This window comes from Camellia sinensis, chromosome 7 (assembly GCF_055761805.1).
Source record: "Camellia sinensis isolate YWXY chromosome 7, ASM5576180v1, whole genome shotgun sequence".
In the NCBI taxonomy this organism is placed as follows: Eukaryota; Viridiplantae; Streptophyta; class Magnoliopsida; order Ericales; family Theaceae; genus Camellia; species Camellia sinensis.
The window spans coordinates 47,455,424-47,527,512 of NC_138967.1; the positions used below are offsets into that span (position 1 = coordinate 47,455,424).

Here is a 72,089-nt window from a genome sequence, read left to right on the forward strand (position 1 = left end):
TCTTCTTCCAGATTATTTTCTTTTGTGTGATTAAACATCCTAATGGGAACTTCAATCCATTGCCATTGTTAAGATCTTCTTACAATGGTATACACATTATTGCAGATGTTGAAATATAGTCTGAAAGAACGAAAAGTTTCCGAACTCTTTTTACCAAAAATTTAGAAAATAATTGACCGTCAATCTTCGGCATTGGTGAATTCCGTTTGTTTATTTAATCATCACCAACGTGTTGTATTCCCAAAAAACTATCCAAAGAAAATAACTGTTGGTGGTGCCATTGTTCCGAACCTTGCCGAAAGTGAGGCCGAGTTATACCGTTGGAAGAAATTTTATAAAATATTTTTCGGTTCAATTTGTGTCTCACTACAACAATTTACACATTTGGCGACGTTTTTATTAGTCACCAAAAGTGTATTTTTTGTCGCTGAAAGTATTAGCGACTAAAAAAAAACGATCGCCAAAGCCATGTCACTAAATGATTTGGCGACTAAATAAACTATGGTCGCTATTATAAAAGAATCAGTGACCAAACAGATTAGTCGCCAAACACCAAAAAATCCGTTGCTGTAAATTAACATTTAGTCACTAAAAGTAACCTTAAACAAGATGCCATGTTAGGTTTTAACGACGTATGAATGTGTCGCCAAACATCCTTTAGCAACAAAACAAATTAGTTGCTAAATGCTAAATCTTTTGGCAACCAATCAAGTTTTTAGTTGCTAAAAATTCATATCCTACTTCACATAGATTTTTAGCAACCAAAACAAATTGTCACCAAAAGTAAATTAACAATTAAAAAACCTGCATCAAAAATTCATTATTTATTTATTTTTTTGACAATTTCTCTATTTAGTTCATAAACCTATAAGAAATAATCCAAATCCAAACCCAAACTTACTTTTCTTGTGCATCATTTCTATGCATGCAATCAAAAAAAAAAAAAAAATTTAATACGTTGTTCAAAGCATCCAAACTATAAACTTAATTCAAAAGTAGTAGCATATTAAACATGTTCAAAACATTCAACATAAGTAAATCCCTTACAATCCGAAACTTCAAACATGTACATAATGATTCCAAAAAAACTTCCAAGCTACAAAATCCTATGACAAAATACACGCAAAAATTCAAAATGTAATCCTCTGAAGCTACCCGATTTACGTTCCATCTATTGCCAATCTGCCATACTTATGAAAAAAATTACAATGTTGAAATGTTAGTAATAAAATGCTTGATCTCAAAACTATGATATACCAAACACAAAAGCCACCTCTAATTTTGAAAATTACAATATTCATAATGCCCTAATGTACTAAACAAACTATAATTTGATCCAAAATTGAAGAAAAATGAATGAGTGGTTTGAACAGCTTGAGATGTAATGAATTTGACTACTTTAATATTGAGTGTTGTCATGAAAATTGGGGCAAAATACAAACTCATAGCATTTCTACCTTCTAAGATGTATCTTAAAGGATAACCAATAAGTATATGTGAAAACAGCCCAAAGAAAGGCAAACAAAACAAGAAAACAGAAAACGAAAAACAAAGAGCTAAACTCTACTGTTCAAAATCCTCAATGGAAGGTTCCAAGCTTGACAAACACCCCTATTAAAGGGAGAACTACCTGCCCGAGTCCATGAACAACTTCTATCCCTCACACTTGTAACCACAGAATGAAAAACTACACAAGCATCAAAAGCTTTATTGCTAAAAATCCTAGCATTCCTTTCAAGCCAAATATGATAAATTGCAATAAAAAGGGCAAGCTTAAACACAGTAATCTTGAAGCTCTTTTCTCTCAAATTTAAAGTGTACTATTCCAATTCAGCAGACCAGGTTATAGGCACTCTAGAAACCTGAAATTTCCTCAACACTGGCCTCCAAATCCAACCATAATAAGGGCATTCAAAAAAGAGGTGATCATGAGATTCATGTGATAGATTACAAAGAACAAAACAAAGGAACCTCCATTCCCCATCTTTGAAGTCTATCCTTAGTAGCTAATCTTTTCCAGCAACAAAGCCACAGAATTAAGGCTCGTTTACGCTGTGTTTGGTTGGGGGTTTTGGGAAGGGAAATGGAAAGGGAAATGGAAATGAAAGGAAAAGGAGAAAGAATTAATAGAATTCCAAATCCCAACTATGTTTGGTTGTGTTGGTTATAAAATAGAATTGATGTCCTAAAAGGTATCCTATTTCTTTATTTATTTCTCACCCCCTTTCTTTTCCCATATATTTTTTATTATAACCAAACATAAATAGGATTACATTTCTCATTCCTTTTCCAAATCCCACCTCAAAAACTCCAACCAAACACAGCATTAGGGACATTATAGCTAAACCAAACCCCCTACCACCAAGAAACACAAGCATGAGGCACTCTGATAGCATTCCAAGCAAAGCTAACAGAGAATTCCCCATTAGCAGCATTAGGACTAGGCAAGAAATCAGCATGAGTGTTCTCAATAATATGATGAATAGACCTATTTTTAAGCCTAGGCCATCTCCAATGACCATTCCTGATGATGGAAGAAACCTTAGCAAGAAAGGAACCTCCTAAATCCCTAACCACTCTTTCACCGTAGATTTTATACAGAGGACCAATTGGATGCCAATTATCCAACCATAAAAAGGTCTCACCTCCATCCCTAATCATATATTTGATTAAAGGCTGAGCCAAGACTCTCAATTTGAATAATTTCCTAATTGTCCAAGAAGAATCTTAAGGAAGGGTCATACGTCCAATCATATATTTGATTAAAGGTTTAAGATATTGTTATTTAATGTGCTTCATAATTTTCCACTTTGAACTCCTTGTGGTCCAGGGATAAGCAATGACTACATACTAAATGATTGTTTCATACATACTATGTGATGAAATTGATAAATAAATTACAATTGCTATATAAATTATAGTCTTCAAATTGATATATAAATTAGTTTAGTTATTCTTCTAAAAGCATATTCATCTATTTTAGCAATTTAACTCATTTATTAGTTTAGTTAGACATGAAATTAAAATCTTTGAAGCCAAACACAGCAACAATACTTAATGTCTTGTCTTCATTTCTTTTAAAATTTTATGCCTTATTGTCATACTTGCTCGCCATGGATATGTGAAAAATAAACGATTTGATTATATTATTATATATCAAACCAAAATGTGATCTACACATCTAAATAAATGATTGCATTTCAAATCTAGACAACAATTGAAAAGTGTTCCCAATCTAGACAACATCTAAATAAATGAATGTTTCTTTTCCTTCTAATTTTGTTTTGTTCTCTATAGGACCATCACAACATATGACAATGGAATTGTTGGCATGACAATGGGACAAACAATGGCCCACAACCCCTCAAAAAAAAAAAAAAAAAAGCATCATTCTCATATGACCATTTTCAAACTGTTTACCAATTCCTAGCCTTTTTCCAAACAAGTAATTAAAAACGAGTAATGGTACATTTATTTAAAATCTTACTAACAAGCCTACTAAAAATATCAATGTCCAAATATTATTGGTGGTTTAAATATTATTATTTTTTTGACAGCCAATCACATGTGATCATTTATAATTTTAGTAAGATTGTTAGTATACATAGAATTATTCATTAAAAATCAAGAAGCTAAATTAGAAATCAAAATTAATTAAAACCCATAAATTAAGCTCCTAAACACATAAAACATGGTATGAAATCTATATCACAACTCCATCTTCAATGACCAAATTATATGAACCAACTTTAACTTTTCAAAGAATATTAAATAAATTCAACTTTAGCCTTTAGGTGCACATGTGTAGAGATAGTGCCAAGAAATCATAGTAGGCCACCTTTTACTTATTTCTTATATATATATATATATATATATGACTATGAAAGCACCATCCACTGATATTCACATCAATATACATATCAATCAATAGTGGAAATGAAAGATCTAAGCTTCTAATAACAGAGTAAATTGAAAAAAATTAAAAAAGAATTAAATGAATATTACCTTATGAATGAGACACAGAGGAGGAGGCTTTTAGGTATCTTTCAGTGAGAGAGAAGAGAGAGAAAGATTCAACACAAATTGAAATCTTCAGATTTGCCTGAAATTAGACACATAATTTAGAGAAAATCGAAGACAATGGTGGCTCAAAAACAAGAAGAGGACATATAGTCTACTCCAGATTTTCTATGGCTTACTCATTCTCTTTACTGGTATGTTATCTTGAATACCACCAGATTTTCTATGGTCTACTCCAGATTTTCTATGGTATTCTCCAACAAAATATGAAAAATGACAGAGAGAGGGAAGATGACAGCGACCACAGAGAGGTTCACGATCAATGCTGCTCGTGATCGACTGTGCAAGAGACAAAAAGTCAACGCCATTTCTAAGGAGTGTAGTCAGCGGCACTCTCTCTATAGTCGGCGGCGAAATAGAGCAAGAAGGAGAGAGAGAGAGAGAGAGAGAGAGAGAGAGAGAGAGAGAGAAGAAGAAGAAGAAGAAGAAGAGAAGACATACTGTAGACGCGCCCGCGTGAGGCCTTCGTGCTACAGTTCGGACTCAATTTGTGTCACGGTTCTTAATCTGAACCAAAGAGTCCAAATCCGGCAAATCGTTTTGAGAAAACAAATTTTTAGAAAAGAAGTGCCAAACATGGGCTGCTTTGCCAGATACAGAGTCGGCACCTAAATATTTTTTTAAAGGGGGAATTTAGGAAACCCTGACTCGGTGCCAAAGGCCACATGTCCGTCATCACCAAAGTTGCCTCGGCTCGGGAACTTGGGTACGACCGGGGAAGGTCAGCTATGAGAACCCCCTCTCGCCCGATCCCAAGATCGGCCTCTACTAACCATGATATCCGATTTTGAAAACGTTTATGTGTTCTTATCCCAATTATTAGCCTAGAATTACTATGTTATGCGCACAGCACAAAAGTATAGACTAGATCGCCTAATGTGGAAATAAGCATTGCATATCCGTTTGTTTTGAAAAATATTTTAGAATTTGCTACTCGCAAGTAGGTTAAAACACGGATTTCAATGAGCTATTCCAACTCAGACAATCCAACCTTCACCCATAGGCATTCAGGCAATTATATCACATAAGCATCTAGCCACATAGTAAGCATGCTGTCATGTCAACATCCACACGCATGCGGTATGCTAAAGTATAAATACTTACATAGTAGTCCAAGCCAAAATAGGGAACTCGTTAGCAAATCAATGTATGATCCAAGTCCATGTTAAGTGCCTAATGCAACGCATACAAAATGTCACTAGAATAGGCTCGGCTAATCTAGAAGTGGCATGTGAAATGCACCAGCATCATGTATTCAAGTTAGATTTGAAATACTAATGCAGTTAGCATGATGCGCCGAGCCCGGTGCATAAAATACTGATGAATGATGCACGCATGCATAACATAAGGTATGCTAAATTAAACATGACCTATTACTAACCATCAAAGCAAATAAGTAAAAGGGAGAAAGAAGTGGGGGTTGGAAGACATGCACACACTCACCCACACTTATTACAAATTCGCCCTCGCTCGGAGGGACCGAAAGAATAATACAAATTAACTAACTCGCAAGCTAATTAATTATCACAAATCACCTAATTAATTAACAAATTAACTAAGCTAAGAAAAGTAATAAAAAAGGGGCCTTGGGAAGAGGGTCCAATGCACGCATGCTCGGGTCTTGCTCAGAAGTCTAGTGCCATGCACAAGCCGCCTCTGTTTTCCCTGCTCTGCTTCTCTGAAGACTGCCAAAGTCTCAGGATGTACTCACTGGATGTTGGGGAATGCCACCGGCTGGAGGGAATCATCATCGGCTGTGATTTGGTGTCGATCGGCCAAAAATGAATCCATCGGCCACCGATGGATTGCCGGTCGGCACTCTGTGAAGTCGATCGGCAAAAAGTTCCTGCAGAATCTGTTTGACAGCAACAGAGGACAAAACTTTGCATGGCAATGCAATTCAAGCAATGTATGTACCAACCATATCCCTTATCATGTTTATGACTCAAAGGGACATGATCCTTGATTTTCAGGCCACCAATCACGCATTTCGATGCATGATGGCCCAAAGAATCGAGTGTGCAACCTTAATTTCAAATGTAATGCAATGCAAATAAACAAGCAAAGGGGCTCAACCTCTATCATGCTCAACTCAAGAGGTATAGCATGCATGTTAATGCAATGCAATCCTAAGCATGTGAGCTAGCATGCAACATAGGCAATGCAATGTGTACATGCAAGTATGCAAGCAAACATACAACAGGAGGATGCAAACAAGCAAGGAGACGGACTTAAACTAAATTAGGCCACTCTCAAACAAGCCTAAATCAGCGGCCAAAGTGCTCAAACATGAGGGCCAACACACATACACGCATGCACATGTTAAGACCTAAACACTTAAGCATCAAAGGATATCCTTTAAGCACACTTCAAGGGGAATAATCACGGACATATGGCATGCATTGGAAGCTTTAAAATCATGCTAAATATGATACCAAATCAATTAAACATGACAAGCCAAGGCATGCAACCAAGGTCCCAAAACTCAAAGTAAGCTAAGGGGCATTAAACTACCGTTGACAAAACCAAACATGGAATGCATTAAACAACTAAAATCAAATTTCTAGCATGTTAAAACATAGCCAAAAGACTACTTAGATGATGTCTAAGAGGCCTAAACATGCAAGCGCACCAAAGAGGCTAAACATGAAGCATGGAATGTCGACCTTTGAAAACACTTAAGGGACATCAAATGCAACCACACGAGCATGCTAAGTGGGCTGAAATAACATGGCAAGTGGTTCCAAACCACTGAAATGAGGCAAGGATGCATGCTACACACTCACACCCTTGAAGCCTACAAGTTAAAATGCAAAGAGGCTATGCAATGCATGCTAAAGTCGACCCAAATAAGTAAGGACAGACCTTAAACATGGCAAAATAAACATGAAAGCTTCACAAAGCTAAGCCTAAAGCATGCTAGAACAATGGTTTACAACCTAAGGCATGTTAAGGCAACAAAATGGCATTACAAGGCATGTATGCTAAGCAAGCATGATGTACCAAAACCAACTCAAAACAATGCTATATCATGGAATAATAAGCATAAAAAATAGCCAAGGCATGGTCAACATGAGCCTAAGCTAGGTGCTCCCTCAAGAGCCAAAAAATGATCATTTTCAAGGACAACAAGGAGAGGGGGTGGCCCTCTCCTTCTGGGGACCTCAAAGCACCATCCTCACCTCTGAAATCCCTCAAGATTTCAGTGGTGAGGAGGCCCAAGCACCAAGGTCTCGGAGCTCACCCAAAATGGCACAAAATGGAGCCTTACAGGGCTTAAGAGGGGTCAAACAACCCCAAAGCCTGAAGCAACCTTAAACAACTATTTAGAGGTCCTAAAACCAGAACGTTTTTATGTTATACACTAAGCTCAAAAACAGATGCAAGATAGGCTAAAAAGCTATGCAAAATGGGATAAAAATGGACAAAAGTCTTACCCTTGTAGACCCTCTTCACAAATGGTGGACCAGTAGTCTCCTTAGGTCCAAACCAGCTTCAAAACTCTGAAAACAATCCCTTAGAACCTCAATAGCCAAGGGAAGGTGTAATGGTAGGTGTTTGTGTGTAATACTATGAACAAACACACCTAGAACACTCAAGAGAGAGATATAGAGATGGAATATATATATAAGCCCTAACCTAAAAACCAGAGCTCTCTAACCATGTTTTTTTCTCTCTCTAACCTTAGAAGAGGGAGGAGAGCCCTCCTCTTATAGAAGCTCCCTCTTGCAAAGCTTACAAAACAAGCTTGCTAAGAGGGAAATCCCTCCATACACGTGTATGGAGGGAAGCAAATGTGGGTGCCAGCTATCACAACTGGCACAAAATATCTACTAAAAGTAGATGAACAGTGATCGGCCATCCAAAATTACCATTTTGACAAAATAAATGGCCGATCGGCAACAAAGAATGCCGACCGGCAATATATATTGCCGATGGCATAAAATCACTGGCCGGTGGCCTCGAGCCATGGCCGGTGATGTGTGGGGATGCCTCACAAGGCATTCCCCGCCCCTCCAAGGCAAAACACAAGTGTTTGGTACAAAAACTAGACACAAAACAGTCGAGTCTAGAGATCTTGAGGCAAGGAGCGCAACCAAAACCTCCGGGAACTCAAGGCGAACACAATCATGGATAATCACCGAGTGTTCCAACGGTGACGTCCAAGTTTTGAGACCGGTCAAAAATGGGGTGTCTACAGTTGCTCCTCGTTGACAGAACTCGGAAGTCATAAGAATGACAGGAGTGAATGTCAAAGCCCAGAGACGACCCATTTTTTACAAGGCCGAAGGCTTAGACAAACATACAAGACAAGCAAGATATGCGCCCGAAGGCAGGGATAAAATGCAAGACAATGCACAAAACCGAACATAACTTATGATCATGCAAAGAAAGCTGTAATGTAGCATGACGTGTGACAGTTTTAAGCTAGCATACACCAAACTACACTACTATGCAGAAAGGATGTAAGAGAATTATGTAATTCTCAATACGTCTCACTCGGAGAATACAATACCTGCGCGGTTCGTCTGGTTGCACCAGCCTCAAATGAACCGTACATACAATATCGTGCCTGAAAGAAAGCAAACTTAACAGGTACGGATATCGTTAGCAATATGCAAAATGAATGCAAAATGATATGCGATATACAAAACTATGTATAGTAATGCAGATGAAAATGCAATGCAATTGAATCATAATCACATCATGAGCGGTTCAAAACCACACAAATGTCAAATAGATTGATGGAGGTAACAAGCCCGTCTACCATAGAAAAGGTTCCGCAACCCTCAAACCAACATACCAACGTGGAATAGGCGCGTACACATGCAGAACTATGAGCGATGTAGATGGACACAAGAACAAGTAATTGGGTGGAATGACATAAGTGGGGAAATGACCCACTGAAGAAAGACTAATGATCCTAATGCTGGATGCAAAAATTACACTACAATGTAATATATATAATGGATATGGCAAGCAGCCAAACTAAATCTTGCCGAGGAAAGGTATGGACACACACAAACCACGTCTAACATAGAACGGTCATACAGAACTATGAGTGTATAGACGTAAAAAGTATGGGCACATACCAGACCAAGCTCAACATGGAAAGGCGCAAGCCTTAGATGGAAGTGATGCGGTGAATGCATGCAAACTACAATGCAATATATAAGTATGCAATGGAATGGATATTTACAGTGGAAATGCATGACATATGCACTATTTACAATGAAATGCATGACATATGCATTATATACAATGATGCACGACGTATGCACTATCTACAATGATGCATGATATATGCATTATTTACAATGTAATGCATGACATATGCAGTATTTACAATGATGCATGACATATGCACTATTTTTTGATGAAATGCGAATGATGCATGTTGCTTTTTTGAAATGCGCGACAGCGCGCGGCGTAGGACGCATGATAATACATGAACTTTAAATGCGCGGCAACGCGCGGTTATTGAGATACATGACGATGTAAATGAACTGTGCACATCAATGCACTAAAGGTCTTGTACCTTCCGAGGATTTAAGGTCTCCTAGACCGTCGTATGTACAGGACGGTGTGATGCGCAAAATAGCGCGATTGAATGCATGCAAAATGCAATGAGATACGCAAAACAGCATGATGCGTTTAGACAACGCGAGTGCACAAGACAGTGCGATGCGCAAGATAGCGCGATGAATGCATGCAAAATGCAATAAGATGCGCAAAATAGCGCAATGCGTTAGACAACGCGAGTGCACAAGACAGTGCGATGCGCAAGATAGCGCGATGGAATGCATGCAAAATGCAATGAGATGCGCAAAACAGCGCGATGCGTTAGACAACGCGAGTACACAAGACAGTGCGATGCGCAAGATAGCGCGATGAATGCATGCAAAATGCAATAAGATGCGCAAAATAGCGCGATGCGTTTAGACAACGCGAGTGCACAAGACAGTGCGATGCGTAAGATAGCGCGATGGAATGCATGCAAAATGCAATGAGATGCGCAAAACAGCGCGATGCGTTAGACAATGCGAGTACACAAGACAGTGCAATTGATTTGAAATGCACAAGACAGTGCGATTGATTTGAAATGCACAAGACAGTGCGATTGGCATGTGATGCACATGGGGCAACTTTTGAGTTTTGTAAAAGCCAAAAGGATACGGAAAGGATACACCTTGCACGAATTCGAGTGCCACGCACAGAAGACACGATCTGAGGTCAAAACGGAGGCCGGTTGAGCGTCGGAGATGCATGTTTCTTGCACCGTCTTGAGCAATGAAGGCCCTGAACCACACATATAACCCAAAAAAGGATGTAGGAGGCTCCAAAACCACTGTAAGAGACCACCGGATACCCACCGGCCATCAAAATGCATCACCGGCTGTCCATCGGCCATCACAAAATTCCATCGGCACAATATTTTGCCGACCGGCCAACAGTGTGGCCGACCGGCAAAATGTTCCTGTACCGGGGCTGTTCAGTCATTTGGCCACGGGTCTTTTAAAATAGGGCTTCTAGCCCTATTTTCTTCATTTCCTCTTGCTCGAAATTTCTCCCCCTCTCTCTCTAGATCATTTTCCTCCTTTGATTTCCTCGTTTTCTTGCGTTCTAGCCTCCATTTCGTCGTTCTATTCGCGAATACCTTCGCGTTTCGAACGTTTTGAACCAAACGAAACTTCGTTTCGGTGTCTCATTTTTGATTTCCGCCACTCGGGGCTTGTTTCCCTCAAGTTTTTCTCGATATCTGTGCCTTTTCCGGACTTTGACTTTTCCGGCCTTTTCCAGCCCTCTCGGGGTTGACTTTTTGTTGACTCTTCACATTCTCGCCCGGATTTTCATCTTTCGGCCATTTTCACATTCTCTTCGAGATGGCGGACGATCTTCCACAGGGCGGGACCCCTCCAGAGCACGAGATGGATCCCGAGGCCGAGCCCTTGCCACTTCACATCCGGCCGTTCGATCCGGAGACCTACATGTCAGTGGTTCATGTGATGCTCCCCGATGGACTGCGCCAGTTCAGGGGCTTTGAGAGGGGTGTGGCACCCGAGCTATTACTACGTGAGCCTACCTCTCATCTGTCCTTCGGCACTTCCGAGGTAACATTCTTTCCTCTGCTTTACTTTCCGCAATGTAGAATATAAAACTACCGTAGCTGGTCATATTCTGTAACTGCTTAATTCTGATACACTGATGCACTGTACACTGTAGTTGATCGCAAACAAACTTACAACCGGTATCTGTTTGAAACTTACACGTGCACACACACTGCACTGACCCTGAAGCACCCAAACGCACGGCGCACACTGTATTTCACTGCATACACACTGGTACCCGGTATCTGCTTGAATTTGAAAACATGCACAAATGCTGTATATCTGTATGCTTCTAAAAATTGCATTTTGAATATTGCCTCGCAATTGTTGTTTTTGATTACAGGGGGATTCCCATACCATCCGCGGGTATGGGAACGTCGTTGCTCGGGACTGGTACATAGAGCTGCCAGACGCAGTTCGCCATATCGTCGACGAGGCTGGTTTCGGCATCTTCTGCAGGGGACTCTCCCGGCTTACGACCTGCAGGCCCTGCTTGCTGCTTTAGTGGAGAGGTGGTGGGATACCACCAACTCCTTCCACTTCTCTACTGCGGGGGACATGACGATGACTCCCTACGATTTCTCGATGCTCACCGGCATCGGGGGGTGATCCGATCCCCTTCGATACCGATATGGATGAGTGGGACGCCGCCCAGCTGTACCTGCTCGGCACTCAGCCACCCCTTGCCCGGGCAGGGTTTGTCAGGTACTTGTGGTTCGAGAGCCACTTCCGGATTCAGCCAGCCTTGGCGGAGGAGGCGCAGATGACCCCAGAGGAGGTGGATCAGTACGCACGGGGTTTCATTATGTTTCTGCTCGGGACGACCCTTTTCGCCGACCGGGCGAACACCGTGCCTCTATGTCTGTTGAGCGCACGGGTGGATGTCAAGCGGATCCGCTGTTATGACTGGGGTGGCGCAGGCTTGGCCACATTATATGGTTACATGAGCTCTTCTTCCCGCCTCAGCGGACAGCTTCTTGGCGGCTACTGGCGAGCTTGGGAGGTACATCTTCTTCCCCTTTTACATGTCTGCTTCACGTTTTCTATATTCTGTACACTGCACACACCACGGTCTGCCTCTCACTGACTATATACTGCACACGTGGCACACATATACTCTGCTTTACTTTGACTGTATACTGCACACACTGTATACTCTGTATAATACACTGCACAACACACGGCTCTGCCATTTCTGCTTTATTCTGTATTTTTCTTTATCTGATAGTCATACTTATATCTGTTCTGTAGTTGTGGGTGTATGCCTACTTTCCCAGGCTTGCCCCAGTACCTGATGTGGAGACCCCACTCGGCGTCCCCTTTTCTCATCGCTTTGATGTGCGATGCGTGCGGAGACCACGGGAGTCTTTTATTTTCTTCCGCCGCTACTTCGACACCATCACCGCCGCGGAGGTATGTTCAACTTTAGAATTTGCTTAGGCTTCGCTTAGCACTGTATGTTTTCAATAACAGTAGATAACAAACTGCATTTCATTTTCAGATCACCTGACAGCCTTGGGCTCTGTTGCCAGCCGTGACCCGGGATCGGTTTGCTGGGGTAGAGGAGATTGCACGCTTCCAGATCTTGCTGGAGGGCCCGGTCTGTCGGGCTTGGTACCTGGGCGAGTGTTTCCTACGCCAGACCCTAGGGTTACCAGAGCAGATAGTCCCAGGTCCACCTCCTGCCCATATGAGATATACTGAGAGGTTCACCGCTCAGGAGATGGTCGATTACACGATCGGCTGGGACGCGGAGGACTTTAGGGGCGAGGGCGACTTCAGAGAGTACGTCCAGACCTACATTATGCGGCCTCTGAGCAGTGGCCGTCGAGCTGAGAGAGGGAGACCGGTGGTGCCAGCAGCTGGAGCTGGAGCTGGGGCAGGGACGTCGAGGACAGCTCGTGTCCGTGGCAGGAGCGAAGCTCAGAGGGGTCAGGGGGTTAGCTGGCCAGCACTACCCACGACGATGACATGCCGAGGGCAGGGTGGGGCGACGTACCAGATTCCCTTTGCTCCTCCTCCGGCTGACCATGAGTTGGTCAGGTTCTATGACTTACCTCCGATATGTACTACTTCATCTTGTATCTTGCATTGTCATTTTATTTCAGTTTATTTTGATATTCTGCAGAATACTGATGCCTTTGATACTTTTGCAGGCGTCCTCCGAGTACACCCGACAGTCCCTGGAGTTGAATGCTTCCATGATGGGGATGCTACAGCGGACTTTCGACCTCCTGGCCCTCTATAGTATTCCGGTATGTTTTTCTGATCACGGCCTCAAACCATACTCATAAGATGCTTCACATAATCTGGTGCACAACACAACACTTGATAAGCTGCTCACGTCATTCATACACTGTACTCACATACTGCATTCTGCATTGATAAACTGCTCACGGCATTTGCACACTGTACTCATACACTGCATTCTGCACTGATAAACTGCTCACGACATTTGCACACTGTACTGCATACATTGTATTCTGTACTGATAAACTGCTCATGGCATTCGCACGTTGCATTGCATTCTGCACTGATAAACTGCTCACGGCATACTGATGCGTTTGCCTCTTATACTTTTCAGCCTCCTTTCCAGATTCCCACTGTGGGAGGTGTTCTAGCTGGACCTTCTATTCTTACCGGAGGAGATGGCGGAGCATACCCCCGCACCAAGGCGGGTGTAGACACCCCATTTTTGACCGTCCTCAAGACTTGGACGTCACCGTTTGAACACCCGGTGATCATCCATGTTTGTGTTCGTTTGGAGTTCCCGGAGGTCTCGGCTCGCATGCCCTGCCTCAGAATCTCCGAACTCAACCGTTTAGTGTCTGGTTTTGCACCAAACACTTGCATCTTGCCTTTGAGAGGCAGGGAATGCCATGTAAGGCATCCCCACACACCACCGGCAGTGGCTGGAGGCCACCGGCTGGTCTTTTTCTGCCATCGGCACTTTTGTTTGCCGGTCGGCACATTTTAATGCCGGTCGGCATAGTTTGTTGCCGGTCGGCACTGTTTTTTGCCGAAATAGCATTTTTGGGCAGCCGACCACTGTTCATCCACTTTATGGAGATATTTTGTGCCAGCTGTGATAGCTGGCACCAACTCTTCTCCCCTCCATACACGTGTATGGAGGGATTTCCCTCTAGCCAAGCTTGTTGTATAAGCTTTGCAAGAGGGAGTCCTATAAGAGAGGGGCTTTCCTCTTGGTTCTAGGTTAGAAAAACAGAAGCAAAAACCAGCCCTTAGAGATATAGATACATATTATCTCTATACCTCTCTCCCTCTCCCTTCTTGTGTGTGTTTCTTGGCTCAAAAGGTGTGTTTTACCTTACTTTTGCACCATTACACACACCATTACACCTTACTCCGAGATTGAGGGACTTGGAGGAGTTGTTTCTTGAGTTTTGGACTGGTTTTGATCCAAAGAAGGAGGCTAGACCATTTGTTCTTCAAGGGTTCTTTAAGGGTTCTTCAAGGGTGAGCATCTTCCTTTTTATTCCCCAAACTTGCATTGGTTTTCTACCTATTTTTTTTTACTGTTTTAGCTCTTGTGTATAACATGAAAAAGGCTTAAATTTTCCTGCTCTAGCACTTTCATTAAGGTCATTTTGTGGTTTGAGTGCAAACTCACCCTCATAGGCTTTGTTTGGTCTATTTTGGTGCCTCTTTGATAAGGTTTTGTTCACTTCAGCATTTTGATCTTTTCATCACTAAAAATCAGTGTATTTTAGTGTCAAAAAAGGATGGTTTGAAGTCTTGCATAGGGGAGGGACACCCCTCTCCCTTCATGGTTTGTTTCCTTGCTTTTGGGGCTCAAAAGGATAGCATATGTGCTCGATGTTTCTTGGCTTCATTTCAGTATTTTTTTAGGCATCTTAGGTCATATATAACCTCTGTTTTTGGTCGGATTTGGGCCTCCTTGTATGCTTGTAATACTTGCTTTGTATTGCTCCATCTTGCTTAGAAATACATCTCATGATTAGGCCATGATTCTTGTGAGAGTTGGTTTAGTTCCATGAAGTTCTTAGTGATGTTTTTCCATGCTTAAGGTTTATTGGTTATCCATTTAGTCATGCTTGACATGTGTGTTAGGGTTGCTTTGTATTTTAGCTTAAAAGCTTTGAGCATGTTGACCTCTAACATGTATGTTTGTGATTATCCTCATGATTTAACATCATCTAAGGACCACATTTTAGTCCAAGAATCATGCTTGTATGTGTGCATGCATGGCCTCTTTCATGCCTTGAGGGTGTGTCCTCTTATGCCTAAGAATGAGCCTTAGTGCATATGCTTCATGGGAGATATTTTAGCTGCCATATTAGGAGTTTTTGGGGTCCTATTTTGCATGCACAAATTCTGTTTTTGCTTTGCTTTAATCATGCCATGAGTGGTAATGTTAATGAGGGTGAAATGTTTCCTTTTTGTGCCTTAACTTTGGGACCATAAGTTTGCTTGTTCACATGAGTTGATTGTCTATCATTTTGAGCATTTTTGGTGCTGTTTGGAGGAGAATAAAGGTCTGCACTTTTATTGCTCTTAGGCCTTCTTGCATGATTGCTTCATATTTGTTGCATGGTTGCTCCATTAAACCTTGTAGCTTATCAATCCCATGGTCAAATTGGTCCATGTTTGCACCATTTTTGTACCTTGTATGTTTAGCATTGTACATTTGTCATGTTGGTTGCATAATGCTTGTTGTGCTTTACATCTTGGTGGCATGATACATCTGAGCCTTGTTGAGCATTACATGCATTGCATTTACTTGGTTTGGGGTGTCAAACTAAGTGTGGGAATCAAGGACCATTCATACTTCAAGTGATGCAATGTGCCTCGATTCCCGGTCATCGGGACCTTTGACTCCAACTTGATAAGGCCTCGGTTTTCATGTTGTTTGTTGCATACATCCTTACATTAAGTGGCAAATTTGATCCCTTGAGTCACCATGCACCATTGATGGCTCAAAGATCGAAGGTCATGCTTCTTTGAGTTCAAAATATGATAAGAAGTATGACCATGCTTACATATGTCCAAGAACTCCATGCCATGCACTGTCTATTCTCTGTTTGCTGTCAAATTGTCTTCTGCAGGAAGTTTCTGCCGACCGGCAGAATTTAGTGCCGACCGGCACTATCTGGAGTGCCGATGAATCCAATAAAGTGCCGATGGAAATTGAGAAGTGCCGGTGGTAATTCTGTCCGGCCGGTGGTGCTCTGCTGGATGCAGGGAACTTGCTCCAGTGCTTTGGCAATTTTCAGAAAGACGAGGCAGTACAAACAGAGGAGGCAAGGGTACGGTACGGGTTTTTCGGGCGAGCCAAGTTCCGAGCATGCATCATCTGCGCACCCCGAGGCAGAGGCTGTGGCCACCCTCTTCTTTCTTTTGCTTCCTTTCTTTTAATTAATTAGGAAATTTTGTAATAATTTTATTTGTCCATTATCTTGGGACTGTAATATTCATTCGGACCCTCTGAGTGAGGGTAAACATGTAATAAGTGTGGGTGAGTGTATGTATGTCTTCCAATCCCCATTTCTTTCTTCCCTTTTATTTACCTGCTTATGATGGTAGATTAGGGCATTTTTGAAATTAGCATACCTTATGATATGCATGCGTGCATTCATGCATTTGTTGACATGCACCGGGCTCGGTACATCATACTAACCGCATTCGTATTTTCAAATTTCAAAATTGAATACATGAATCAGTTGGTTGCATATCGTATGCCATATTTAGGTTAACCGAGCCTAACTAAAATTGCATCTTGTATGTGTTGCATTAGGCAAAATAACATGAACTAGGACATGCACAATTGCTAACTAGTTTATTGTTTTGGCACGGAGTACAATGTAAGTGGTTATGCTTTAGCATCCAGCATGCGTGTGAATGTTGCCATAATAGTATGCTTGCCATGCGGCTAAGTGTTTACATGAGATAAATTGCTTGAATGCCTGTGGGTGGAGGTCAAATTGCTTAAATTGGGATAATGTGTTAAAACTATATTTGTTTTAAGCCCACTAGATAGTGGCAAAACCGTCTTTTCCAAAAACCCACTTGAGGGTGGCAAAATCTGCATTTTAGCCTACTTGCGAGTAGCAAACCATTTTCAAAATGAACATAGAATGTTTTGTTCCAATTTGGGCAATTTGGTCTATACTTGTTTGCTGCGCGCATAACATAGTAATTCTAGGCTAATAATTGGAATAAGAACACATAACGTTTTCAAAACTGGATATCACAGTTAGTAGAGGCTGGTCTTCGGACCAGGCGAGAGGGGGTGCTCATAGCTGACCTTCCCCGATCGTACCCAAGCTCCCGAGCCGAGACAACTCCGGTGATGACGGACATGTGGCCTTCGGCACCGAGTCAGGGTTTCCTAAATTTTCCCATTTTAAAAATATTTAGGTGGCGACTCTGTATCTGGCAAAGCAGTCCATGTTTGGCAGTACTTTTTTTTTCAAAAAATCTGTTTCTCAAAACGATTTGCCGGATTTGGACTCTTTGGTTCAGATTAAGAACCGTGACACAAATCGAGTTCGAACTGTGGTAACCCCAAATGAACAGAACGGGACTAACCCTCCCGGGGTGTTCGGGGGACGTCCACAGTTTCTGGCGACTCTGCTGGGGAAATTTAGAGAGCTTGACTCGAACTTGTGATATCCTGTTTTGATCTCATTTATGTGTTTCTTTGCATTGCATGTGCATTGGTGCGCCTAGGAACACAGTGTTTGCCATCTGCCATTCCTGAACGGTTTGCCGGAGGCTTGTCTTGTCAAGGCATGTCCGTAAGGTTGACCGGCTATGGGCTCTGACAGCATGGGAACACAAACCCCGGTTTTACTGGGGCACCATTTTTGACCATTCGACCTAGTGCATATTGAAATCCATAGTGACCATTCCGAATTAGGACAGGTTGCTCACCTGATGTTAGGTTGTTTGAAACCGCTGTGTGCGTAGTGAAACCCTAGCTCCTGACAAAATAGGACAGGGAAACCCTACCCCAACATAGGGGTGTTTTGGCTCTCTTTACTTGCTATGTGCTGTTAGAATGTATTTCTGCAGGGAAATGAACACACCAGTTTGTAAGTCTGGGTATCAGGCCGGAGGGCATCAGTATCAGCTTTAAGAGAATCAGTTATCTGCGGGTATCAGGGTTCAGTATTGGGAATAGAGATTTTGAGAACAGTGATCAGTATCGAGGAACAGTGTGTTCGGCTTATCGACTATGTGTTTTGAATATCCAACTGTATATTATTTGTTTATTTTATGCCGTTGTGCTGTCCAGTTGTTGGTTTATTTATTGCTTTATTTATCTTTTTGCTAGGTAGTTTAGCATCATTGCGTCCAACCCAGTAGACATTCCCCAAGCACTCTGGATCAGAGGTCGCCGGCTCCATCGATCTGAGGATCTGATAGAAGGACAACCAGTGTACCATTCTCTACCCCCGGTTACTAAACGGAAAGCAACTAGGCAAAGGACACCGGTTCAACGATTAGTACAGAGGGCTTTGTCTACCCCACCTGTGTGTAGTAGGGATCAGGATCCCGTTTTACCCACAGAGAGGGAACGCATACCAGCAATTCAACCAGAGCAGAACAGTATGGCTAGCTTAGAGGAGATGGTGCGCCAACTTCAGGAAAGCATGAAAATGATGCAGCAAGATGCTGCCCGACAGGCAGAATTTGCCAGGCAACAGGCTACAGTTATGAGTGAGCAAGCGGATTTAATTGGGAGATTGCAACAGCAAACTGGGGCATCACCTTCGCAGCAAATCCCTCCTCCATTAAGGGTTCCAATACCCGAAGAGACACCAAACGCCAGGAATGTCCAAGAAGATACAGACATCCCAACGGGGCCGGCTCCACCCCCGATTCCGCCTCAACAATCCAAGGCACCCACTCCCATTAATGTATCGGATTCTCCCTTTGAGTCTGAGGTAGACCCCATGACGTTAAAAATGCACAAGCTTGAAAAGCTGTTCAAGAAATCTCAAGGTGCGAAGTCCATTCCGGACATTAGAGATGGATACATCGACACAGCTGTGACACTGCCAGATCGGTTTAAGATGCCCCAAATCGATCGTTTTGACGGATCTGAGGATCCCATGGTACACCTGCGACTGTTTTCAGACGTCCTAAGGCCAATGGGCCTCACCAGATTACAGAAGCTGTCTTTATTCGGCCGTACCCTGTCGGGTGTAGCGTCCGCGTGGTACGCCAAGTTGGAGGATGACGTCAAGAGAAGTTGGGACGAGATGGCTGAGGCCTTCATCCTGCAATACTCATATAACACACAAATCGAGATCACGACTCGAGATCTCGAGACAACGAGACAAGAACCCAAGGAGAGTTTCTCAGAATTTGTAACCAGATGGCGAGCTAAGGCTTCGATGATGACCTTAAGACCCACGGACAAGGACCAGATTCGGATGATTGTGCGCAATCTCCAGCCGAGGCTAATGCAAAAGATGATTGTAGTCCCCTTTCCTACCTTTGCTGATCTGCATGAAATGGGGGTGCAGATCGAAGACGCCCTAAGACAAGGGTGGATTGACAATGACCGGGAGCAACCCCGCAGAAATTTCAATCGTAATACTAATGCAGGCCCGAGTGGCGCTACGACTGCCAGGACCTCCGAAGTGAGTATGGTCACCACTAACTCTTCCCCAAGAAACACGGCAGCCACACCATTCTCCGGTGCGTCCGGAAGCAACTCACAAACAGCCAAATACCCTCCCAGAAACACCAGAACTTTCGCTCCACTTTATATGCCCCTGTCTAAAGCTTTGGGGGTTTTGATCAGAAAAGGGCATCTGAAGCCCCTAGAGCCGCGACCCTTACCTGAAAGACTGTCTGCCACCCACAACCCGGCCAAGTATTGTGCGTTCCACCAGCAGCACGGTCATGACACTGACCTATGCTTTCGTTTACGTCATGAAATCCAAGATCTCATTGATAATGGGGTGATTCTACCCCCTGAGAAACCCAATGTTACCACAAATCCTCTCCCCACACATAACCAAGTTGCACCACCCAAAAGAATCAACTTCATCTACACTGGGGTCGCATCCTACGATCCTAGTATCTACATCACACCCTCCTACCTGCCTAAACCTAAAGTTTTCCTCCCTGATTGCACCGATTTATGCATGATGGACGTCTCCATAACCCAACCCAAGCCAGTGGTGGTAACCATCGAGAACAGGAAAGAGGTTGTCAAACCAGGGTCCGTGGAGCCTGAGAATGATGTTGGGAATGCTTACAGTCCGAGTGACTACATTTCACCAGTGGGCCAGAATAGACCAAATGTCGAATTTCCAGTCGGGGGAGAGCTGTGTGTAATCCGAAGGGACAATTCAGGACAGGGAACGGATGATTTGACAGCCGTGAAAGAGGATTTTGTCAAGTTCCAATTTCACGATGACCAAGACTCAGCCATCAACTGGTACGATAATGAAGAATCAGCAGAGGCCACGGGGTGGTTAGACGATCAGCCGGATGTAATAGGGGAGTTCCAGTCAGAACAAGGCCCGGCAGGGGCAGGAATGTCAACAATGACCGGGAGTGTCGAAGAGCAGAATACATCGCCAGAGAGCGCCGGTGTCGAGAGCTTCGCTCGGGAATGGAGCATTTTGAGTACAGGGATCAGTGAGCCATCTACTGCATTGACACAATCAGAACAAGGAAGATTCGAAGATTCTGAGAGGATCAGGAAAGCAAAAGGCCACGTGGGGGTCGAAACCGCCACGGAAACGAAGGATGCTGCGAGCATAGGGATAAAAGGTACTGCAAGTATCGGGATAGTTGTGCCAGAACCAGACAGATGCTTGTCAGTCGCAGATGGTATGTGGTGGGAAGACGACGATCTATGTCTTGCCCACACGGACGAGGATTGGAGAGGTAACCAACCAGATGATACCTGGTATATCGGCGAAGTCGATCACATGACTAGGAGTGGACGGTATTTCAAGCCTCCACACCTAGATCAACCAGAGGCGTCTGGAAAAGATAATGAAGCAGAGAAACAAAAGGAGAAGCAACTCGAAGACGAGGCCGTATTGAGACAATTGAAAAAGATACAAGCAGACATCTCCATCTGGGGACTGCTTATGGCTTCTCGAGTACATAGACAAGCCGTCCTTACAGCCATGGACAAGGCCAAGCTATCCATAGACACCACGCCCGAACAACTGGTGGGTTTGGTCTTTTCGGGAGAAAGTTCCCCAGCGTTGAGTTTTTCTGACAAAGAACTGCCACCCGAGGGTGCGAACCATAACAAGCCGCTCTACATCTCTGTCGAGTGCAGAGATAAATGGATACCTGTGGTACTTGTCGACACGGGGTCCGCCATCAACGTCTGCCCGGCAGGGACTGCTTATGCGATTGGTTTGAAAGTCGCGGATTTTGTGCCAACGGCCCAGGTGATTCGGGCATATGACAACACAAGCCAGGAAGTAATGGGGACAGTTAAGATTCAAACAAAGGTTGGGCCAGGACAGCACGAGATAGATTTCCACGTCTTGGAGGTTCCTGCAACGTTCAATTTGCTTTTGGGGCGGCCATGGCTGCATCAGGTAAAGGCGGTCTCCTCTACCTTACATCAAGTGGTGAAATACCCCTATGGGAAGGGAGTAGCCATTGTTTTTGGAAACTCATCAATTCATCCACCACCAGAGGTATCTACGCCTGTTCTAGAAATTGAGCATGGTACAGAAGATGTGTTCATATCAAGTTTTACCTTGGCAGAGGCTCGGGTCGTACAGAGCATCATGGCAACTAACGAAGGGGTGTATGTCAGTACCCAAGCAGTCTATCTCATGAACAAACTCCACCACATCCCCGGGATGGGATTAGGCAAGAGCGGTAGGAAAGGCGCCGCAACATCGACCGAAGTGCCACATAACCCCCATACCTTTGGTTTGGGCTACCTACCCACCAAAGAGGATTGGATAAGGAAAGGAAAGGAAATGGCCGGAAGGGCCAGAGCGAAACAGATGGGAAAGCCCTTTGACTTAATGCACCAGCCCATTCGGGGGACCCTGAACGGACGTTTCGTCCGGGAGGGGGAGGACTTTCCGTTCTGTGGCTTCCCAGAGCCGTGGCTCAACGCGGAGAAGAAGCGCGTACCGGGATTTGAGATTTTCTTTGATTTACAGTTACCTGAGGATGACATCGCCGAAGGGCAGGCAGATCTATCGGCTGAGGCCGAGCAAAGTAAGGAGGTACAGTCCGAGGACGCTGAAAATGAAATAGGGGCAGCGCTGGTGTGTCTGCTTTCAGATCCTCCGATCGAACAGAGGTGCTTGGGGGATAGCTCCTCGGTATGTGTGATTGGGAATGAAGCGGCTGCGGGCCTACCATCAACTATTTTGGATGCATCCCTCGCACCTTCTCTCATCTGGCAATATGAAGAAGGCTTTTTATCAAGCAGCACCGGGTCAGGTAGTGAGCCGGAATCTGATTCTACCGAATCTTGTACATCGGAATCAGATTCCAGCTCAACTGAGTCTGAGTCCGGTATTCCCGGGGGTGACAACCCGGATGCCACAGTCCTGTCTAGGTCGTCTTTTTCATTTTCTTTTGAGTCTGTTGTAACAGAGGAATCCGACGGCTCGGAAGTATTTAATGAGAACGACATGGATGTGGTTTCGCAGTATTTTTCTGTGCCTTTGATTTATTGCTTAAATCAGGATTTTCAAAATTTTGATGAAAACGACGAGGAAGAAATTCCTCCGGTTTTGCAACGGTTAATTGATCAAGAGCAGGAAAGATTTGTTAAACCTTTAATGGATGAAATCACTACTATGAATGTTGGTACTGAGAAGGACCCGCGGCTGGTCCAGATCGGGTCCACGTTGTCTTTTGAGGAACGCGAGCGCTTAGTCGCTTTGTTAAAAGATTTCAAAGATGTTTTCGCGTGGTCCTACGAAGACATGCCTGGAATCGATCCTGAGATTGTACAGCACCGGATCCCTCTTGATCCCGAGGCCCGACCTGTCAAACAGAAGCTCAGGAGGATCCGCCCTGATTGGGCCATTAAGATCAAGGAAGAGGTCACCAAGCAGATTGATGCAGGCTTCCTGTTGGTGTCTGAGTATCCGACTTGGCTGGCCAACATTGTTCCGGTGCCGAAGAAAGACGGCAGAATTCGGGTCTGTGTAGACTTCAGAGATTTGAACAGGGCCAGTCCGAAGGACGACTTTCCCTTGCCGCACATTGATGAACTGATAGATTTCACGGCAGGACACGCCTTGCTTTCGTTTATGGATGGTTTCTCAGGCTATAATCAGATAGTAATGGCGCCCGAAGACCGGGAGAAGACTGCATTCACTACCCCGTGGGGTACATATTGTTATCGAGTGATGCCATTTGGGCTGAAAAACGCGGGAGCTACCTATCAACGGGCAGCAACTACAATATTGCATGATATGATCCATAAAGAGGTCGAGGTGTATGTGGACGACATGATTGTCAAGTCCAAAGAAAGAGAGGGCCACTACACCGCCTTACAAAAGTTTTTTCAAAGGATCAGAGAATTTCGGCTGCGGCTGAATCCCCAGAAGTGTACTTTTGGTGTTACAGCAGGGAAGATGCTAGGGTTTCTGATAACGCAAAGGGGCATCGAGGTCGACCCTTCCAAAATCAAGGCCATCTTAGAAATGCCACCACCAAGGACTGAAAAGGAGGTGCGAGGCTTTCTAGGTAAAGTGCAATTCATAAGACGGTTTATCTCTAAATTAACCTTGACTTGTGAACCACTTTTTGGTCTCCTGAAGAAAGGAAAGAAATTCCAATGGGACGGCCGATGTCAAGCAGCTTTTGAGCAGATCAAAGAGTATTTACAGAACCCGCCTGTGTTGTCACCGCCAGAACCGGGGAGACCGTTGATATTGTATCTTTCGGTTACTGAGACCACCATGGGCTGCATGCTCGCACAGGAGTCAGAAGACAAAGTGGAAAGGGCTATCTACTATCTAAGCAAGAAGATGCTGGATTACGAGACCCGCTATACACCACTGGAGAAGGCTTGTTTGGCCTTGGTATGGGCTACCAGGAAGCTGCGGCACTACTTGTTAGCTCATTCTGTAATGTTGGTTTCACGTTTGGATCCCGTCAAATATCTTTTCGAGAAACCAGCACTTACGGGTAGGCTAGCTCGTTGGTTGCTATTGCTTTCCGAATTTGACTTGAAGTATGTAACACGCAAGTCGGTGAAAGGGAGAGCGGTAGCGGAGTTCCTTGCCGACCACCCGGTTGAGGGGGATGAAGCGGTTGAGTACCTATTCCCAGATGAAGCCATTCTGCATATCGAGGATGAAACTTGGACGATGTATTTTGACGAAGCGTCAAACCAGTATGGGTATGGGATAGGGGTGTTGCTGATAGCGCCTGACGATTCCCATATCCCTTTAGCATTCAAGCTCCAGTTCAGAGTCTCGAACAATGAGGCAGAGTATGAGGCATGTATTGCTGGTCTGGAAGCAGCCCTAGAGCTAGGGGTAAGACGGTTGGACGTCATTGGGGACTCGAATCTTGTTGTGTCTCAAGCGAAAGGAGACTGGAAAGTCAAGGAGGAAAGGATGATAATTTACCACCAAACCTTGGATTTGTTAATTCCTCGATTTGAGAAGCTAAATTTCACCCACCTCGTAAGAGAGAATAACAGATTCGCAGATTCATTAGCAACTCTATCTTCCGTGATAGACATCCCGTCGGGAGTCCGGATGCGTCCAGTCATCATTGATCAGAAGTTTGCGCCAGCATACGAGTCAATTTCCGCCATAGATGAGGGCCAAGACGACAACCCCTGGTATTACGATATTTGGAACTTCTTGGAAAATGAGACGTATCCACTAGGGGCAAGCGCCAAGGATAAGAGGGCCATTAGAAGAATGGCTATTCAGTTCATCATCTGCGGAGGTAAGCTGTACAAAAGAGGTCATCTGGGAATGCATAAGCTCTGTGTAGAAGCTGAAGAGTCGAAGCGCCTAATGGAGGCCATCCACGGAGGAGAGTGTGGTGCACACATGAATGGAGTAATGTTGGCCAGAAAGATCCTCAGACAGGGCTATTACTGGTCAACCATGGAGGAGGATTGTATCGGCTTTGTTCGGCGATGCCACAAATGCCAAATCCATGCAAACCGTATGAATATCCCACCATCCAAGTTGTATAACATGACTTCCCCGTGGCCGTTTTCCGTATGGGGGATCGATGTGATCGGAGCTGTTACCCCGAAGGGGTCGAACGGACATGAGTATATCCTGGTAGCGATAGATTATTTCACAAAGTGGGTCGAGGCCCAATCATACGCGGTGTTGAAAGCGTCGCACGTCGCAAAGTTCATCAGAAACAACATTATTTGTCGCTACGGGGTGCCAAATGAGATCATCTCGGATAATGGATCCCACTTTAAGAAAGAAGTGGTCGACTTGTTGGAAAAGTATAACGTGGCTTTTCATAAGTCATCTACGTATCGGCCGCAAACCAATGGAGCAGTTGAGGCCGCCAACAAGAACATCAAGCATATACTGCGGAAAATGGTGGAGACCTATCGAGATTGGCCAGATAAGTTGCCATTTGCTCTGTGGGGCTACAGGACTTCAATTAGAACTTCTACAGGAGCAACTCCGTATTCGTTAGTTTATGGAATGGAGGCTGTTCTACCTATTGAAATTGAAGTTCCGTCTTTACGGGTATTGGCCGAGTGTCAGATAGCTGAGGCAGATTGGCAGCAGAGCAGGTTCGAGGAACTAATGCTCTTTGACGAAAGAAGACTGAAAGCACTATACCACGTTCAGAGTTATCAGCGCAGGATTGCTCGGGCTTTTAACAAGAAGGTTAAGTCCAGAAATCTAAAGGAAGGGGATTTGGTACTCAAAGACAACCGAGCTCCCATCCACGACCCGAGGGGCAAGTTCAGACCCAATTGGACTGGTCCCTACATCATCAAAGCTATCTGGTCAGGCGGAGCTGTGGTCCTGATGGACTTAGATGGCTTAGAATTCTCTCAACCGATCAATATGGACAAGTTGAAGAAATACTATCCTTGAGAGGCTCGCTAGGCCGAAAACCCGAAAGGGCAACCTAGGCAAAAGTTAGAGCACAAAAAATTAGAAAATATAAAAACTGAGCTCGCAAGGCTGAAAACCCGCAAAGGGCGGCCTTGGCAAAAGTTAGAGCGCAAAAGGAGAGTGAAAATACTCGAGCGAACCTAAGCCGGAACTACGTAAGGCTTGATTCCCATGTTTGGGATACGTAGGCAGCTTCATCCTGAAGTTCAGCCATAACACTTCCCCGATCAACTTTGTCCATTTGATCATCTCAGCCATCTTTGTTCATCAGCATTCGTTGGAATCTCCGGTGCAGTGCCACTCAGACTAGGGGCAACTTTCCGTTGCTATGCAGTGTTGCGGCGCTCTTCAGACTAGGGGCAACTTTTCAGTTGCAGGAATCTGGGGTTGTGCATCTCGAGTGACAGATCTCAGGCGTGTCCAGTTCTGATCCACATCAAAAATACCTTTGAAAAGTTTTAATATAAGCTGACTTTGTTCAAGTAATCTTTTTACAACTTTGACCATTTTTGGACCAAGGTGGAAAATTTTCAGTACCGCAGCTTTCAATTTCTTTGATTTCAAAACAGAGTTCTCCTGCTCTTACATACAATTGAAGTTGCTTTTTATTACATTCATGAAAGAAAACTTGAAAGTACTAATAAAGCAATAAATCTAGGGCATGGTCAAGTCAGGTGTTCCTGCGCCCCCTCCCAGAGCTGGTCGAAGCCTCTGATGCCAAGCTGGGCCCAATCTGTGCTTCTTCATTAAGCCAATCTATGCACTCGTCAGACAAAGTGCAACTAAAAGTAGGAGCGGGGGCCAGGAGTTCTCTCATCCTCCACGCAGTGGCCTGCCAAGCAAGCTGCGCGCCTCGGGCTGGAAATGCAGCAGGATACTCTATCCCCTCTGGCGGGCAGGTCTGATCATGGCCAAATTGGCGTCGAGTCCGAAATGGGAAATAGAATACACAATGAGTGAGACCAACCAGTTGAATCCCAGTCTGCCGAGGCATATTGTAACTCATTGCCGGAAGGTTCAACCAAGGGCACCGCCAAGCAATACGGTCTGCGGACAAGTGGCACATCCAAGCGAACCACCATTCCTCATCCAAGGCATTGACTAGATGATGCCGGAAGAAATAGCCGCGAGCTGAATATGCTGGGCAGGAGTCCACAACCTGCAATTTATCCATCAGCCACACCTGGGGAGGGATTGAAAAAATGAGAGATTAAAGAATAGAGAGATGTACGAGGAGAGAAGAGTGAGAATGGGGTTTTGTGAGAAAAGACTGAGCTCGAGGGCCGAGTGATGTGACCGATACAGAAATGCGAGATTGGGTGGAAAACATTACCTGTAGTAGTAGTGGACTCCCCGCCAATCTAGACGTCTCATGACGGTAAAAGACGTCTAAGCCCATTAGCGTCTCGGCCAGAACCATGGCAATACAGCTCTTGCCCTCTCTCAAGCCCTGGGCAACCTCAATCAGCCGGACACTAGCCCCTCCAGAGCCCGAGACAAATAGAAAACGGGATAGCATGCATAAACAGAGGGCATGCCGTCGGAAGCCTTGCCAATGATGGTTGCTGCGATCACCAGCATCAGAAAATTGATTGGCCAAACTCGGAATGTCTAACATCCCGTCGCCCATCAGAGACCGAGCATCACGCATGCTGAGTCCGCACATGCGCCCTAAGGATTGGGCATGACCAAAATTAAGTTGGGGCAGGAGCTCCTCATCGCGCTCGGACTCCATTAAAGCTCGGAAATCTTCGAAGGTAGGACACATCTCTTGCCCGGCGAAGCTAAAGACATGTGTCACCGGATTCCAAAACCTTGCCGCGGCATGAAGGAATGGGAAGTGCAAGGGGGTGCGACCCAAAGTGAATAGTGCATTTATGCCGAAACCCCGGAAATTCACTTTTTCCGAGCCATCCAAGCTAGCAATCCAAGCTATGAGATTTTGAGCAAGAAACTCTTCCATTGGAGCAAATCAGTGTGAAAATGAGAAAAACTACGAAGTTGGGATCTTTTGTAGGAGATAAAGTTGAGTGGGGGACAGGTGTCAACATTCTGGTGGTCCCCCTCGTTTAGTGCCGGCCGGCCAAAAAAATCTGCCGACCGGCCATTTTAGTTTGCCGACAAAACAGGCATATGGCCGGTAGCCACTCCTTGCAGCCGGTGGTCCCTACACCATGCCGGTGGGCTTCCTTCTGATTTCCTGAACTGTTTATGCTAAGAATTGGGGAACTTCACCACCTCCAACCCCCCTCCCCGGCGATAGACTCTTGCGAAGCCACGCCCGTCTGCTTGTCGAGTTTTTGAACATTTGCTTATCAAGTTGTATTTCGCTCTCTTTGAGCTCTTGATTTGTTTATCGAGTTGTATTCACACTTGTTTGGTTGTGTCGTGTCCTTGTTTTGCTTATCGAGTTGTAACTCGGTTCACTACCTGATTATTACGATGGCAAATTTCCAAAATGAGTTCAATTTCGTTCACATTGTGGTGTGAAACCCTGCGATGCGATACATAGAAGATCCCCAAATGCAACATCTTTTGAATAAAATGATTCGTTTCATTTCCATCACATGTTTTGCAAAGTGTGTGAATTTTGAGAAAGAAAATAAACCTGCCTGAAGCAGTGCAATGTGCTTAAACTACTAGTAAAAAGGGAAATAAAACGTAGAATGACAGGGTAGCCAAGTATCAGAGTTGATACCGGTGAAACTCCCCTTGCGGTTAACTCACCTTCCGCATCTTTGTTCGGGTCAGCCGCGTCGTTGGACGCCCTCACAATACGGGAAATCACACCCTTGAAACGTGAACCTTTGAGTTGACCTCAGGCCACAACTTCTGCGAGCAACGCTCGATGCGTACGAAGAATGTCCCGCCCCGTATCCTTTTCATGCTTTGTGAGCCCCGCAAATTGTTTCGATTATGCTGTGTAATGGTACGTTCCTTTACTTGCGTAGACCGCATATTTAATTTCATTACCTGCGTAGACCGCATGTTTTGATTGCGTAGACCGCATGTTTAAATTTCATTACCTGCGTAGACCGCATGTTTTGATTGCGTAGACCGCATGCTTAGTTCCATTACTTGCGTAGACCGCATGTTTAAATTTCATTACCTGCGTAGACCGCATGTTTTGATTGCGTAGACCGCATGCTTAATTCCATTACCTGCGTAGACCGCATGTTTTGATTGCGTAGACCGCATGTTTTGATTGCGTAGACCGCATGTTTAAATTTCATTACCTGCGTAGACCGCATGTTTTGATTGCGTAGACCGCATGCTTAATTCCATTACCTGCGTAGACCGCATGTTTTGATTGCGTAGACCGCATGCTTAATTCCATTACCTGCGTAGACCGCATGTTTGAATTGTGTAGACCGCATGCTTAATTTTATTACCTGCGTAGACCGCATGTTTTAATTGCGTAGACCGCATGCTTAGTTCCATTACTTGCGTAGACCGCATGTTAATTCCATTACCTGCGTAGACCGCATGCTTAACTTCATTACCTGCGTAGACCGCATGTTTTGATTGCGTAGACCGCATGCTTAACTTCATTACCTGCGTAGACCGCATGTTTCAATTGCGTAGACCGCTTGTTTAATTTCATTACCTGCGTAGACCGCATGCTTATGATCAATTTCGTTGCCCGTGTAGACCGTTTACTCCACTTACCTGATTGTCTTTCCACAGCATTGTTATGCTCCCCACTTGCCTTGCGCTGTCACGCATTTCAAGTATGCTACTGTGCATATTGCTAACAATATTGTACCTGTTAAGTTTGTTTTCTTTTCAGGCGCGATATTGTATGTACGGTTCATTTGAAGCTGGTGCAACCAGACGAGCCGCACAGGTATTGTATCTCCCGAGTGAGACGTATTGAGAATTCCATAATTCTCTTATATCCTTTCTGCATTGTAGTGTAGTTTGGTATGCTAGCTTAAAATTGTCGCATGTTTGCTTCATTACAGCTTTCTTTGCATGATCATAAGTTATGCTGGGCTTCGTGCATTGTCTTGCATCTTGCCCCTGCCTCCGGGCGCGTATCTTATTTGTCTTGTATGTTTGTCTAAGTCTTCGGCCTTGTCAAAAATGGGTCGTCTCTGGGCTTTGACATTCACTCCCGTCATTGTTATGACTTTCGAGTTCTGTCAAAGAGGGGCAACTGTAGACACCCCATTTTTGACCGTCCTCAAGACTTGGACGTCACCGTTTGAACACCCGGTGATCATCCATGTTTGTGTTCGTGTGGAGTTCCCGGAGGTCTCGGCTCGCATGCCCTGCCTCAGAATCTCCGAACTCAACCGTTTAGTGTCTGGTTTTGCACCAAACACTTGCATCTTGCCTTTGAGAGGCAGGGAATGCCAGGTAAGGCATCCCCACACACCACCGGCAGTGGCTGGAGGCCACCGGCTGGTCTTTTTCTGCCATCGGCACTTTTGTTTGCCGGTCGGCACATTTTAATGCCGGTCGGCATAGTTTGTTGCCGGTCGGCACTGTTTTTTGCCGAAATAGCATTTTTGGGCAGCCGACCACTGTTCATCCACTTTATGGAGATATTTTGTGCCAGCTGTGATAGCTGGCACCAACTCTTCTCCCCTCCATACACGTGTATGGAGGGATTTCCCTCTGGCCAAGCTTGTTGTATAAGCTTTGCAAGAGGGAGTCCTATAAGAGAGGGGCTTTCCTCTTGGTTCTAGGTTAGAAAAACAGAAGCAAAAACTAGCCCTTAGAGATATAGATACATATTATCTCTATACCTCTCTCCCTCTCCCTTCTTGTGTGTGTTTCTTGGCTCAAAAGGTGTGTTTTACCTTACTTTTGCACCATTACACACACCATTACACCTTACTCCGAGATTGAGGGACTTGGAGGAGTTGTTTCTTGAGTTTTGGACTGGTTTTGATCCAAAGAAGGAGGCTAGACTATTTGTTCTTCAAGGGTTCTTCAAGGGTGAGCATCTTCCTTTTTATTCCCCAAACTTGCATTGGTTTTCTACCTATTTTGTTTACTGTTTTAGCTCTTGTGTATAACATGAAAAAGGCTTAAATTTTCCTGCTCTAGCACTTTCATTAAGGTCATTTTGTGGTTTGAGTGCAAACTCACCCTCATAGGCTTTGTTTGGTCTATTTTGGTGCCTCTTTGATAAGGTTTTGTTCACTTCAGCATTTTGATCTTTTCATCACTAAAAATCAGTGTATTTTAGTGTCAAAAAAGGATGGTTTGAAGTCTTGCATAGGGGAGGGACACCCCTCTCCCTTCATGGTTTGTTTCCTTGCTTTTGGGGCTCAAAAGGATAGCATATGTGCTCGATGTTTCTTGGCTTCATTTCAGTATTTTTTTAGGCATCTTAGGCCATATATAACCTCTGTTTTTGGTCGGATTTGGGCCTCCTTGTATGCTTGTAATACTTGCTTTGTATTGCTCCATCTTGCTTAGAAATACATCTCATGATTAGGCTATGATTCTTGTGAGAGTTGGTTTAGTTCCATGAAGTTCTTAGTGATGTTTTTCCATGCTTAAGGTTTATTGGTTATCCATTTAGTCATGCTTGACATGTGTGTTAGGGTTGCTTTGTATTTTAGCTTAAAAGCTTTGAGCATGTTGACCTCTAACATGTATGTTTGTGATTATCCTCATGATTTAACATCATCTAAGGACCACATTTTAGTCCAAGAATCATGCTTGTATGTGTGCATGCATGGCCTCTTTCATGCCTTGAGGGTGTGTCCTCTTATGCCTAAGAATGAGCCTTAGTGCATATGCTTCATGGGAGATATTTTAGCTGCCATATTAGGAGTTTTTGGGGTCCTATTTTGCATGCACAAATTCTGTTTTTGCTTTGCTTTAATCATGCCATGAGTGGTCATGTTAATGAGGGTGAAATGTTTCCTTTTTGTGCCTTAACTTTGGGACCATAAGTTTGCTTGTTCACATGAGTTGATTGTCTATCATTTTGAGCATTTTTGGTGCTGTTTGGAGGAGAATAAAGGTCTGCACTTTTATTGCTCTTAGGCCTTCTTGCATGATTGCTTCATATTTGTTGCATGGTTGCTCCATTAAACCTTGTAGCTTATCAATCCCATGGTCAAATTGGTCCATGTTTGCACCATTTTTGTACCTTGTATGTTTAGCATTGTACATTTGTCATGTTGGTTGCATAATGCTTGTTGTGCTTTACATCTTGGTGGCATGATACATTTGAGCCTTGTTGAGCATTACATGCATTTGGGGTGTCAAACTAAGTGTGGGAATCAAGGACCATTCATACTTCAAGTGATGCAATGTGCCTCGATTCCCGGTCATCGGGACCTTTGACTCCAACTTGATAAGGCCTCGGTTTTCATGTTGTTTGTTGCATACATCCTTACATTAAGTGGCAAATTTGATCCCTTGAGTCACCATGCACCATTGATGGCTCAAAGATCGAAGGTCATGCTTCTTTGAGTTCAAAATATGATAAGAAGTATGACCATGCTTACATATGTCCAAGAACTCCATGCCATGCACTGTCTATTCTCTGTTTGCTGTCAAATTGTCTTCTGCAGGAAGTTTCTGCCGACCGGCAGAATTTAGTGCCGACCGGCACTATCTGGAGTGCCGATGAATCCAATAAAGTGCCGATGGAAATTGAGAAGTGCCGGTGGTAATTCTGTCCGGCCGGTGGTGCTCTGCTGGATGCAGGGAACTTGCTCTAGTGCTTTGGCAATTTTCAGAAAGACGAGGCAGTACAAACAGAGGAGGCAAGGGTACGGTACGGGTTTTTCGGGCGAGCCAAGTTCCGAGCATGCATCATCTGCGCACCCCGAGGCAGAGGCTGTGGCCACCCTCTTCTTTCTTTTGCTTCCTTTCTTTTAATTAATTAGGAAATTTTGTAATAATTTTATTTGTTCATTATCTTGGGACTGTAATATTCATTCGGACCCTCTGAGTGAGGGTAAACATGTAATAAGTGTGGGTGAGTGTATGTATGTCTTCCAATCCCCATTTCTTTCTTCCCTTTTATTTACCTGCTTATGATGGTAGATTAGGGCATTTTTGAAATTAGCATACCTTATGATATGCATGCGTGCATTCATGCATTTGTTGACATGCACCGGGCTCGGTACATCATACTAACCGCATTCGTATTTTCAAATTTCAAAATTGAATACATGAATCAGTTGGTTGCATATCGTATGCCATATTTAGGTTAACCGAGCCTAACTAAAATTGCATCTTGTATGTGTTGCATTAGGCAAAATAACATGAACTAGGACATGCACAATTGCTAACTAGTTTATTGTTTTGGCACGGAGTACAATGTAAGTGGTTATGCTTTAGCATCCAGCATGCGTGTGAATGTTGCCATAATAGTATGCTTGCCATGCGGCTAAGTGTTTACATGAGATAAATTGCTTGAATGCCTGTGGGTGGAGGTCAAATTGCTTAAATTGGGATAATGTGTTAAAACTATATTTGTTTTAAGCCCACTAGATAGTGGCAAAACCGTCTTTTCCAAAAACCCACTTGAGGGTGGCAAAATCTGCATTTTAGCCTACTTGCGAGTAGCAAACCATTTTCAAAATGAACATAGAATGTTTTGTTCCAATTTGGGCAATTTGGTCTATACTTGTTTGCTGCGCGCATAACATAGTAATTCTAGGCTAATAATTGGAATAAGAACACATAACGTTTTCAAAACTGGATATCACAGTTAGTAGAGGCTGGTCTTCGGACCAAGCGAGAGGGGGTGCTCATAGCTGACCTTCCCCGATCGTACCCAAGCTCCCGAGCCGAGACAACTCCGGTGATGACGGACATGTGGCCTTCGGCACCGAGTCAGGGTTTCCTAAATTTTCCCATTTTAAAAATATTTAGGTGGCGACTCTGTATCTGGCAAAGCAGTCCATGTTTGGCACTACTTTTTTTTTCAAAAAATCTGTTTCTCAAAACGATTTGCCGGATTTGGACTCTTTGGTTCAGATTAAGAACCGTGACACAAATCGAGTCCGAACTGTGGTAACCCCAAATGAACAGAACGGGACTAACCCTCCCGGGGTGTTCGGGGGACGTCCACAGTTTCTGGGGGGCGCGCTCACATTGAGAGTAGCTCACGGGCACCTGGCCCTGATGATGATAATGAGGAGGCGGAGGCGGAGGCGTCGTCAGAGGAGACCAGAGACAGCTCGGACTCGGACTCAGATGACAACGCTGATGATGTTCCTGGACCTTCGTCCAGGAAGAGGACGAGGACGGACCCCTAGACCCACGGCCTTTTGTCATTGATCCAGACTTTTGCTGGTTTTTTTTTTTTTTTTGCTTTTGTACTTTTTGCTGGTAGTTAGAGTACCTTATACTGCCGCAGGTAGATTTTTATTTCCAAAACTATGTACTTGAAAAAGATGATGAAATGAAACAAACCTTTTGTCTGAAAAAAGTGTTGAATTTGTACATTCCATATATTGCATCGCATTGCATCATGTTGCACCTCAAACGAAATGAAATTGATCTGTTGTTTGAAAATTGAACACTTGCATTGTAATAATCAGATAACGAACTAGTCAATAGCAAAAACAAACCATACCAACCACTGCACATTCTGAACATTCGGCTGATACTCTACTGGGGATTAATCTGCATACAACCCATAACACAGCGCTTGCCTCATTTTGCACACAGCGGATCCTGAACAAACAGCCCAAATCTGACAAGACGAACCATGAAGGTCGAATCCACTGAAGTTGAAGCACACTCAGATGCGATCTGAAATCCAGAAGCTTCAAAGAGGCCCAGTGTTTTCCTGTTCACACTTATCGGGGGTGGACCCTGCAGTTGTATGAAAGAACCAAATCATGTTTTTGCACAAATGTGGAGAATGGCACAGCATTCTGAGCACAAAACGATTAATCTTTGAAAATGAGAAAAGGGTTCCCAACCGGGTATTGAGCCTACAACTGAACACAGCGTACTATGACTCAACAAAAGGTACACGACCTAAACACATCGAGTAACACTTGAAAAAGACTCAAAACAAAAGTTGAGGTAAACAAAACAAAAGACACGACACACAAAGGTGTTACAAAGATAAGAGACCTCTCAGTTCGCGAGGAGCCAGTTTCTCCGGGTAGTGTTTCCCACCCTTTCTTATTTGTGATCCTCACATCCCTCTGGCACTCAAGCTCGGTTTTTTTTTTTCTCACAAAATCCCTTTGGCTCGCTTTTTCTCTCAACTTACACCTCTCTATTCTTTATTCTCTCATTTTTTATCCCTTCCCGGGGTGTTTAATGAATGAATAGGAAGTTGCGGGTTCATGCCCAACGCCGTTAGCTCACAGCTATTTCTTCTGGCGGGTAGAGTGCCCTCTTGGCAAGTATGTTGACGAAGGGGGAAAGACAGAATGCCTGACTCAACTGTGCCCCTAGTTCATCATTTTGACCATTTTTTTTGTTTTGGTTTCTACGAAAACAATTTTGACCAATATGAGAGTTAGATGAACATGCTTATGTGATTTTTGGTTTGAAAACCATGCAAGTCAGACTATAAGCACTGAAAATTTTCCTTTTTGGGTCCAAGAAAATGGTCCAGTTTTGGAAAATGAAATAGTTTTCAAGAAAATAATCAACCTCAGTAAAAAAATTTCAAAAACTATTCTTGCAAACGGCCAATGCTAAACGAGCACGGAACCAACCCTCGAGATGCGCAACCTCGGATCGGAGGCAATGGAAAATTGCCCCTTGTTTGAAGGACACTGCACGGCAACGGAAAGTTGCCCCTAGTTTGAATGGCGACTCATGGCAACGGAAAGTTGCCCCTTGTCTGGATGATGCCACAACATATTGTAAACAGTCCTTACCAGTGATGATCACGACCGAACTTTCTCGGATACAGAGAAGACGAAGATGGTCAAAAACCAATATATGGACACAGTCACTTTGAAGGTGTTGAGGGCTGGACTTCAGGACGAGGTTGCCTATGTATCTGGTTGTCACAACCAAACTATCGGATTCGGGGAGGGCAAGAATAATCAAAACCATTACATGGACTGAGGCGCTATGAAAGCGTTAAGGGCTGGACTTCAGGATGAAGTTGCCTACGTATCCCAAACATGGGAATCAAGCCTTACGTAGTTCTGGTTAAGGTACACTCGGGTATTTAACCTCTCCTTTTGCGCTCTAACTTTTGCCAAGGCCCCCGTTGCGGGTTTTCGACCTTGTGAGCTTTTTTTGTATATATATATTTTTTTGTATTTTTCTTGTATATATATATTTTTTCTTTTTTTGTATTTTATTTTATTTTTTGTATTTTCTTTTTTTGTATTTTTCTCTTGCTCTAACTTTTGCCTGGGTCGCCCTTCCGGGTTTTCGACCCAGCGAGCCTCTCAAAGGGTAAAGGTGTAACAAGTCCATGCCAAATGGTTTTGAGATCCCGAAATCATCTGAATCCAGGAGAATGGCTGTTGCGTTGATTTGCAAAATGATCCATCACGGTTGCTTCACACGCTTCTTCCAGTGAGATCTGATCTTCTTGATCTGATTTTGGTGCCTTTTATTCGAGGACTGTTTCTGATCTGGCCACACAGACCTCACATGGCGGTTGGCCGTGGAACTTTCTGGAAGGGTTCAAGGTTCAAAACGAACGGGTTGAATCTTGAGGCTGAGAGCAATCCTAGGCTGCACAATCTCAAGAGCGATTCCACACAGGTCTTTACAAGGCCGCGCAAAACATTTGTTTTTGAAAGTTTTTAAGAAAGCGACAAATCGCTCGCGCCGAAGATAGTGTGGAACCAATCTGGATCAAGCCAGGGTCCTTCTCAGTACTCACGCTAACAAGCATGGTTTCATTCATTAAAGGCTTAGCATGCCTCTCCTTTTCTCAAATTGATCAAAGTTTTGCAAAACTCGAGGAATTCCTTCCTCTTTGTTTTCACCGCAGTGTTAAAGAGGTTTTGAAAAACATAGGTCAATGCAATGATTTTCAGGGAACAAGAGAACAGGTGGAATGCACGGCCGTTCGATTCAAATCCTTTGGCACAACTAGCTCAAAATTAGCAATAAGCATGGAAACATGATAGCCGCAGCTACTTCATTCAAATTCCCTGATTGTAACTGGCCCCACAACAGAGACAGACTCAAAACAAAAGGGTCTTTACAAAACCAAAACGGTGTTCGAGGCAACAACCCTAGAATCACCTGACATCCTATATAACGGGACTGACTCGGTTCCACAAGACAGACCCAAAAACAAAAGGACTGACTCAAAGCAAAGAGGCAGACTCAAAAACAAAACAGAGAACTGACTCAAAACCCAAGCTAGAAGCTACAAAACTGCATTTACAAATGCTCAAAAAGTGCATGCCAGACGCCACATCTGAAATACACCGAGCGCCGCCCGTAGGTGGTCCAACCCCTGATCACATACTCGCAGTATCCTCAAAGTCCAACAGCTCGGTGGTAACAGACTTCGCTGAGGTAGGTGGAAGAATGACCTCATTATCGATCAGATCCTGCACTTCATGGCGAAGGCGGAAACAGTTGTCGGTGGTGTGACCGGTCTGTTGGTGGTACGCGCAGTACAAAGCAGCATCATGTGTGAGAGGGAGATTCTTCGGGAGAGGCTGAGGTTCAACGGGTTTGAGGTGCCCCCTTTCGGCAAGAATCTGAAGTGCCTTAGACAGAGGCATGTAGAGAGCATGAAAGATCCTGCGCCCTCGGGGCAGGTACTTTGAAGTCTGAGTATTCTTACTAGACGCACTAGTAAAAGGGTCGGCAGGCACTGCCTTGGTTTTCTAATCTTTCCCAGGTGCAAGGTTGGGAATAGGAGGAACTGTTCTGGCATGACGGGGCCTATCCCGATTTTCTGACTGACTTGAACTACCCTCAGGTGGAGTGGGGAAAGCATCCTCCACAGTTTTTGCCACAACTGCGGATATCAGTTGCTTGTTCATCCCCCCGGCTTTCAAAGCCTCGACTGCCCGCAGCAGTTGTTCAATGGGTTCGGCATTTGCCTTCATTTTGTTCTTGTCTCTGGCCTCGGCCTGATCGGGGGTTTGGGTTACTACATCAGAGCGAAGCCCGGTTGTTGCTGACACGTCGTTGTTGTAGCTGGAGGCAACCTCTGGTTGGCTGAGCTCTATCACAATCCGCCCCAGTAGCGGGGGCTCCTGTGGTATGAAATTCCCGGCATACGGTGCCGCTGGCTTCGAAGCCGACATTCCATAGGCCAGATCGGCCACGGATCTCTGGAGGTCGCTTATCATTCCCATCAATTCAAATGTGGTGGGCTTACGAGCCTGATACAACTGGGGGGTCCAGACTGGGTGCACGACAGGTGACCTGGGTGGATGCGGTTCATCGACATTGGTCTCACTTTGCAGAGTGATTCCTTGATCTGATGCTGCCGTCATAACCATAATTTCCTCTCAGTTCTGCGTCATGATAAGTTCGCTGTACTGAACGGTGACTGATGAATCAGATATCTATCTTGTCTCAGCAAGGAGGAACACTAGCTATTCTTTATCAACTCTCTGAACTGAAAGAGAAAACATCCAGCATTTCGGACCGATCAGAACGGACGCTAGTATAGCTGAATAACTGTACTCTACTACTAATCACTTTTGCCCGAAATCACTGCCCCCAAAATACTGAATCGGATACCCACAGATATAACTGATTCTCATAAACTGACACTGATGCCCTCAGGTCTGATAGTCAAACTTGCGAACTGATATGTGTGTTCCCCTGCATAGATACACTCTAAAACACATAGCAAGTGAAGAGAGCCAAAACACCCCTATAGAGGGGTAGGGTTTCCCTGTCCTATTTTGTCAGGAGCTAGGGTTTCACTATGCACGCAGCAGTTTTCAAACAACCTAACATCGGGTAAGCAACCTGTCCTAATTTGGAATGGTCACTATGGATTTCGATATGCACTAGGTCGAATGGTCGAAAAGGTGCCCCGGTAAAACCAGGGTTTGTGTTCCCATACTGTCAGAGCCCACAACTGGTCAGCCTTATGGCATGCTTTGACAAAGTCAAGCCTCCGGCAAACCGTTCAGGAATGGCAGATGGCAAACACAGTGTCTTAGGCGTACCAATGCACATGCAATGCAAAGAGACACATAAATGAAATCAAAACAAGATATCATGCGTTCGAGTCAAGCCCTCTAAACTCCCTAGTAGAGTCGCCAAAAACTGTAGACGCGCCCGCGTGAGGCCTTCCTGCTACAGTTCGGACTCAATTTGTGTCACGGTTCTTAATCTGAACCAAAGAGTCGAAATCCGACAAATCATTTTGAGAAAACAGATTTTTAGATAAGAAGTACCAAACATGGACTGCTTTGCCAGATACAGAGTCGCCACCTAAATATTTTTTTAAAGGGGGAATTTGGGAAACCCTGACTCGGTGCCAAAGGCCACATGTCCGTCATCACCAAAGTTGTCTCGGCTCGGGAACTTGGGTACGATCGGGGAAGGTCATCTATGAGCACCCCCTCTTGCCCGATCTGAAGATCGGCCTCTACTAACCATGATATCCGATTTTGAAAACGTTTATGTGTTCTTATCCCGATTATTAGCCTAAAATTACTATGTTATGCGCACAGCACAAAAGTATAGACTAGATCGCCTAATTTGGAAATAAGCATTGCATATCCGTTTGTTTTGAAAAATATTTTGGAATTTGCTACTCGCAAGTAGGTTAAAACACGGATTTCAATGAGCTATTCCAACTCAGACAATCCAACCTTCACCCATAGGCATTCAGGCAATTATATGACATAAGCATCTAGCCACTTGGCAAGCATGCTGTCATGTCAACATCCACACACATGCAGTATGCTAAAGTATAAATACTTACATAGTACTCTAAGCCAAAACAGGGAACTCGTTAGCAAATCAATGTATGATCCAAGTCCATGTTAAGTGCCTAATGCAACGCATACAAAATGTCACTAGAATAGGCTCGGCTAATCTAGAAGTGGCATGTGAAATGCACCAACATCATGTATTCAAGTTAGATTTGAAATACTAATGCAGTTAGCATGATGCGCCGAGCCCGGTGCATGCAATACTGATGAATGATGCACGCATGCATAGCATAAGGTATGCTAAATTAAACATGACCTATTACTAACCATCAAAGCAGGTAAGTAAAAGGGAGAAAGAAGTGGGGGTTGGAAGACATGCACACACTCACCCACACTTATTACAAATTCGCCCTCGTTCGGAGGGACCGAAAGAATAATACAAATTAACTAACTCGCAAGCTAATTAATTATCACAAATCACCTAATTAATTAACAAATTAACTAAGCTAAGAAAAGCAATAAAAAAAGGGCCTCGAGAAGAGGGTCCAATGCACGCATGCTCGGGTCTTGCTCAGAAGTCCAGTGCCATGCACAAGCCGCCTCTGTTTTCCCTGCTCTGCTTCTCTAAAGACTGCCAAAGTCTCAGGATGTGCTCACTCGATGTTGGGGAATGCCACCGGCTGGAGGGAATCATCATCAGCTGTGATTTGGTGTCGATCGGCCAAAAATGAATCCATCGGCCACCGATGGATTGCCGGTCGGCACTCTGTGAAGTCGATCGGCAAAAAGTTCCTGCAGAATCCGTTTGACAGCAGCAGAGGACAAAGCTTTGCATGGTAATGCAATTCAAGCAATGTATGCACCAACCATATCCCTTATCATGTTTATGACTCAAAGGGAGATGATCCTCGATTTTTGGGCCACCAATCACGCATTTTGATGCATGATGGCCCAAAGAATCGAGTGTGCAACCTCAATTTCAAATGTAATGCAATGCAAATAAACAAGCAAAGGGGCTCAACCTCTATCATGCTCAACTCAAGAGGTATAGCATGCATGTTAATGCAATGCAATCCTAAGCATGTGAGCTAGCATGCAACATAGGCAATGCAATGTGTACATGCAAGTGTGCAAGCAAACATACAAGAGGAGGATGCAAACAAGCAAGGAGACGGACTTAAACTAAATTAGGCCACTCTCAAACAAGCCTAAATCAGCGGCCAAAGTGCTCAAACATGAGGGCCAACACACATACACGCATGCACATGTTAAGACATAAACACTTAAGCATCAAAGGATATCCTTTAAGCACACTTCAAGGGGAATAATCACGGACATATGGCATGCATTGGAAGCTTTAAAATCATGCTAAATATGATACCAAATCAATTAAACATGACAAGCCAAGGCATGCAACCAAGGTCCCAAAACTCAAAGTAAGCTAAGGGGCATTAAACTACCCTTGACAAAACCAAACATGGCATGCATTAAACAACTAAAATCAAATTTCTAGCATGTTAAAACAAAGCCAAAAGACTACTTAAATGATGTCTAAGAGGCCTAAACATGCAAGCGCACCAAAGAGGCTAAACATGAAGCATGGAATGTCGACCTTTGAAAACACTTAAGGGACATCAAATGCAACCACACGAGCATGCTAAGTGGGCTGAAATAACATGGCAAGTGGTTCCAAACCACTGAAATGAGGCAAGGATGCATGCTACACACTCACACCCTTGAAGCCTACAAGCTAAAATGCAAAGAGGCTATGCAATGCATGCTAAAGTCAACCCAAATAAGTAAGGACAGACCTTGAACATGGCAAAATAAACATGAAAGCTTCACAAAGCTAAGCCTAAAGCATGCTAGAACAATGGTTCACAACCTAAGGCATGTTAAGGCAACAAAATGGCATTACAAGGCATGTATGCTAAGCAAGCATGATGTACCAAAACCAACTTAAAGCAATGCTATATCATGGCATAATAAGCATAAAAAATAGCCAAGGCATGGTCAACATGAGCCTAAGCTAGGTGCTCCCTCAAGAGCCACAAAATGATCCTTTTCAAGGACAACAAGGAGAGGGGGTGGCCCTCTCCTTCTTGGGACCTCAAGGCACCATCCTCATCTCTGAAATCCCTCAAGATTTCAGTGGTGAGGAGGCCCAAGCACCAAGGTCTCGGAGCTCACCCAAAATGGCACAAAATGGAGCCTTACAAGGCTTAAGAGGGGTCAAACAACCCCAAAGCTTGAAGCAACCTAAACAACTATTTAGAGGGCCTAAAACCAGAACTTTTTTATGTTATACACTAAGCTCAAAAATAGATACAAGATAGGCTAAAAAGCTATGCAAAAATGGGGTAGAAATGGACAAAAGTCTTACCCTTCACAAATGGTGGACCAGCAGTCTCCTTAGGTCCAAACCAGCTTCAAAACTCTGAAAACAATCCCTTAGAACCTCAATAGGCAAGGGAAGGTGTAATGGTAGGTGTTTGTGTGTAATACTATGAACAAACACACCTAGAACACTCAAGAGAGAGATATAGAGATGGAATATATATATAAGCCCTAACCTAAAAACTAGAGCTCTCTAACCATGTTTTTTTCTCTCTCTAACCTTAGAAGAGGGAGGAGAGCCCTCCTCTTATAGAAGCTCCCTCTTGCAAAGCTTACAAAACAAGCTTGCTAAGAGGGAAATCCCTCCATACACGTGTATGGAGGGGACCAAAGGTGGGTGTCAGCTATCACAGCTGGCACAAAATATCTACTAAAAGTAGATGAACAGTGATCGGCCATCAAAAATTGCCATTTTGACAAAATAAATGGCTGATCGGCAACAAAGAATGCCGACCGGCAATATATATTGCCGATGGCATAAAATCACTGGCCGGTGGCCTCGAGCCATGGCCGGTGATGTGTGGAGATGCCTCACAAGGCATTCCCTGCCCCTCCAAGGAAAAACACAAGTGTTTGGTGCAAAAACCAGACACAAAACAGTCGAGTCGAGAGATCCTGAGGCAAGGCGTGCAACCGAGACCTCCGGGAACTCAAGACGAACACAATCATGGATGATCACCGAGTGTTCCAACGGTGACGTCCAAGTCTTGAGGCCGGTCAAAAATGAGGTGTCTGCACATACCTTTTGTTGTTTGAGGTCTTGAGCGAAGCAAATGAGATGGAGTTCAAGGGTCAATTACCTCTTTATTCACAACCAACTATTTCGGGCAATTAAAAATTAGAACAAATACAAAACGGCATAGTTTTGAGAAATTAATTATTGGCGACTAAATTAATTAAGTCGCCATAAATGTCATTTATATTTTCCGTGACTAAGGAATGGGTGTCGCCAAAAACGATACATTTGGCGACTAAACTTTTCGTCCCTATATATTAATTTGGTCACAGAAAATTTTTCTTAGCTCCCGCCCATAAATTTCACTTGGCGCCAAACTCAACAGCGACCAAATTTTTAATTTGTCACCAATAATATAGTTTTTGGCAACCAAAAAATATATGGTCGCCAATTATGTACATTTGGCGACTAATTTCTATTTTAGTTGCAAAAAAATGTCGCCAAAAATATTTTTTGTTGTAGTGTCTCCAATTTAGCACCATCTTGTTATTCTCAGAATTTTGATCATGACAGTGAAATTCATCGTTAAAAAGGGCGAAAATTTGATCCACAAAATTCGAATTTCAGTGCTTGGTTACCGACTCCCGTCACCCGAGAAGATAACCAGAACCAGAAAGACGTTGAAGAAAAAGCCTCTGTTTTGAACATTCAAGAATTTGGGCCAAAAACAAAACCAATTAAAAAGGGCCCAAAATAAGGTATACAACAAGGAAATCAATTTCTTTGGGCCTTAGAATTAAAAAGAATTTCTTTGAGCCTACACTGCCAGCCCAAACTAGCCTAGTGACACAGCGAAGCAGCCCAAAGTCGCGGCCCAGCGCGTACCCAGATCCGCACGTTGACCCAGTGCCCAACGGACCACGCCCGGACCCGCGTCTGTCTGTTCCGCTTGACCCGCACCCTGACCCGCGTGTCACACCGGTTCGGTCTCAGAAAGTCCAAACCGGCCCAGAACAGTATTTGGACTGGTAGCAGCCTGGTCCAATCGATTTTTTGGCTCGTTCTCGCTCATTTCAAGGCTGTTTCAGTCATTCAAAAGCCAAAATTTCTAGAATTTATCCAAGAATTTTTCTGTGAGTACTAGTACTACATTTTCAAAAGAAAAAATTCGAGGAAAAGGCTATCCAAGGGCATTACCTAGGAAAACATTCAAATAAACAATTTTTAATAAGCGTTATTGTGTACCTTGGGCTCGTAACTATTTTTACAATACTCATAAGCAAAGTATTGGGTTTAAAAGGCCATTGGGTTTTCATCATTCTTCTTACCCAAGGCAAAAGAACCGTTCTACTCCTTCACAGCAGTATTTTCATCACAAGGGCCAATTCAACAACTACAAGGCTTATCCTTATTAAGACCTATCGTTGTCTTTAATTTTTCTTTTTTTTATTTATTTTTTATTTATTTTTTATTTTAGTTTGTAATATTCACATTTGAATTTTCATAGTAACACATTTTGTTTTTAGTATGGCTATTAAAAATACCATAGTGTAGACACCCCGTTTTTGACCGTCCTCAAGACTTGGACGTCATCGTTTGAACACTCGATGATCATCCCTGTTCGTGTTCGTCTAGAGTTCTCAGAGGTTTCGGCTACGCGCCTTGCTTCAAGACCTCTCGACTTGTTTGTTTTGTGTTTGGTTTTACATCAAACACTTATTGTTTTGCTTCGGAGGGTGGGAAATAGCTTGTAGGCCATCCCCACACCTCACTGGCCATGGCTTGAGGCCACCGGCCTTGTTTCCTTGCCACCGGCCACTGGTGATGGCCGGTCGGCACTATTGATGGTCGGTCGGCACATTTTGTGGTCGGTCGACCAACTTTGTTGGCCGATTAGCCACTTTTTCTGGCCAAGACCTTTTCTTGAGGGGGGTTTGAACCTTTTAAACCCTCTGTTTTAGCTTCTTGAGAAAGCTTGAACCTTTTGAATTCTTGGTTTTAGCTTCTTGAGGAAGCTTGACCTTTTGAACCCTTTTTTAGCTTCTTGAAAAAGCTTGAACCTTTTGACCCTTTTTAGCTTCTCCAAGAAGTTGGACCCTTTTTTAGCTTCTCCAAGAAGCTTGATCATTTTTTTAGCTTCTTCAAGAAGCTTGAACCTTTTGACCCTTTTTAGCTTCTCCAAGAAGCTTGACCCTTTTTTAGCTTCTCGAAGAAGCTTGATCCTTTTTTTAGCTTCTTGAAGAAGCTTGAACCTCTTGACCCCTTTGCCTAGCTTCTCCAAGAAGCTTGGCCCTTTTGCTCCAAGCTTCTAAGAGAAGCTTGGCCTCTTTGCTCAAAGCTTCTAAGAGAAGCTTTGCCCCCTTGGTTTCTCTATAAAAAGAGGGCCTCTCCTCCCCTTTCAAGGTTAGAAAAATCTAATATATATCATATATATATCATTCCCTCTCTATATCTCCCTCTCTCTCTACATTTGTGTGGGTTAGAGGGTGCAAAAGGGTCTAGTTCTTGGCCATTTGAACTACACCTCCTAGCACAACCCCTCCATCATCAACCTAAGGAGCTCGGAGGCCATTTTCAGAGGCTGAGGGACTATTTTTTTGGACCAAGAGGCTGCAGTCCCCTTTTGGCTACAAAGGTAACTCCTTTTCCCTCTATATTCCCCATTTTTGCACACACTTTTAACCTATCTTGCTTACTGTTTTGAGCTTTGTGTATAACATAAAACAGTTCTGTTTTTTGTGTTTAAGATACTTCATTAAGGTCACTTTTGTTTTTGGGGTCGTTTACCCCCTCTTAGGCCTTGTTTGGCCTTTTTTTTTGTGCATTTTTTGTGAGCTTCGGGACCACCTTGTTTGGGCCTTCTCACCACTGAAATCTTGAGGGATTTCAGTGGTGAGGATGGTGTCTTAAGGTCCTAAGAAGGAGAGGGCCACCCTTTCTCCTTATTGTCTTCAAAAAGTGCCATTTTAGCCTCATGTGTGAGCACCATTTTTAAGTTCATGTTGGCCATGTCTTAAGTGATATTTGTGCTTATTTTTCCATGATATAGCATTGTTTTTACTTGGTTTAGACACACCATGCATGCCTTGCATACTTGTCTTGTAATGCCATGAATTTGCCTTAACATGCTTTAGGCTTTCACCCTTGCTCTAGCATGGTTTTGGCCAAGCTTTGTGAAGTTTTTATGCATGTATTAGTATGTTTCAGCTATGTTTTCAGTTTCTTTGATCATGCTCAACATGTTTCGTATGGTCTCTTTGCATTCTAGCTTGCTAGCTTTGGGTGTGTGGGTCACTAGCATGTTTTACTTGGCTTGTTCTCATGATTTGGCATCATTAGAGACCATATTTCAGTCCATGTTTCATGTTTGCATACTTGCATTTTTCATCCCTTTCATGCTTTGAAGAGTTGTTGGCTTATGCTCCATGTTTAGGCCCTTGTGCATGGATGCTTGTGTGTGTGTTTTCATGTTTTTGTTGCATCATTTTGGCCACTGTTTTGGGCCTACTTAAGGGCTGTCCACTTCGGTTCAAGAGCATCCTAGCATGTTGTTGCATGCTTGCCTTGTATGTTGTTGCATATTTGGCATTGTTCCTTGTTTGTTACATTGCATTTTGCATGTTTGACACATTGCACGTTCGCATGCTTAGCTTGCATACTTAGATTGCATAGCATTGCATGCATCCCATGCCTCTTGAATTGATTATGATAGAGGTTGGGGCCCATTATTTGTTTTGTGCATTTCATTCCATATTGAAATTGCACACTTTGGCTTCTTTGGGCCATCATGCATTGAAATGCATGATTGGTGGTCTGAGGATCGAGTACCATGCTCCCTTGAGTCTTAAACATGATAAGGAGGGTGGTGGTGCAAACATTGCTTTGAAAGTGCATTGCCATGCCTTGTCTGTCCTCTGCTGCTGTCAAAACAGGTTTTTGCAGAAAGCTTTGGCCGGCCGACCATCCTTAGTGCCGACTGACCAAATATGGATGGCCGAGAGAACAATCAATGGTCGATGACCATTACCAATGGCCGGTGATGATTCCCCTTGGCCGGTGGTACTCTACAGTGTCCATGGAGCATACCTTGGGAGTTGTGAAATTTTCAGAGGAGCAGAGAAGGGTAAACAGAGGCAACTTGTGCATGGCGACGGATTTCCGAACAAACCCGAGCATGCGTGCATTGGACCCTCTTCCGAGGCCTTTTACTGCTTTCTTAGCTTAGTTAATTTGCTTAACTAGTTAAGTGGTCTGTAATATTTAATTAGCTTGCAGGTTAATTAATTTGTATTATTCTTTTGGTCCCTCCGAGTGAGGGCGAATTTGTAATAAGTATGGGTGCGCATGTGCATGTCTTCCAACCCCCACTTCTTTCTTCCTTTTACTTACCTGCTTTCAATGGTTAGTATTAGGGCATGTTTCAATTAGCATACTTATGCTCGTATGTTTGCATCATTCATTTGTCTTGCATGCACCGGGCTCAGCGCATCATACTAACTGCATTGTACTTCAATTCCAAATTGAATACATGTTATCTGTGCATCTCATATGCCATCTTAGAATAGTCGAGCCTATTGTAGCTGCATCTTGCGTGTGTTGCATTAGCCATCTTAACATGAACTAGGATCATGCATATGATTACTAACTAGTTTTTGTTTTGGCTTGGAGTACTCGGTAAGCATTTATGTTTTAGCATCCTCGCATGTGTGTGAATGTTAACATAATAGCATGCTTACCATGAGGCTATGTGCTTATGTGATATACCTGCCTGAATGCCTGTGGGTGAATGTTGGATTGCATGAATTGGGACAATTCATTGAAATCTGTATTTTAGCCTCCTTGCGAGTAGTAAACTTCAAACCATTTTCCAAACAAACAGATATGCAATGCTTTGTTCCAAATTAGGTGATCTAGTCTATACTTGTTTTGTTGTGCGCATCACATAGTAAATCTAGGCTAATAACCGGAATAAGAACGCATAATGTTTTCAAAACAAGATATCCTGGTTAGTAGAGGCCGATCTTCGGATCGGGCGAGCGGGGGTGCTCATAGCTGACCTTTCCCAATCGTACCCAAGTTCCCGAGCCAAGGCAACTTTGGTGATAACGGACACGGGGCCTTAGGCAAACGAGTCAGGGTTTCCTAAATTCCCCCATAAAAAATATTTAGGTGGCGACTCTGTATCTGGCAAAGCAGTCCATGTTTGGCACTTGTTTCTAAAAAAATCTATTTTCTCAAAACGATTTGCCAGATTTGGACTCTTTGGTTCAGACTTAGAACCGTGACAATTTGAGATTCCGAACTGTAGTGGACCCAATATGAACAGAACAGGACTCATCTTCCCGGGGCGTTCGGGGACGTCTACAGTTTCTGGCGACTCCGCTGGGGACTTTAGAGAACTTGACTCGAACTCATGATGTCTTGTTTTGACTACACTTATGTGTTTCTTTGCATTGCATGTGCATTGGTGCGCCTAGGACACCGTGTTTGCCGTCTGCTATTCCTGAACGGTTTGCCGGAGGCTTGCTTTGTCAAAGCATGCCATAAGGCTGACCGGTTATGGGCTCTGCCAGTATGGGAACACAAACCCCGGTTTTACCAGGGCACCCTTTTCGACCACTCGACCTAGTGCATATTCGGAATCCATAGTGACCATTCCAAACTAGGACCGATTGCTTACCCGATATTAGGTTGTTTGAAACCGCTGTGTGCGTAGTGAAACCCTAGCTCCTGACACAATAGGACAGGGAAACCCTTCCCCAACATAGGGGTGTTTTGGCTCTCGTTTGCTTGCTATGTGCTTTTTGGAGTTGGCCTCTGCAGGAATGCATATATCAGTTTGCAAGTCTGGGTATCGGGCCTGCGGGCATCAGTGTTTTGAGAATCAGTTATATCTGCGAGTATCAGATTCAGATTTGGGGCAGTGATTTTGGGGAACAGTGATCAGTAGTAGAATACAGTTATTCAGTTATGCCTATGCCTGTTCTGATGAAATTGGGCTGAGAAGCTGCCTGTTTTCTCTTTTGCTAGGTAGTCCGGGAACCATAGCTTCAGAAGACTCCATTATCCCTCGAGGTTCATTGGATTTGTACTGATAGACTTTGTCAGGTCAGAGACTCAGTTCAAGGGTAATCAGGGCCGAGAAAGCTAGTCAGGCACAGACCACCAATACAACAGCTACCAGATCAGTGATCTTTGAGCAGTCGGGCTGAGATTTCCGAGCCTACTGCCGACATAGATATACCGGTTGCTCAGTTAGATTAGAACAATATGTTGGGTCTGGAAGAGATGGTACGCCAACTCCAGGATAGTATGAAAGCCATGCAGCAGGACGCTGTCCGCCAAGCAGAGTTTGCCAAACAACAGGCCGTGGTCATGGCCCAACAGGCAGAGAAAATTGCCAGGTTAGAGCAGCAAACTGGAGTATCTACTTCACACCAGGCTCCTCCCCCACTGAGAGTTCCCATACTCGGAGAGGCGACTCACGTCCAGGATGATATGAACATTCCAGTCGGGCCACCTCCACCCCCGGTTCTACCCCAGCTATCCAAAACACCCACCAACCTACCGGACTCCCCCTTTGAGTTTGAGACGGACCCCACAGCACTAAAGGTGAGCAAACTGGAAAAGCTGTTCAAGAAGGCTCAAGGCATGAAATCCATTCCGGACATAGAGGATGGTTATACTGACTCAGTGGTGACATTACCGGATCTGTTCAAGGTACCACATATCGATCGATTCGATGGCTCTGTAGACCTAATGGTGCACCTCTAACTATTTTCTGATATCCTGAGACCAATGGGTTTGACCACAGCCCAGAAGCTGTCATTATTCGGCCGAACCATGTCTGGGATAGCCGTAATCTGGTATGCGAAATTGGAGAACTCTGTGAAACAGAATTGGGAAGAGATGGCTGGGGCCATCACCGCTCAATATTCCTACAACACACAAATCGAGGTCACAACTCGTGATCTTGAAGTCACCCGCCAAGAGCCAAAGGAGGGTTTTTCAGAGTTTGTGACGAGATAGAGAGCAAAGACCTCGATGATGACTACAAGGCCTTCCGACAAAAACCAGATAAGGATGGTTGTGCGCAACCTCCAACCCAAACTCATGCAGAAGATGATTGTTCTCCCCTTCTCCACCTTTTCAGATTCGCATGAGATGGGAGTACAGATTGAGGATGCCTTGAAGTAGGGATTGATTGACAATGACAGGGAGCAGCCCAAGAGGGCATTCAGCCGCAGTTCGAATGCGACCACCAGTGGTGATGCAGCTGCAAGATCTTCCGAAGTAGGCATGGTCGCTACCACCACACCAAGAACAGCCACCCCCTTTGTTGGTGCATCCAATCCAAACCCCCGAACTTCGGACTATCTACCCCAAAGCAAGAGGGTTTTCACCCCACTCTATATGCCTTTGTCTAAAGCCCTAGGGGTCTTACTCAGGAAAGGACATCTGAAACCGTTAGAACAACGGCCTCTACCCGATCCTCTCCCTCCAAAGCATGACCCGACTAAGTACTGTGCTTTTCATCAACAAACTGGTCATGACACCGACAGTTGCGTCCGTCTCCACCACGAGATACAAAATCTGATTGACAATGAGGTCATCGTCGCACCAAGCTCTGCAAAGTTTATCGACACTTAATCAGTAAACTTGTGGGGGATAATGTGACTTTGTGATCGGGGGATGAATCACCTGCGGGCGGCGTTCAGTTTATTCCAAGATGTGGCGTTTGGCACGCACTGTTTTGAGCATTTGCGAATGTTAGTTTTGTACTTTCTGACTTGGGTATTGGGTCAATCTTGTCATTTTGTATTGAGTCAGTCTTTTCATACTGAGTTAGTTGGGTCTGTCTTGTTGTATCAAGTCAGTCCTGTTTTGCTAGAGTCGGGTGATTTCGGGGGTGTTACCTCGGACATCACTTGCTTGTTTTGTGTTTGTCTTTATGCTTTCTTTTGAGTCTGTTTCTGCCTTAGAGCCAGTTATGCCAACAGATCTGAATGGAACAGCGTAATTTTCACACTCTTGTGTTTGCTTCTGCTGTGTGCCAGTTGTGCTAGAAATTCTAAATGAGATGGTAGTATTTGACTAGAAGCTGTGTCTTTTCTATGCCTTGAAATCATTACATTGACCTGAGTTTTTCAAAACTTTTTTTTGAACATTGTGATGAAAACGAAGAGGAAGGAATTCCTCGGGATTTGTAAAAATTTGATCAATTGAGAGATAAAAAGGCATGCTAAGCCCTTAACGAATGAAATCATATTTGTTAACGTGAGTACTGAGAAGGATCCTGGCTTGATCCAGATTGGTCCCACATCGTCTTCAGCGCGAGCGATTAGTCGCTTTCTTAAAAGATTTCAAAAAATGTTTTGCACGGTCCTATGAAGACCTGTGTGGAATTGCTCTTGAGATTATGCAGCTTAGGATCGCTCTCAGCCTCGAGACTCGACCCCTCATTTTCAAACCTTCGACTAGAACTCAGAAATTCAAAGGTTAACTACAATGTGAGGCCTGTGTGGCCAGATTCGAAGCAGCCCGTGAATCAACGGCAAGAAAAGTCAGATCTAGAAGATCAAATGTCATCAAAAGAAGCTTACAAAGCTAGATCAGAAGCACCCCTGGAACTAGGGGCAAAGAATTTCAAATGTGCTCGAAGAACCGAAGATGGATCATTCCACAAATCAAAGAAGGTCGGCAAGAATGTCAAATCCCTGAGGGAGGAAAGAAGAAAGTATTGCTGAAGGATAACTGAGTTCCTATTCACGACACTAGGGGCAAATTCACCCTCCGTTGGATGGACTTCTACATCATCAGCGAACAGCAGCCATTTTCCTGGATTCAGATGGCTTCGAGATCTCAAAATGATCAACGTGGACAAAGCTACACTTTTCCCCTTGAGAGACTCACTGGGCCAAAAACCCGGAAAGGCGGCCCAGGCAAAAGTTAGAGCAAGAAAAGAAGAAAAAAAAATGCAAAGAAAAGAACAAAAAAAGAAAATCAAAAAAAAATTTGAAAAAGAATTGAAAAGAAAACAAAAACATAGCTCGCAAGGTTGAAAACCCAGAAGGGCGGCCTTGGCAAAAGTTAGAGCGCAAAATGAGAGGTTAAATACCCGAGTGTACCTAAACCCCGAACTACGTAAGGCTTAATTCCCATGTTTGGGATACGTAGGCAACTTCATTCTGAAGTCCAGCCACAAACACTTCCAAATTGATTGTATCCATGAAATGGTTTTGATCATCTTAGCCTTCTCTGCGTCCAAGAATTTGGTTGTGTTCATCACCCTGAGGACTGATTACAATGCGCTGCGGTGCCATTCAGACAAGGGGCAACTTTTCGTTGCCATTCAATGCGCCGCGACGCCATTCAAACAAGGGGCAACTTTCCGTTGCCATGCAGTGCCGTTCAAGCAAGGGGGAATATTCCATTATTATGGATCCGAGGTTGCGCATCTCGAGAGTAGATTTCGTGCTCGTCCAGCAGTGGCCGTTTGCGAAAATAGTTTTTGAGATTTTTTTTTTTACTAAGGTTGACTAATTTCTCGAAAATTATTTCATTTTCTAAAACTGGACCATTTTCTTGGACACAAAAAAGGAAAATTTTCAGTGCTCATAGCCTGACTTGCATGATTTTAAATCAGAAAATTGAACAAGCATGTTAATCTAACTCTCATTTTGGTCAAAATTGTTTTAGTAGAAAGTAAAAATAAAAAACGGTCAAAATGATGAAATAGGGGCACAGTTGAGTCAGGTGTTATGTCTTTCTCCCGTTGTCGACATACTTGCCAGAAAGGGCACTCTACTTGCCGAAAGGGCACCGTATTCGCCAGAAAAGGGCACCACTGAAGCTGACCGCAAAAGGGCTGAAAGCTCTCTCAATCCTCCAAGCAACGAGGTATCAAGCCAAGTGCGAAGCACGAATCGAAATGGGACAAGATATTCCACTCCCTTATCTGGACAGATCTGATCACGTCCAAACTCCCCAGCAGAGCATCGTCAACCGATGTCAGCTGCAGATTTGCTACACACCCAATTGTAGCGCAGCCCCTCTGTGGAAGAAACTCACTGTTGTGAACAAGAAGAAAAATCTAGCGGAATGCTAGGGGCAAGATCCCATAACTTTCTGTTTATCCATCAACCACCCAGGGGAGGGACAAAAAAATGAGAGCTTGAAGAATAGAGAGATGTGCACTGAGAGAAAAAGTGAGAAAAGGGCTTTTTCAGAAAAATAGAGATTGAGTGCCAGAGTGATGTGAGAATCACAAATGAGAAAAGGGTGGGAAACAATACCCAAAGAAACTGGCTCCTCGCAAACTGAGAGGTCTCTCGTCTTTGTAACACGTCTGTGTATCGGGTCTTTTCTATTGTCTCGATTCTTGTTTTGAGTCTGTTTCGAGCGTGTCTCATTGTGTTTAGGTAGTCTGCCTTTTGTTTTGTGTTGTTGAGTCCTTTTTCACTGTGTTCAGTCGTAGGCTCAATACCCGGTTGAAAACCCTCTCCTCAAATCGTTTTGTGCTCAGGGTGCTGTGCCATTCTCCACGTTTGTGCAAAACAGAATTTGTTCTTTCATAAAACCGCAAGATTCAACCCAGGTCATGTGAGAACAGTAGAACCAGGACCTATCTGGAGCTATATAGGTTCCATACTACAAAGCAAAAGAAAAGAGGGAAAATTTGGAGCATCTTAGTGTGTTTCAACTTCAGCAAATTCCGAGACTGCATTCCGGGTGCACCTTTTCAGGCCTCGCCATTTCTCTAGAGTATGAGTGTATCTTAACCTCAAGCCTAAGCCTGCTTCAAGTCAGAATAGCAATTAAAAGCAGTTGCAGATGTTATCTCCCGCCAATATAAACAGGGTGTACCCTTTTCAAGCGGAGTGTGTTACAAACCCCTCCGAGAGGTAAATCGGAGGTCGCGTTTGGATTTGGTCTCATTAAGGCTTGTATTTCCATATTCAGCATTTTGTTTCAAACGCGCTTTTGAAGTTACACATTCATCGCATCGTTAGGCACACCATTCGTTGCATTGTTATGCACGTCTACCTAGCATTGTTATGCACCGTTACACCTGCATTGTTATGCACATTATATTTACATTGTCATGCACCTTTTCACTTGCGTTGTCACGCACTTTCCACTTGCATTGTTATGCACGCTCTCTTATTCAGAAACACCAGGATACGTCCCTATGTTTCTTCTCCTTGTTCAGAAACACCGGGATACGTCCCTATGTTTCTTCTCCTTGTTTTGAAACACCGGGATACGTCCCTATGTTTCTTCTCCTTGTTCAGAAACACCGGGATACGTCCCTATGTTTCTTCTCCTTGTTTTGAAACACCGGGATACGTCCCCATGTTTCTTCTCCTTGTTTTGAAACACCGGGATACGTCCCCATGTTTCTTCTCTTTGTTTTGAAACACCGGGATACGTCCCTATGTTTCTTCTCCTTGTTCTGAAACACCGGGATACGTCCCTACGTTTCTTCTCATTCCTTTCCGAAACACCGGGATACGTTCCTATGTTTCTTCTCCTTTTTCGAAACACCGGGATACGTCCCTATGTTTCTTCTTCTTTCCGAAACACCGGGATACGTCCCTATGTTTCTCCTTCCTTCCGAAACACCAGGATACGTCCCTATGTTTCTTATACCTTTTCGAAACACCGGGATACGTCCCTATGTTTCTCCCTCTTCGGTTAAAAGCGTTCGGAATACGTTCCAATGCTCACACCATTCCGAAACACTGGGATACGTCCATATGTTTCTCCCTCTTCGGTTAAAAGTGTTCGAAATACGTTCCAATGCTCACACCATTCCGAAACACCGGGATACGTCCCTATGTTTCTAACTCAATTCGAAACACCGGGATACGTCCCTATGTTTCTCCCCCCTTGGTTAAGAGCATTTGGAATACGTTCCAATGCTCACACCATTCCGAAACACCGGGATACGTCCCTATGTTTCTCACTCAATCTGAAATAGCAGGATATGTCCTAATGTTTCTCTTTTTTTGGTTACGAGTATTTGGAATACGTTCCAATGCTTATACCTTTTCGAAACACGGGGATATGTCTCTATGTTTCTTCCTCTTTGATTAAGAGCATTTGGAATACGTTCCAATGCTTGAACCATTCTGAAACACCGGGATACGTCCCTATGTTTCTTCTCCTTTTTCGAAACACCGGGATACGTCCCTATGTTTCTTCTTCTTTTCGAAACACCAGGATACGTCCCTATGTTTCTCCTTCCTTCTGAAACACCGGGATACGTCCCTATGTTTCTTATACCTTTTCGAAACACCGAGATACGTCCCTATGTTTCTCCCCCCTTGGTTAAGAGCATTTGGAATACGTTCCAATGCTCACACCATTCCAAAACACCAGGATATGTCCCTATGTTTCTCACTCAATCCGAAACAGCGGGATATGTCCTAATGTTTCTCCTTCTTTGGTTACGAGCATTTGGAATACGTTCCAATACTTATACCTTTTCGAAACACAGGGATATGTCCCTATGTTTCTCCCTCTTTGGTTAAGAGCATTTGGAATATGTGCCAATGCTTGAACCACTCTGAAACACCGGGATACGTCCCTATGTTTCTCCTTTTCCGAAGCACCGGGATACGTCCCTATGTTTCTTCTCCTCTTCCGAAACACTGGGATATGTCCCTATGTTTCTCTCTTTGTTCCTTCCTCACACAATTTCGGCGTGTTTGGAATTTGACTTAGGTTACGTTGTATGCACTCCTAATTGTTTGTTTTGGACCTCCTCTCATGATTCCGGCATGGTTGGAGTTTGTCACCCTTTGCATCTTTACTATTATAGCATTTCATTCGCGCTATCTTGCGCACCTCACCTGTACTTGTTAGTACATTGCATTGTTTTGAATACAAACCGGCTTCGCGAAAGCGTATAAGTCCAATTGCAAGCCGGCTTTGCGAAAGCGTATAAGTCCAATTACAAACCGGCTTCGCATCAGCGTATAAGTCCAATTACAAACCGGCTTCGCGTAGTGTATAAGTCCAATTTTCAAACAGGCTTCGCGTAGCGTATAAGTCCAATTTTCAAACCGGCTTCGCGTAGCGTATAAGGCCAATTCTCAAAGTCTTCTTGCATATCATTTGCATCCTGCCCCTAAACTACGTTGGTTTGATTACTTGCCAAGGGATACGTAGGCAGCCTGTGGGCATAACCATTTATTTATCAGTAGCTTGTATGCTTTGTCTAAGTCTTCGGCCTTGTCAAAAATGGGTCGTCTCTGGGCTTTGACACTCACTCCCGTCATTTTTATGACTTTCGAGTTCTGTCAAAGAGGGGCAACTGTAGACACCCCATTTTTGACCATCCTCAAGACTTGGACGTCATCGTTTGAACACTCGATGATCATCCTTGTTCGTGTTCGTCTTGAGTTCTCGGAGGTTTCGGCTATGCGCCTTGCCTGAAGACCTCTCGACTTGTTTGTTTTGTGTTTGGTTTTACATCAAACACTTATTATTTTGCTTCTGAGGGTGGGAAATAGCTTGTAGGCCATCCCCACATCTCACCGGCCATGGCTTGAGGCCACCAGCCTTGTTTCCTTGCCACCGGCCACTGGTGATGGCCGGTCGGCACTGTTGATGGTCAGTCGGCACATTTTGTGGTCGGTCGGCCAACTTTGTTGGCCGATTAGCCACTTTTTCTGGCCGAGACCTTTTCTTGAGGGGGTTTGAACCTCCTGTTTTAGCTTCTTCAGGAAGCTTGAACCTTTTAGACTCTTGGTTTTAGCTTCTTGAGGAAGCTTGACCTTTTGAACCCTTTTTTAGCTTCTTGAAGAAGCTTGAACCTTTTGACCCTTTTTAGCTTCTTCAAGAAGCTTGATCATTTTTTTAGCTTCTCCAAGAAGCTTGAACCTTTTGACCCTTTTTAGCTTCTTCAAGAAGCTTGATCGTTTTTTAGCTTCTCTAAGAAGCTTGATCCTTTTTTTAGCTTCTTGAAAAAGCTTGAACCTCTTGACCCCTTTGCCTAGCTTCTCCAAGAAGCTTGGCCCTTTTCTCCAAGCTTCTAAGAGAAGCTTGGCCTCTTTGCTCAAAGCTTCTAAGAGAAGCTTTGCCCCCTTGGTTTCTCTATAAAAAGAGGGACACTCATCCCCTTTCAAGGTTAGAAAAATCTGATATATATCATATATATATCATTCCCTCTCTATATCTTCCTCTCTCTACATTTGTGTGGGTTAGGGGGTGCAAAAGGGTCTAGTTCTTGGCCATTTGAACTACACCTCCTAGCACAACCCCTCCATCATCAACCTAAGGAGCTCGGAGGCCATTTTCAGAGGCTGAGGGACTGTTTTTTTGGACCAAGAGGCTGCTGTCCCCTTTTGGCTACAAAGGTAACTCTGTTTCCCTCTTTATTCTCCGTTTTTGCACACACTTTTAGCCTATCTTTCTTGCTGTTTTGAGCTTTGTGTATAACATAAAAAAGTTCTTTTTTTTTTGTGTGTTTAAGATACTTCATTAAGGCCACTTTTGTGTTTGGGGTCGTTTACCCCCTCTTAGGCCTTGTTTGGCCTCTTTTTTTGTGCATTTTTGGTGAGCTTCGGGACCACCTTGTTTGGGCCTCCTCACCACTGAAATCTTGAGGGATTTCAGTGGTGAGGATGGTGTCTTAAGGTCCTAAGAAGGAGAGGGCCACCCCCTCTCCTTGTTGTCTTGAAAAAGTGTCATTTTAGCCTCATGTGTGAGCACCATTTTTAAGTTCATGTTGGCCATGTCTTAAGTGATATTTGTGCTTATTTTTCCATGATATAGCACTGTTTTTACTTGGTTTAGACACACCATCCATGCCTTGCATACTTGTCTTGTAATGCCATGAATTTGCCTTAACATACTTTAGGCTTTGACCCTTGTTCTAGCATGATTTTGGCCAAGCTTTATGAAGCTTTTATGCATATTTTAGTATGCTTTAGCTATGTTTTTAGTTTCTTTGATCATGTTCAACATGTTTCGTACGGTCTCTTTGCATTCTAGCTTGCTAGCTTTGGGTGTGTGGGTCACTAGCATGCTTTACTTGGCTTGTTCTCATGAATTGGCATCATTGGAGACCATATTTCAGTCCATGTTCCATGTTTGCATACTTGGATTTTCCATCCCTTTCAAGCTTTGAAGAGTTGTCGGCTTATGCTCCATGTTTAGGCCCTTGTGCATGCATGCTTGTGTGTGTGTTTTCATGTTTTTGTTGCATCATTTTGGCCACTGTTTTGGGCCTACTTAAGGGCTGTCCACTTCGGTTCAAGAGCATCCTAGCATGTTGTTGCATGCTTGCCTTGTATGTTGTTGCATATTTGGCCTTGTTCCATGTTTGTTACATTGCATTTTGCATGTTTGACACATTGCACGTTCGCATGCTTAGCTTGCATACTTAGATTGCATAGCATTGCATGCATCCCATGCCTCTTGAATTGATTATGATAGAGGTTGGGGCCCATTATTTGTTTTGTGCATTTCATTCCATATTGAAATTGCACACTTTGGCTTCTTTGGGCCATCATGCATTGAAATGTGTGATTGGTGGTCCGAGGGTCGAGTACCATGCTCCCTTGAGTCTTAAACATGATAGGGAAGGTGGTGGTGCAAACATTGCTTTGAAAATGCATTGCCATGCCTTGTCTGTCCTCTGCTGCTGTCAAAACAGGTTTCTGCAGAAAGCTTTGGCCGGCCGACCATCCTTAGTGCCGACTGACCAAATATGGATGGCCGAGAGAACAATCAATGGTCGATGACCATTACCAATGGCCAGTGATGATTCCCCTTGGCCAGTGGTACTCTACAGTGTCCATGGAGCATATCTTGGGAGTTGTGAAATTTTCAGAGGAGCAGAGCAGGGTAAACAGAGGCAACTTGTGCATGGCAACAGATTTCCGAGCAAACCCGAGCATGCGTGCATTGGACCCTCTTTCGAGGCCTTTTACTGCTTTCTTAGCTTAGTTAATTTGCTTAACTAGTTAAGTGGTCTGTAATATTTAATTAGCTTGTAGGTTAATTAATTTGTATTATTCTTTTGGTCCCTCCGAGTGAGGGCGAATTTGTAATAAGTGTGGGTGCGCGTGTGCATGTCTTCCAACCCCCACTTCTTTCTTCCTTTTACTTACCTGTTTTCAATGGTTAGTATTAGGGCATGTTTCAATTAGCATACTTATGCTTGTATGTTTGCATCATTCAGTTGTCTTGCATGCACCGGGCTCGGTGCATCATACTAACTGCATTGTACTTCAATTCCAAATTGAATACATGTTATCTGTGCATCTCATATGCCATCTTAGAATAATCGAGCCTATTGTAGCTACATCTTGCGTGTGTTGCATTAGCCATCTTAACATGAACTAGAATCATGCATATGATTACTAACTAGTTTCTGTTTTGGCTTGGAGTACTCAGTAAGCATTTATGTTTTAGCATCCTCGCATGTGTGTGAATGTTAACATAATAGCATGCTTACCATGAGGCTATGTGCTTATGTGATATACCTGCCTGAATGCCTGTGGGTGAAGGTTGGATTGCTTGAATTTGGACAATTCATTGAAATCTGTATTTTAGCCTACTTGCGAGTAGCAAACTTCAAACCATTTTCCAAACAAACAGATATGCAATGCTTTGTTCCAAATTAGGCGATCTAGTCTATACTTGTTTTGCTGTGAGCATCACATAGTAAATCTAGGCTAATAACCGGAATAAGAACGCATAATGTTTTCCAAACAAGATATCCTGGTTAGTAGAGGCCAATCTTCGGATCGGGCGAGCGGGGGTGCTCATAGCTGACCTTCCCCAATCGTACCCAAGTTCCCGAGCCGAGGCAACTTTGGTGATGACGGACACGTCGCCTTAGGCAAACGAGTCAGGGTTTCCTAAATTCCCCCATAAAAAATATTTTGGTGGCGACTCTGTATCTGGCAAAGCAGTTCATGTTTGACACTTCTTTCTAAAAAAATCTGTTTTCTCAAAACGATTTGCCGGATTTGGACTCTTTGGTTCAGATTTAGAACCGTGACAATTTGAGAGTCCGAACTGTAGTAGACCCAATATGAACAGAACGGGACTCATCCTCCTGGGACGTTCGAGGACGTCTACACATAGATTCTTCACGAATCGACATGCTTAATGGAAATAATTTCAGAGCATGGAAACTCCACATTTCTTATCTTCTTACACATGAAAAAATATTGCACACTTTATCCACTTCTAAACTAGATGATGATTCTACATGGTTCCAAAATAAATGGATAGAAGATGATGCAATGGCAAAGGCAACTATGTTACATAATATGAAAGATAACATTATTCTGCTTTTTGAAGAACATGAAACTGCAAGACAATTAATGAAAGCACTAGAAAGTAAGTATGGAGTTCGATTAGATACTCAAATTCAATTGCTCTTGGACAAATATAATAACACTCGTATGTGTGATAATTATAGTGTTGGTGATCATGTTAATCAAATGGAATTAATTGCTAAAGAATTATCCAACACTGGTCACTCTTTGTCGGACAAGATGCAAGTAACTACCATACTTAATAGTCTTCCATTGTCTTGGGATCATGTTATCACATCTCTAACTCATAGCGGACTGTAACACGCCCGCGGAGGGACCTCATGCTACAGTTCGGACTCGCGATTTTTTGTGTCACGGTTCTTAATCTGAACCAAAGAGTCCAAATCTGGAAAATCGTTTTGAGAAACAGATTTTTGAAAAAGTAGTGCCAAACATGGACTGCTTTGCCAGATACAGAGTCGCCACCTAAATATTTTTAAAATGGGGAAATTTAGGAAACCCTGACTCGGTGCCGAAGGCCACATGTCCGTCATCACCGGAGTTGTCTCGGCTCGGGAGCTTGGGTACGATCGGGGAATGTCAGCTATGAGCACCCCCTTTCGCCCAGTCCGAAGACCGGCCTCTACTAACCATGATATCCGATTTTGAAAACGTTATGTGTTCTTGAACCATTTATTAGCCTAGAATTACTATGTTATGCGCGCAGCAAACAAGTATAGACTAGATTGCCTAATTTGGAAAGAAACATTGTATATCCGTTTGTTTTGAAAATGCTTTGAAATTTGCTACTCGCAAGTAGGCTAAAACACGGATTTCAATGAGTTTTTCCAACTCAAACAATCCAACCTTCACCCACAGGCAGTCAAACATTTTAACACATAAGCATTTAGCCGCATGGCAAGCATACTGTTATGTTAACATTCACACACATGCGAGATGCTAAAGCATAAATACTTACATCGTACTCCGTGTCAAAACAGTAAACTAGTTAGCAAATATGCGTGTCCTAGTTCATGTTAGATTGCCTAATGCAACACATACAGGATGCAATTTAGATAGGCTCGGTTAACCTAAGCATGGCATATGTAATGCGATCAATTACCACATATTCAACTTTCTTGAATTGAAGTACAGATGCAGTTAGCGTGATGTACCGAGCCTAATGCATGCAGTACAAATGCATGAATGCACGCATGCATAGCATAAGGTATGCTAAATTAAACGTGCCCTAATCTACCATCATAAGCAGGTAAATAAAAGGGAAGAAAGACATGAGGTTGGAAGACACACACACACTCATGCACACTTATTACATATTTACCCTCACTCGGAGGGACCAAATAAATATTACAAATTAATTAACTACGCAAGCTAATTAATATTACAAATTGCCTAATCAACTAAGCAAAATAACTTAAGCTAACGCGCCGCCATGCATAGGCCGCCTCTGTTTTCCTTTCTTCACTCCTCTGGAGGCTGTCAAAACCTCAGAACTGCATCCCTGGACACTGGGGAGTGCCACCGGCTGAGTGGAATTACCACCGGCAGTGGTGTGTGGCCATCGGCACAAAATGAAGCTGTCGGCAGAGAAATTGTTGCCGGTCGGCACCTTACACTGCCGGTCGGCAGAGTGTTCCTGCAGAATCTGCAAATGACAGCAACAGAGGGCAAGGCAAAGCATGGCAGCACAATTCAAGGCATATATGCACCAACCATGTCCCTTATCATGATAATGACTCAAAGGGGCATGTGCCTCGATTCTCGGACCACCAATCACGCATTTCCATGCATGATGGCCCAAAGAACCAAGTATGCAACTTTGATTTCAAATGCAATGCAAACCAATCAAACCAAACAAGGCCCAATTCCTATCATCAAGTCAAGGAACAAGGCATGCATGCAAGATGTAATGCAACCTAAGCATGCAAGCTAAGGATGCAACATGGCATGGCAACTAACTTATGCAAGCATACAAGCATACATATGGCAATGCAAATAGATGGAAAGATGGACTTAAACATGAATTAGGCAGCTCTAAATAGGCCTAAAACAGTAGCCATAATGCTATAGTGAAGGACCAAATACACATGCACACATACACATGTTGAAAGGCTAACACTTAAGCACAAATTGGACAACCCTCAAACACATTTGAAAGGGGGAATCATGGACTAATTAGCATGCAACATAAGCATTGAAATCATGCTAAAACATGGTGCCAAACCAAGCAATAAATCAAACCAAGCATGCATCAAATGGCCTAAGCGCTCAAAACAAACCAATGGAGCATTGGACTACACTTAGCAAGACCAAACATGGCATGAAATCATTGACCCAAAACAGAGTTTTAGGACATTAATACAAGGCCTAAGGACCACTTAGATGGCATCTAAATGATTCAAAAACAAAGGCATGCATAAACACCAAAACATGGAGCATGAGATGACAACCTTACAAGGCATTAAAGGGACATCGAATGCGAGCTCTCAAGCATACAATAAGGTCTGAAATGGCATGGTGGATGGTCCCAAATCACCAAAACAATGCAAGGATGGCATGCTATACATTCACATACTTAAGGCCAACAAGCCGGAATGCAAAGGGGCTATATGATGCATGCCAAATTCGACCCAAACAACCTAGGACAGACCTAGAACAGGGCAAAACATGCACAAAATCTTCACAAGACTAAGCCTAAAACATGCTCCAACAAAGGCTAACAACCTAAGGCACATTGAGGCGATAACATGGCATTACAAGGCAACTATGCTAAGCATGCATGGAGTACCAAAACCAAGTAAAAACAGAGGCATAACATGACATATTAAGCATAAAAAGCAGCCAAGTCATGGTCAATACACCCTCAAACATAATGCTCTCTCAAGAGGCCAAAACATGCCCTTTTCAAGGACAACAAGGAGAGGGGGTGGCCCTCTCCTTCTTGGGACTTCAAGGCATCACCTTCACCACTGAAATCCCTCAAGATTTTAGTGGTGAAGAGACCCCAACACCAAAATCCCGGAGCTAACACAAAAGGGCACAAAATGAGGCCTTTTAAGGCCTAAGGGTGTTCAAACTTACCCAAACCACAAAACACACTTAACAAACAGTCAAGAGGGCCTAAAAACAGAACTTTTTTGTATTATACACTAAGCTCAAAAACGAATTTAAGATAGATAGAAATACAATGCAAAAATGGGGTAAAAAGGGGTGAGATTCTTACCCTTGAAGCCTTCTTCAACAATAATGCTCCAATGGCCTTCCTTAGCTTGAATCCAACACCAAAACCTCAAAATCAGTCCCTTAGAACCTCAGTTCCAAGAGGAAGGTGGAACACTAGGTGCTTGTGTGCAATAGTATGGACTAAAACACACACAAGAGCACAAAAGAGAGGGAAAGAGAGATAGAATGTGTATCTAACCCTAACCCTAGAACTCAAACCCTAACAATGGCTGTCTAAGCTCTCAAAATATCTTAAGTCTCTCACCCCTTAAGCCAAGAGACCAACCTCTCTCTATATGGCACTTCTTGTCTTGTAAAGCTTACAAGACAAGCTTCATAAGAGGGAGATCCCTCCATACACGTGTATGGAGGGGAGCAAAAGCAAGACAGCTGTCTTAAAATATCTGCAAAAGCAAATGCACAATAATCGGCCGGCCAAAAATGCCATCTTGGCCAAAAAGAGTGCCGACCAGCAACAAATAGTGCCGGCCGGCAATATACATTGCCGGTGGCAGAAAAAACCAGCCGGTGGCCTCTAGCCACTGCCGGTGATGGGTGGGGATGGTCTACAAGCCCTACCCTGCCTCTCAAAGGCAAAACACAAGTGTTTGGTGTGAAACCAGACACTAAACAGTCAAGTTTGGAGATCCTGAGGCAAGGCACGCGAGCCGAGACCTCCGGGAACTCCAAACGAATACAAACATGGATAATCACCGAATGTTCAAATGGTGACGTCCGAGTCTTGAGGACGGTCAAAAATGGGGTGTCTACACGGACGAGAGATTTCAATGGTAACATTGCATGTACTCTTAGTTTTGGAAGAAGAAAAAATCAAGCGAAGGCGTAAAGAAGGATTGTCTTGTAACTTGTTGATGGCACAATTTTTACCACAACCATTGAATAATACCCACACACCATTCAACAAGAAAAAGACGACTTCTTTCAAGAAAAAATGGAAGAAAGGATTTCAAAAAGGATGGAAGAAACAACAAGAATGGCAAAAACAACAACATCATAAGCATCAAATCGGCCCATGTTACAAGTGCAGTCAAAAAGGTCATATCAAAACCACTTGTCCTTAGAAGAAGCAGAAAAAGGATCATAACCCTGTTGCCATGACAATTTCTAAAGTAATGGTGCTTGAACCTTCATCAAATTCATGGTGGATTGGTTCTACTCTAACTAGGCATATTATGCAAAATAAAGACATGTTCGTGCAGTTTACTAACAAGAAGGTTGGTGAACACAGAATCTACATGAGCAACAACTCATATAGTGATGTTTTGGGTATCGACAACTGTCAATTCTCCATTAATGGAATTTTCATTATGCTTCATGATGTGCTTTATGTACGCAGCATTCGCTGAAATTTAATTTCAGTTCCGGTGTTAACCCAAAAGGGTTTTGAGGTTAATTTTACGTTTAACACAATATTGATTAAGAAAGGAAGTGTATTAGTGAAAGGTGTAAGAGTGAATGACATGTACTCTCTTCCTATTGATAATAATAAAGTATGTATTTCTGATTATTTATCTATTTCTACAAGTAATAGTTTTTATTTATGGCATTTAAGGTTAGGTCACATTAATAAAAATAAAATGTCTCGAATGTTTAAAAGCTGCTTATTGCCTAAAGTATGTTCCGATGATGTTGATATATGTGAACCATGCATCAAAGGCAAAATGACTAGTAAGCCATTTATTACACATTGGAAATCATCAGAATTACTCGAAATAATTCTGGCCCTTTAAGAACTAAAACTCATCGAGGCATGGAATACTTTATTACTTTCACTGATGATTATTCAAGATATGGACTTATCTACCTTCTTAAACACAAATCAGAAGCAATTGAAAAGTTTAAGGAATATAAATTAGAGGTAGAAAAGCAACTTGGTCGGTCTATTAAATATTTGCATAATGATAGAGGTGGCGAATATGAAGCTATGGATTCTTTCTGCAAGGACAATGGCATAAAACATTTGTTTACACTGCCATACACACCACAACAAAATGGGGTCGCAGAAAGACGAAATCGTACTCTTATGGAAATGACAAGGTCTATGATGGCTCATGCTGATTTTCCTATTCATTTTTGCAGGAAAGCCTTGTCCACTACTGCATACATATTAAATAGAGTCGAAACAAAAGCCAAACCTCTAACTCCTTACGAATGTTGGCATGGTACTAAACCTAATGATCAAATCTCAAAGTTTGGGGATGTAAAGCACATGTACATATTCCCAAACCTTTAAGGGATAAATTGGGAAGCAAAACTTGGGAATGCAAGTTTAATGGTTATGTCAAAAATGGGAGTGGTTATCATTTTTACCATCCAGAACGTGGATTAATAGAAAGTAAAGATGTTATTTTTCTTGAATCCGCTGATCTTGTTACTCCTCTTGAACAAATTGAATTGCTCTCCAAAGTATCTTAGGATTCTTCTATTCCTTCTTTGTCACACGATCCACATATTCTCCCAGAACCATCTAATAGTGGGAGGAAACACAAATTACATGATGATGTTTTACCTGCTTCGAATCCTGAGATAAGTGGGAGTCAGAGAGCAAGACGTCCATCTACATTTTTGAAAGATCATTATGTTTTTCAAATTGAAGAACTTAATAACTTAGTAGATGATCCTACTACTTATAATGACGCAATGAGTAGCAATGATGCTACACAATGGCTTGAGGCAATGAATGAAGAATTTGACTCGATCAAGAAAAATGATGTTTAGGAATTAACCGATCTCCCGAATGGAAGAAAAGCCATTGGTTGCAAATGGGTTCTTAGAAAGAAATTCAACGTAGATGGAAGTTTGGAGAAATACAAGGCTAGGTTAGTAGCCAAGGGATTCACTCAACAACCTGGAATAGACTTCATAGATACATATTCTCCTGTTGCAAAATTTGCCTCTATAAGGATTCTAATGGCGGTAATAGCCAGGATGGATTTGGAATTGCATCAATTAGATGTTAAAACTGCTTTTCTCAATGGAGAATTAAAATAGGAAATTTATATGATTCAACTTGATGGTTTCCAGAACCAAGACAACGAGGATAAAGTTTACAAGTTGAAGAAATCTCTATATGAACTTAAACATTCTTCAAGACAATGGTACTTGAAATTCCACCAAGCCATTTTAGAAATGGGCTATGTTGTGAGTCAATTAGATCACCGTGTTTATATTTGGAAAAATGATGACAAGTTAGCAATATTGTCTTTATACGTGGATGACATATTGTTAGCAGGAAATTGTCCAGATATGATTATAAAAACCAAAACTTTCTTGGCATCTAGATTTAAAATGAAAGACATGGGTCTTGCAACCTATGTTCTAGGAATCAGAATTTCAAGAGATAGAAATTCAAAATTATTATATCTAGATCAAGAGAAATATCTAGATAAGGTGCTCAAAAGATTTAATATGGATAACTGTAATTCTTTTAACACGCCTGTTTGTAAGGGACAAAGTCTTAGTAAAAGTATGAGTCCTCAAACTAAGTCTGATGTTAAAGAAATGAGAAATGTCCCGTATGCTTAGGCAGTAGGCAGCCTAATGTATGCTATGACAAGCACAAGACCGGACATCTGTCATGCAGTCGGATTAGTAAGTAGGTTTCAATCCAATCAAGGTAAGGAACATTGGCAAGCAATCAAAAGAATATTCAGATATTTAAAAGGCACTAAAAAGTTGAAGTTACGTTTTGGCTTGTATGATCTGGACATAAAAGGATACACTGACGCGGGTTTTGCAGGAGATATAGATGATAAAAAATCTACTAGTGGTCATGTGTTCTTGTTTGGTGGAACAACAGTTTCTTGGTTAAGTAAGAAACAGAGTTGTGTTGCAAAGTGCACTATGAAAGCTGAATACATAGCTTGCAGCGCAACTGTGAGTAATGCGGTCTGGATAAAACGATTTGTTGACAGTTTACAATTAGGTATACCTATAAGACCGGTCAATATGTTTTGTGACAATCAGTCCACTATCTCATTAATAAAAAGTGGAGCAAATAGCTCTAAGGGAAAACATATTGATGTAAGTTACCACTATATTCAAGACATAGTGGAGAGATGTGAAATTAAAGTCAATTATATTTCCTCAGAAGAGATGGTGGCCGACACTATGCCCAAAGGGTTGTCTCTGGAAAAATTCAGAGAACATGTAACTAACATGGGATTGAAAAATTCCTAGCTAGGTGGTTTAGCTACTTATGTAAAAGCATAGTCGGATGACTCTGGGGATGCCTAGACAACCGATGTCTTGCGACTCTAGCTTGCATGGAAACATGTGTTTTGTCAAGTTATAAGATAGAGGAATTGACAAGATACAGACATTATAGTTAGTATGAGATGTAAAGTCCATGATATGCAACGTGCTGACTATATAGTGTTGTTTGCTTGATCAGCAAAAAGTCGTTAATAAAAATTTTGGCGTCGGTCGACACATGAGGAATGTGTGCAAGTGAAGTCGTCAATGGTGATTGGGTATGGACTATGAACCCAACAATGTAAATTGATGCCGTTCATTTGAAATATAGTGAATTGAAGTCATCTGAAGTGTGTTTTAAGTGGGAGAATACATTCGTACGGGTGCGGTCAGATTGGTGGAAAAAACATGCGCACGTATGGCTAAGTCACAATCAGACGTCGATCTATGAGGTAATTTCATAAATCAAAGTGGGCATGAAGCAAAATTTTGGTACCAAGGTAAACATGCCCAAAACTCAGGTTTTATCACCAATATTATAATGTGATCAAGTGAGGCATGAAGGTATGAGAGGTGATCACACCAAATATGGTGGACCCTCTCACACCAAATCAAATACTTATATGGTGATTCAATCTTCCTGCATGAAGAAGTTACTGGAAGTAGGAAGTTAAAGATTTGAATGAAGAGTCACAATATTTGGAAACATGGTGACTATTGAGTTTGAATTTTAATAGGTTGTAACCATTGCTTAACAGCCACCATATGCTATAAATATATGGACAATACATAGGTTCAACTTGCATTTTTCTCTCTGTTTTTCTTCTTCCAGATTATTTTCTTCTGCGTGATTAAACACCCTCACGGTAACTTCGATCCATTGCCATTGTTAAGATCTTCTTACAACAATAACTACATTTAGCCACCAACTCTTGCTAAAAACCACCTCTAACCACCATCTCTGACAATCAGCCACCACCTCTTGTCGAAAACCATCTTCAGTCACCACTTATGGTGGTCAACAACCACCTCTAGTCATCATTCCCAGCCTTTGACAACTACCTTTGAAACTACTTCCCGCTGAATAAATCTCTCACTTATTTTTAAAATACATGTGTACCAAGCATGTTTTTGGTTTTTTTTTTTTTTTTTTAGTGAAAAATAAACAATAAACTATAAATGTGGAGGTTTCGGGTTTCTTTTTTATCAATGCTGGATTGGACCATGCTATCCAAGCCTTTATGGCTCACCACTAGTCAATCTAATCATTATATCAATATGATTTTTTGTTATTATGAATGATCCACACACAATGATTTAAAAATAAATAAATTGAATTATCCGAGTGAGACTCGTAATAAGCCCCACAGGCTCAAACAACATGATGGCGGTGAATTAAAAATAAGTCTTGCACAAATTGACTCATGATATAATAATGGTAGACTGGAGAGAACCCTGAGTTCAAGGTGGCACACACTATTGCTAAGTTTCTCATGTTGAAAGAGAGAGAGAGAGAGAGAGAGAGAGAGAGAGAGAGAGAGAATAGCAAGCCAAATTGTTTGGAAAGGGCTCCATAATTAGCAATACTAACTGAAAGCTTTTTGCAATTGGGTTCCTTTGAATAATCAATTCAATCCAAGTCCAATTGAAATTTGAGCCCTGCTGTTTAGCAAGACCAACCCTCTTAAGGCTCCAACTCACTCACCATATTTTACCAAACCAATGCATGAAGGACCAAAGTTGAGCTCTATAGTGTAGGCCTCTAGAAAAATTCAGTTTACAAGAATCATTTGGCAAGCTTGGTATCGCTTTCATTTTTATTTTTGTTTTTATTTTATTTTTTTGTGTTCTTAGAAACAACAGTGGTGAAAAGTTGAAAACAAATGTTCTTTTAATTTTTGTGCAACAATAGTTTTCGGTAACAAAATTTTTGTTGTTATTTTTTGAAAAATTGTTTGTTTGTGAGTTATTATCTTCTAAGAAATGAAAACAACAAATTGGAAATAGAAATACAATCAAACAAGTAAATAAACCACAAATAAATAAATAAATAAATATTACCCTAATAATTCCATATAATTTGTATACACTATATAATTAAACATTACCGATAGTGTTTAATTTGTCATATTCTCTTATTATTTCTTATTTATCACCTACTGTTGCGCTTCCGTAATTATTTTTTATTTATCACCTATTACATTTTAGGTTATGTTTCTTTGGGAAAATTGGATTGGGGGGAATGGGGGATATGAGTAATATTAAAGGTCCTACATGTCTTTTTTTATTCCATGAAATTGTTGGATGTGATTATATATAACATGAGACTGTTTAACTAAAGTGAAATATGTTGGAAACTAATGGATTTTTGGCTACTTTAATTTGAAATTAAAGTGGGACCCAACCGCTGGTTGAGGTAAGTCTGAGTGGTTTTGTATTCTCTTAAGTAAGAAGATTGCAATACAGAAATAATGAGCCGAAACCATTGATTTGTGAATGATAATTGTCTCATAAAGTGGGTATCAATAAAGTCGGGTTTAGAGTTGCACTTAGTCTTGGTTTGGACTGGGCCTAGACTTGTACTTGTGCATGTGCTAGGTTTGGTCTTAGACTTAGACTTGGACTTAGTCTTGAGTTTTGGGCTGAGTTGTGCTGGGCTTAGTTTGTGCATGTGTTTGAGATTAGACTTGGATCGGCTTGTGACCCAACACCTGTATCCATTTTGCAACCCATCTAGTTTAATTCTCAAAACGTATATATTATATACACATTATGATTTATATAATGGTTTTGCAGTTTTGAAACTTTGTAACTCTAGCCCTAATGGCTAGAGTTGATGACATTTGATGACCCCATTGATGTTAGCTTTCATGGCTAAGGCTTTCCCCTACTAGTATAAATGGAGGCCTTTCTCCTCTAACTTAGTATGTTGTCTTAGAGAGGTTTTGTAATGGAAAATGAGATGGTGTTTTGAGATAAAAAAGTTGGAGATGGTTTTTTATACCAAAGAAATTTTTTTTCCTATCTTCTTTTGTCAGCCTCTTCTTTGGTTCTTGTTAGAGAGAGTACAACCATTGTCAAATTCATCAAAGCTATTTAGAAGATACTTTTGCATTAGCTGGTTTCAACTGTCGTATCCTAGGAGACAAATGCCGATGTACCTCCAACATCCATCGAGAGACGGTGAATCTGTTTTAAGGAAACCGTGGTATCACACAAGCTTCGGTTTGCTTCTTTTCATATTATTTGTTCTTTAATTTTTTAGAATTTAGTTTACCTCGATGAGTTTTAATCTTTAGTTATCCATGTTAATAATTTGTTCTTTTAGTAATGTAATCTAATTTATTTCTATATTTAGTTGTGTTGTTTATTATATATTTCATCATTTAATAAAAAAATTGTTTTGTCATTTCTATTTAATTTACTTTATATATTTTTCTTGTATTATTATGGAAAAATGCCGACAAAATAAAATTATAAGGATTAATTTTTATCGTTGAATGATGTCCCAGGGGTCAACCTCATATGCAGATTAACATTTAGGACCTCACCACATGTCCAAATAAAAAAATATCAGGCCAGCGGGATTAGCATACAAAATCTTACAATGCGAGTCGCACATTTCTCCTAGTCCAATAGAGATATCAATAGGGCCAGATGAGCTTTAGATTGTCCCGTCTCTACCTTATTCTTAATTAGGGATGGGACGACAAGGGGAAATCGGAGAGGTGGCAGTGGCAAGGCTGGATGGAAAAGGGAGAGATGTCGAGGAAATTTGCAACATTTAAGAGAAGAAAAAACTAGATGAGAGAAATGATATGGCACGTGAGGAATGATAATTGATACGTGTAACATGCCTAAGGGTACCCGTGCCTGTTAAATAGTTCGGACCCTCGACTTCTTTGATCTAGTCTCACGAGTGTAATGTGAAACATATATGAGAGTCTAGTTTTGAAAACTTTTATAGAAAATTCATTTTATTGCAAAATCTTTGCCAGAAATGGACTGCATCACCAGATGTTAGAGTCGCCACCTAATGCTTTAGAAAAATTAAAAAACCTATTACTCGTGCCAAGGCCACTGTTCGTCGTCACCAAAGATGCTTAGCTCGGAACCTTAGGTATAAGAGGGGAGGGTATTATTGATCACCCTCGCTCACCCGATCAAAAGATCGGCCTCTACTAAACCATGATATAAATTTTATTTTCTTTTTATGTTCATGTTCTGATTATTTAATA

At 42.9% G+C, this 72,089-nt stretch overlaps 1 long non-coding RNA gene across 1 annotated transcript; it reads right to left on the reverse strand.

Moving 5' to 3' along the window:
- Positions 1-4,072: 4,072 nt before the first annotated feature.
- On the reverse strand, positions 4,073-43,253 carry LOC114257676 (uncharacterized). Its single transcript, XR_003627703.2, has 2 exons — positions 43,178-43,253; positions 4,073-4,359 (listed from the first exon to the last, which is right to left on the reverse strand). It is a non-coding gene; the product is annotated as an uncharacterized LOC114257676 (long non-coding RNA).
- Positions 43,254-72,089: the final 28,836 nt, after the last annotated feature.